The sequence below is a fragment of the Salvelinus namaycush genome, chromosome 7, assembly GCF_016432855.1.
Source record: "Salvelinus namaycush isolate Seneca chromosome 7, SaNama_1.0, whole genome shotgun sequence".
NCBI classification, from domain to species: domain Eukaryota; kingdom Metazoa; phylum Chordata; class Actinopteri; order Salmoniformes; family Salmonidae; genus Salvelinus; species Salvelinus namaycush.
Genome location: NC_052313.1, coordinates 6,848,141 through 6,918,968, shown reverse-complemented (window position 1 = coordinate 6,918,968; position 70,828 = coordinate 6,848,141). Strand labels below are relative to the sequence as shown.

General features: G+C 46.2%; 3 protein-coding genes and 2 non-coding genes across 5 annotated transcripts in view; 2 read left to right on the top strand and 3 right to left on the bottom strand.

The window, feature by feature from the left end:
* The window catches only part of LOC120050437 (pleckstrin homology-like domain family B member 2), a 57,170-nt gene extending 52,540 nt beyond the window's left edge, over positions 1–4,630 (top strand). The window contains exons 13-18 of the mRNA XM_038997027.1: positions 463–589; positions 918–1,008; positions 1,122–1,265; positions 1,402–1,621; positions 1,718–1,803; positions 3,084–4,630. Of these exons, the coding sequence (XP_038852955.1) occupies positions 463–589; positions 918–1,008; positions 1,122–1,265; positions 1,402–1,621; positions 1,718–1,803; positions 3,084–3,224 (809 nt within the window). The 3' untranslated portion in view covers positions 3,225–4,630. The remainder of the gene's footprint in view (positions 1–462; positions 590–917; positions 1,009–1,121; positions 1,266–1,401; positions 1,622–1,717; positions 1,804–3,083) is intronic.
* Positions 4,631–16,943: 12,313 nt separating this feature from the next.
* On the bottom strand, positions 16,944–24,311 carry LOC120050921 (T-complex protein 1 subunit epsilon-like). Its single transcript, XM_038997452.1, has 11 exons — positions 24,075–24,311; positions 23,373–23,433; positions 23,033–23,197; positions 21,320–21,518; positions 20,897–21,089; positions 20,024–20,173; positions 19,716–19,835; positions 19,422–19,607; positions 19,070–19,207; positions 17,714–17,894; positions 16,944–17,356 (listed from the first exon to the last, which is right to left on the bottom strand). Exons 1-11 carry the CDS (start codon positions 24,177–24,179, stop codon positions 17,229–17,231), a joined length of 1,626 nt encoding a protein of 541 aa, XP_038853380.1. The 5' UTR covers positions 24,180–24,311; the 3' UTR covers positions 16,944–17,228.
* Positions 20,500–20,633, bottom strand: LOC120051579. The gene has a single exon (XR_005477291.1). It is a non-coding gene; the product is annotated as a small nucleolar RNA SNORA49 (small nucleolar RNA).
* LOC120051580 lies at positions 21,619–21,752 on the bottom strand. Its single transcript, XR_005477292.1, has one exon. It is a non-coding gene; the product is annotated as a small nucleolar RNA SNORA49 (small nucleolar RNA).
* A 1,247-nt stretch (positions 24,312–25,558) lies between the features above and the next one.
* Positions 25,559–51,331, top strand: LOC120050923 (methionine synthase reductase-like). Its single transcript, XM_038997453.1, has 14 exons — positions 25,559–25,564; positions 25,803–25,904; positions 26,025–26,142; positions 26,513–27,032; positions 27,107–27,220; positions 27,329–27,482; positions 27,638–27,726; positions 28,335–28,515; positions 31,076–31,118; positions 32,069–32,249; positions 33,428–33,546; positions 46,543–46,635; positions 50,696–50,887; positions 51,013–51,331. The coding sequence occupies exons 4-14, from the start codon at positions 26,580–26,582 to the stop codon at positions 51,155–51,157; spliced, it is 1,764 nt and encodes a 587-aa protein (XP_038853381.1). The 5' UTR covers positions 25,559–25,564; positions 25,803–25,904; positions 26,025–26,142; positions 26,513–26,579; the 3' UTR covers positions 51,158–51,331.
* Positions 51,332–70,828: the final 19,497 nt, after the last annotated feature.

The following is a 70,828-nucleotide window of genomic DNA, read 5'->3' as shown; positions in this document are numbered from 1 at the left end:
GTGACAGTCAGGGTGGAGGTCCACTAGTGTATTATTCCTGTCATAGTGACAGTCAGGGTGGAGGTCCACTGGTGTGTGGTCTATGATTTGCTCCGGTTGGACTTGTTCACCTGCTGTGTTTTGTGGCCCATGAAGTTGTGGCTTTATTTTTTTGGACAATATATGTCTGGATTTTGTTATGAGGAACTTTCGGTTGTGGTTATTTATTTTTACCGGTTTAACTGTGGCTGGTCTGTGTGATCAGAGGGAGGGGCAGCGGTCTGTAGCGTCCAGTCAGACTGTGGCCCCTGAGACGGGGAGCGGTCATGGAGAACAGCGCTCAGCGCGTGGAGGGTCAAACACAGGTAACGGATTATTACACATCAATTAACATAGGTAATAAACACTGTACCTGTGGAGCTCTCTCTCATTCCCTCTTTCTCTCACTATACTGTCCGTGCTTTCTGACCCTGGGTGGTCCAGGTCAGGTCACCCGGTCCAACATGTACCTGGACAGTGACAACGGCCAGGCCTACGACACCATGAGCATGGACAGCTTGGACTCCATGGACACCAGCGTCTCTGTCTGCTCACCTGACAATGTCTCCTGGTAGGGGGGGGGGGGGGGGGGGGTGTGTGTGTGTGTGTGTGTGTGTGTGTGTGTGTGTGTGTGTGTGTGTGTGTGTGTGTGTGTGTGACAGAGAGGGAGGATACATAAAGATTTGTTATTGAAAGTGTCCATCTTCACCATTAGGCCAGTGACACCATCTCAGTTCAACCCATGTTAAATTCAGGCTGTAACACAACAACATGTGGGAAAAGTCAGGGGTGTGAATACTTTCTGAAGGCTCTGTATGTCTTTGTGTGTGTTCCATGGGAAGAACAAGTCTTGTGCTGCATCGTTCCCAGACGGTAGAATGTGTTTGTGTGTGTTGCAGTGCCAGCACGTCTAATGTGACCAGACTGGAGGAGATGGAGCATCTACTGAGACAGGCCCAGGAAGAGAAGAACCGCCTCATAGAACACAAGGTAACACACACACACACACACACACACACACACACACACACACACACACACACACAGACACACACACAGACAGAACTCCGAGATGTGTTAAGTGTGTGTTGTGTCTGGAGCAGGAGCAAGAGATGGAGTCGCGCAAACAGGCTCTGGAGGAGGAGAGGAGGAGGGTGCATCTGGAGAAACGACTGCAGGAGGAGACCAACAGACGACAGAAACTCATTGATAGGGAGGTGAAACTACGGGAGAAACAGAGAGCACAGGTAAGAGAGAGAGACGGAAAAAGAGAGAGAGAGCGAGCGAAAGAAAATGATATTCAAAGGTCAAGAGAAAACAGTAGCTCTCCAGGATTATAGGGTTGGTGAACATTTGGGTAACCTTTAACCCCTGTCCCATCAGTCCCGTCCTCTGACGCGCTACCTGCCGGTGCGTAAGGATGATTTTGACCTGAGGGCCCATATAGAGTCAGCGGGCCACAGCGCTGACACGTGTTTCCACCTGTCCCTCACGGAGAAGATTTGTCGAGGATTCCTGGTCAAGATGGGGAGAAAGATCAAGACCTGGAAGAAACGCTGGTTCGTCTTCGACCGCGACCGGCGAACACTCTCCTACTTCTCAGGTAAACACTGGATGGTGACCGTGGAGTGTCAATAACGCACACTTTTCTGATGTGTGTGTTAACAACAACTCTGTGTGTGTTTTGTATGTGCTGCAGACAAGCACGAGGCCAAGCTGAAAGGTGTCATCTATTTTCAAGCCATAGAAGAAGTTTACTACGACCACTTAAAGAAGGCACACAAGGTACATGTTGCTCTGATAGTGAGTCTATTTATTCTGATCTAGGTCGGCCTTTTCAAAATGGTTCAACTTTATCTCTCACCTTACTCTTCCCCTCCTTCCGTGCCCCTCTCTCCCCCCTCCAGAGTCCTAACCCCTGCCCCTCTCTCTCCAGAGTCCTAACCCCTGCCTCTCTCTCTCTCCAGAGTCCTAACCCGTGCCCCTCTCTCTCCAGAGTCCTAACCCCTGCCCCTCTCTCTCCAGAGTCCTAACCCCTGCCCCTCTCTCTCTCCAGAGTCCTAACCCGTGCCCCTCTCTCTCTCCAGAGTCCTAACCCGTGCCCCTCTCTCTCTCCAGAGTCCTAACCCGTGCCCCTCTCTCTCTCCAGAGTCCTAACCCGTGCCCCTCTCTCTCTCCAGAGTCCTAACCCGTGCCCCTCTCTCTCTCCAGAGTCCTAACCCGTGCCCCTCTCTCTCTCCAGAGTCCTAACCCGTGCCCCTCTCTCTCTCCAGAGTCCTAACCCGTGCCCCTCTCTCTCTCCAGAGTCCTAACCCGTGCCCCTCTCTCTCTCCAGAGTCCTAACCCGTGCCCCTCTCTCTCTCCAGAGTCCTAACTCGTGCCCCTCTCTCTCTCCAGAGTCCTAACTCGTGCCCCTCTCTCTCTCCAGAGTCCTAACCCCTGCCGCTCTCTCTTCAGAGTCCTAACCCCTGCCGCTCTCTCTCCAGAGTCCTAACCCGTGCCCCTCTCTCTCTCCAGAGTCCTAACCCCTGCCCCTCTCTCTCCAGAGTCCTAACCCCTGCCCCTCTCTCTCCAGAGTCCTAACCCCTGCCCCTCTCTCTCCAGAGTCCTAACCCCTGCCCCTCTCTCTCCAGAGTCCTAACCCCTGCCCCTCTCTCTCCAGAGTCCTAACCCCTGCCCCTCTCTCTCTCCAGAGTCCTAACCCCTGCCCCTCTCTCTCTCCAGAGTCCTAACCCGTGCCCCTCTCTCTCTCCAGAGTCCTAACCCGTGCCCCTCTCTCTCTCCAGAGTCCTAACCCGTGCCCCTCTCTCTCTCCAGAGGCCTAACCCGTGCCCCTCTCTCTCTCCAGAGGCCTAACCCGTGCCCCTCTCTCTCTCCAGAGGCCTAACCCGTGCCCCTCTCTCTCTCCAGAGTCCTAACCCGTGCCCCTCTCTCTCTCCAGAGTCCTAACCCGTGCCCCTCTCTCTCTCCAGAGTCCTAACCCGTGCCCCTCTCTCTCTCCAGAGGCCTAACCCGTGCCCCTCTCTCTCTCCAGAGTCCTAACCCCTGCCCCTCTCTCTCTCCAGAGTCCTAACCCATGTCTGACGTTCAGTGTGAAGACTCATGACAGGATCTACTACTTGCTGGCCCCCTCTCCTGAGGCCATGAGGATCTGGATAGACGTTATCGTCACCGGGGCCGAGGGATACACTCAGTTCATGGTGTAGAAGGTGTGATGTGGCCAGGGTGGAGGGATACACTCAGTTCATGGTGTAGAAGGTGTGATGTGTTCAGGGTGGAGGGATACACTCAGTTCATGGTGTAGAAGGTGTGATGTGGCCAGGGTGGAGGGATACACTCAGTTCATGGTGTAGAAGGTGTGATGTGTTCAGGGTGGAGGGATACACTCAGTTCATGGTGTAGAAGGTGTGATGTGGCCAGGGTGGAGGGATACACTCAGTTCATGGTGTAGAAGGTGTGATGCAGCCAGGGTGGAGGGACACACTCAGTTAATGGTGTAGAAGGTGTGATGTGGCCAGGGTAGAGGGACACATCCAGTTGACGCTGTAAAGAGTGGTGCTTCGGCCAGAGTGGAAGGATACGACCAGCGTGCGGTTCTGGGGCCAGGACTAGATCCTCTCTTTTGGCCAGTGTATTTATGCTTCATTATGTTGAAAAAGTGATTGGTCGTTGATTAACTAGCAATGTACATAGCAACCACAGTAGGTTGGTGACATATTATGAGCCGTCCTCACCTCAGCAGTCTTCACTGATAGCAACATGATGTGCTGTAGTAAACAAGCAAAACAGAACAGTCATTAAACTTCCTGGTTGTATAGGGATCAAGTTACTGATATTTACTCAGCCCTTGTGTCCTCCAGTGTAGCCAGAGGTCAAATCATCTCTGCATGGAGTGTCTGGGGTCCGGCTAGCCAGGGGTTGATGCGGTATTGGGCATTAATGTGCTTCTTAACCATAAAAAAAAAACTTGAAAACATTTGAATGATATCATTGGCTGATTTTATCATGTAGTTTTATTATATTGTATTTATGCTATTGATTATCAATCCATGTGTCTTTATTTTTGCATACAGAAAAATTAAGCAAGAACATATTGTGCCTTGAAAAGTGTTTGGTCATTTTTCTTAAAAAGAGAATTATCATACGGTATTGATTTGTTGAACGCAAAGATTCTGGTTTTCACAGAGGAGCCATGTGCTCGGAACCAGCAGTATTAAATGAGAACCACTAGAGGGTGATCGTGTCCTGGATTCAGACTGATTTCTGGTCCTCTCTCAGGTGTAAAGGCACATTGTGTTCACACTCGATTACTGTGGGAATTCGAGACCTTCAACCTAAAGCGGTCTGAGAGAACATCAGATAAATGACACCTGCTATGACATCATCTTTGGCACTGTTTGCTGTTCAGTTGGCATTAGCAAGTTTTTGATGATTTTGTTTTTTCATGTCAGTAACACATGTTAAATTATCATGCAATGGCTCACAATTCTTACTGTATATAAAGAAGGGACTGTGCCACATGGAATCTCTGCAGAAATGATGTAGTCCATTTCAGAATGAGGGGTGCTGTAACTCTGCTAGTGTTTGTTCTATCTGTCTGGGGCATGGGCTCAGGGAGAGTGTGTGTGTGGGGGGGGGGGGGGGGGTCAGAGAGAATCAGTGGTGGAAATAGTATTGAATTTTCATACTTGAGTAAAAGTAAAGATACCTTAATAGACAATGACTCAAGTAAAAGTGAAAGTCACCCAGTAAAATACTAGAGTAAAAGTATTTGGTTTTAAATAAATACTCAGACATAATTTACAAACTAAGCATGTGTATTTAGTGAGTCTGCCAGATCAGAGGCAGTAGGGATGACCAGGGATGTTCTCTTGATAAGTGCATGAATTTGACTATTTTCCTGTCCTGTTAAGCATTCAAATGTAACGAGCTCTTTTGGGTTTCAGGGAGTAAAATGTAGGGAGTAAAAAGTACATTATTGTTTTTAGGAATGTAGTAAAGTAAAAGTTGTCAAAAATATAAATAGTAAAATAAAGTACAGATACCCTAAAAAACTAACGTAAAAATACTTTAAAGTACTTCTTAAGTACTTTACACCCCTGGAGAGAATGACATCACTCAACGGGGTCAAACACAGTCTACTAGCCTTGCTGCTGAACCTGACATCTGGGATGAGCTGAGAGACGTGGTGGAACAGAGAGGCCAGACAGAGACAGCGAGGGGGAGAATGCAGGTAATTGGCATGTTCTAAATGTGGAAGTTGATTTGTAGGTCATTATAAGGTCAGTATACTTAAGCAATAAAGCAGGAGGAGGTGTGGTATATGGCCAATATGCCACGGCTAAGGGCTGTTTTTAAGCACGACGCAACGCGGAGTGCCTGGATACAGCCCTTAGCCATGGTATATTGGCCATATACCACAAACCCCCAAGGTATCGTATTGCTATCATAAACTGGTTACGTAATTAGTAAATGCCATACCCGTGGTATACGGTCTGATATACCATGGCTGTCAGCCAATCAGCATTTATGGCTTAAACACCCAGTTTAGAATGAAAAATAAGCACAAGGAGCTTAATTGTCAGCCATGGGGGCCAGAGTGACAGCAACCTGAGTTTTACCAAGACTGAACTGCTGCTCCAGAAGAACAAGGTAGAGGAGCTGGAGAGATAGAGTTTAAGTTTATCAGTTTAAATTATACATCTGTTTGAGTAATGTTTGATATGGTTTAACGTTGTTCAGTACTAACGTTTAACTAATATTTTCTTTCATGTTATATCCAATGTAACCTAAAAATATCTACAGCACTGAGCAAATTTGAACAACATGTGCACGTGTGGCTACATGCAGCTGTCACTTTGATCTCAAAACATGCGTCATGTACTCACGACCGCTGTAGCCTAAAAGTACATTTAGAAATCTATGTTATTCAATTATTCAATTATTGCACCAACACTGCTCGCGAGCGTCTGCGTTGCCAAGGGCTAAATAGAACTCCTTCCTATTTGTGACGCAGATCGCGCTGTAAGTCCTGCCTCTCCCATCTCCTCATTGGTTTATAGAAGCAGGTACCCATGTGCCATCTCATTGGTTATACCCACGTGGGTGATTGAAAGACGAACTGTGTAGCCGGTTGGTGTAGTAATACTATGAAAGTTTAGATGCCAATCACCATATACAGTGGGCTCCAAAATTACTGGCACCCCTGACTGGCAATGCACAAATAATACTTAAAAAAATAGGAACAATATAATTATAGAGAAACTCAAAATACCAATATGTGAGAAATACTGTACTTTATTAATGTTTCAATGGAACCAACCAAAATCATACAATTATTTAATACAAAATATATTTCACAAAATCAAGGTTTCATAATTATTGGCACTCCTCATTTAGTACTTAGTGCCACCACCTCTGGCAGGGATAACAGCATGGTATTTTTCTGTAATGTTTGACAAGGTTAAGGAACACATTTGGAGGGATTTTGGACCATTCCTCTATGCAGATCCTTTCAATATCCTTCACATTCTTGGGTTTGCGCTTATCAACTGCTCTCTTCCACTCAGCCCACAGGTTTTCGATTGGATTGAGGACCGGCGACTGAGATGGCCATGGCAGAACATTGATTTTGTTGTCACAGAACCATTTCTGTGTGGATCTTGAGGTCTGTTTTGAGTCATTGTCTTGTTGGAAAGTCCACATACGGCCAAGTCCCAGCCTTCTGGCAGAGGCAACCAGATTGTCAGCCAAAATTGCCTGATACTTGGTGGAATTCATTATGCCATCAATCTTAACCAGTGCCTCTGGAATTAAAACAGCCCCAAAACATCACTGACCCACCACCATATTTCACCGTGGGTATGAGGTGCCTCTCCTTGTATACATCTCTGTTTCACCGTGGGTATGAGGTGCCTTTCCTTGTATGCATCTCTGTTTCACCGTGGGTATGAGGTGCCTCTCCTTGTATGCATCTCTGTTTCACCGTGGGTATGAGGTGCCTTTCCTTGTATGCATCTCTGTTTCACCGTGGGTATGAGGTGCCTCTCCTTGTATGCATCTCTGTTTCACCGTGGGTATGAGGTGCCTCTCCTTGTATACATCTCTGTTTCACCGTGGGTATGAGGTGCCTTTCCTTGTATGCATCTCTGTTTCACCGTGGGTATGAGGTGCCTCTCCTTGTATACATCTCTGTTTCACCGTGGGTATGAGGTGCCTCTCCTTGTATGCATCTCTGTTTTACCGTGGGTATGAGGTGCCTTTCCTTGTATGCATCTCTGTTTCACCGTGGGTATGAGGTGCCTCTCCTTGTATACATCTCTGTTTCACCGTGGGTATGAGGTGCCTCTCCTTGTATGCATCTCTGTTTCACCGTGGGTATGAGGTGCCTCTCCTTGTATGCATCTCTGTTTCACCGTGGGTATGAGGTGCCTTTCCTTGTATGCATCTCTGTTTCACCGTGGGTATGAGGTGCCTTTCCTTGTATGCATCTCTGTTTCACCGTGGGTATGAGGTGCCTCTCCTTGTATGCATCTCTGTTTCACCGTGGGTATGAGGTGCCTTTCCTTGTATGCATCTCTGTTTCACCGTGGGTATGAGGTGCCTCTCCTTGTATGCATCTCTGTTTCACCGTGGGTATGAGGTGCCTCTCCTTGTATGCATCTCTGTTTCACCGTGGGTATGAGGTGCCTCTCCTTGTATGCATCTCTGTTTCACCGTGGGTATGAGGTGCCTCTCCTTGTATGCATCTCTGTTTCACCGTGGGTATGAGGTGCCTCTCCTTGTATACATCTCTGTTTCACCGTGGGTATGAGGTGCCTCTCCTTGTATACATCTCTGTTTCACCGTGGGTATGAGGTGCCTCTCCTTGTATGCATCTCTGTTTCACCGTGGGTATGAGGTGCCTCTCCTTGTATACATCTCTGTTTCACCGTGGGTATGAGGTGCCTCTCCTTGTATGCATCTCTGTTTCACCGTGGGTATGAGGTGCCTCTCCTTGTATACATCTCTGTTTCACCGTGGGTATGAGGTGCCTCTCCTTGTATGCATCTCTGTTTCACCGTGGGTATGAGGTGCCTCTCCTTGTATGCATCTCTATTTCACCGTGGGTATGAGGTGCCTCTCCTTGTATACATCTCTGTTTCACCGTGGGTATGAGGTGCCTCTCCTTGTATGCATCTCTGTTTAGACGCCAAACATGCCGATGCTGTATCTGACCAAAACGTTCAATTTTGATCTCATCTGACCAGAGCACCTTCTTCCAATCATAATTTAAATTACTTTTGGCAAACTCCAAGCGCTTGCGTCTGTGTCTTGGGGTCATTAAGGGCTTTCTTCTGGCAACCCTTCCAAAGAGCCTGTGGTTGTGCAGGTGGCGTCTGATGGTGCTTTTTTAAACCTGGTGACCCCAAGACGCCACCAAGGCCTGCAATTCTTTCACAGTGATTCTTGGGAATTTTGTTGCTTCTCTCACAATCCTCCTCCCTATCCTGGGGGGCAAAATGCATTTGCGTCCTCTACCCGTGAGGATTTCAAATATTCCATATCTTTTTAATTTTTTAAATAATTGCCCTGACAGTGCTCAGTCATATATTCAATCGTTTGTGGATCTTCTTGTAGCATTACCAGATTTATGAAGGTCTACGACCATCTGTCTCTTTTGAACTGCCAGTTCTTTTCTTTTCTTCATGGTGTTGGATGACAAAGGGATATTGCATGTGTGTTACCTCATTTTATACCCTAGTGAAAAAGGAAGTGATGTAATGGCTCAATATAGTTCCTTAACACTTAGATAAACTTAAATAAGTGGAGTATAATTCCTGGTTTAATTTTGGTAGATGTTATTTACAATAATATTTAAGGGTGCCATTAATTGTGAAACCTTGATTTGGAGGACATTGATTTTTAATTAAATCAATAAATGATTTTGGTGGGTTCCATTGATACATTAATAAAGTAAAGTATTTTTCACATGTTGGTATTTTGAGTTCATCTCTATAATTATATTGTTTATATTTTTTTAAGTATTGTAATGACCTGACTAGATCATAAAAGAACGACTGTCCAGACAGAGGATTGAGTTTACGAATGGACGGTTTATTAAACCAACTTTACACAGGCTACTGTTTGGCCGTAGCCCACGCCAAATAAATGAAAGATAACCCACAAGCCAATCGTGACCTTCTCTTGTGAAGCCCAGACGTAAGAGAGAGAACAAAGGCAAAACCTGGTCTTAACTTCCAATGCTCCATCCCCCTGCCCAACCCCCCTCCACGCCACTCCGCCAACCGCCAGGATGCCCGGCATCAGAACATTCCAGGCATTCCCGTGATTGGCAGATAGCAGGTTGACTGACATGTCGGACCCCGCGAACACAACCACCTACTAGCCTAACACATAACACACAGCTGTCTGTGCGGGTCGCTACACAGCCCCCCCACCACAAAGTCCCTCGTCCCCGAGGGAACAAACAAAGTCTCTGAAGCGACCCGGAGGTCTCCTTTGCCTGCGTGGCCGTGATGGTCGCAGAGTGCCCCTCTGGGAACCAGGGGATGAAGGCAGGGATATGGGGGACAAGGAAGCGAGAACGGGTAATACAGTCCGTGGCTCTGGGGAACCACGCGGTGACACAGGGGGGGAGACAGGGGGAGTGGGCTGTCTGGAGCCTTGTCTGCGACACCTGGGGGTGGGTGCCTGGAGAATGGCATTGCCAGAGAGGGGAATTGTGGGGGTTCCTGGGGTTTGGGGAGAAGAGGCCCCTCTGTATGGGGCTAACCTGTCCCGGTGCAGTGCCACCTTTCTCCCCCTGGGAGGAAGCTGCACCCGGTAAACAACCTCCCCTACCCTCTCCAGGACACTGCAGGGTCCCACCCAGTGACTGTCCAACTTGGGGCATCTGCCTTTTTTCCTTAGCGGGCTGTAGACCCAGACCAGCTCCCCAGCCACAAAGTGCCTTCCCCGGGTGTGCACGTCATAGTTCCTCTTCTGCCTCACACCTGCATTCACCAGCTGCTCTCTGGCGAAGGTGTGGGCTGTCTCCAGGCGGTCCTGGAGTCTCCGGGCATACTCCGGCCCCGGGGGAACATGAGGGCTATCCAGGGGCCGACCAAACGCCATCTCCGCAGGGGTGCGGATCTCTCTCCCCAGCATGAGGAGGGCAGGCGTGCAGGAGGTGGAGTCTTGGACAGCGGAGCGGCATGCCATGAGGACCATAGGCAGGTGCTTGTCCCAGTCACGCTGGTGTTTGGAAGAGACGATGGCCAGCTGCTGTCCAAGCGTTTTATTGAAGCGCTCTACAAGGCCATCACTTTGAGGATGGAGAGGAGTAGTGCGGGTCTTGTGCATACCCAGCCTCTCACACATGGTGGCGAACACACGGGACTCAAAGTTTCTGCCCTGGTCGCTGTGGATGGACTCTGCAGCTCCAAACCTGCTGAACATCCCCGCTGTCAGGGCGTCGACGATGGTCTCTGCCTCCTGGTCAGGCAAAGCATAGGCCTCGGGCCATTTTGTGAAATAGTCCATGGCCGTGAGCACCCAGCGGTTTCCACTGTCTGTGGTGGGGAACGGCCCAACTACATCCACTCCCACCCTCTCCATGGGAGCCCCCACTGGGAACTGTTGGAGCTGAGCATGAGAGCGGCCTGGGGGGCCCTTTCTCGCTGTGCAGTTGTCACAGCGGCGACAAAAGTCCTCCACATCCCTCTTGTGCTGCCCCCAGTAGAAGCCCTGACGGAGACGGCGCAGTGTTTTTGTGACCCCAAAGTGTCCAGTCCCCACCCCGCCATGAGTACTCTGGAGCACAGCCTCCCGCAATGCTTTTGGGACCACCACCTGCCACCTCTCCTCTCCCGTAGCTGACTCCTTCCATGCCCGCTGTAGCACGCCATCAGCCAGCCGCAGTCTCTCAAACTTTGACCACAACCCTTTGGTCGCGAGTGAGAGCGCTATCACCTCTTCCCATGGTGGCCTCACCTGCGCCTCTACCCACTGTAGCACTGGCTGTAGGTCTGTGTCCCGTCCCTGCTGCTGCCGCCATTCAGCCACGTCGACAGTCTGCAGCTCACAGCAGACAGGCCCGCTCGCCCGACACACTGTGGCACAGACCCCCTCTGCACACAGCTCTCTCTCCCGTCCCTCTCTCCGCTCACAGTGGCGGCAGCCGTCTGCAGTACAGGGCCGACGGGACATGGCGTCGGCGTTGGAGTGGCGTGCCCCTGCCCTGTGCACCACTGTGAAGTCATACGGCTGAAGCTCCTCCAACCAGCGTGCCACCTGCCCCTCTGGCTCTCTGAAAGACATGAGCCACTGGAGAGCAGAGTGGTCAGTCCTTACAGTAAAGGGCAGACCACCCAGGTAGTACTTGAAGTGTTTGACGGAAGCCACAACAGCCAAGAGCTCCCGCCGGGTGACACAGTAGCGGCGCTCATGTTTGTCAAATGTTTTGCTGAAGTACGCCACCACTCTCTCCCCCGCTGGCCCCACCTGGGCCAGCACCCCACCCATGCCCACATTGCTCGCGTCTGTGTCCAGGATAAAGGGCAAGGTGAGGTCAGGGGGGGCGAGCACGGGGGCCTCGATCAGTGCACGTTTGAGGGTGTTGAACGCCTCCTCACACTCCACTGTCCAAGTGAAAGCTTTGTCCTTCGGCAGCAGGCGGTTCAGTGGAGCAGCAACGCTTGAGAAGCCCCGTACAAACCTCCTGTAGTACGAGGCCAGGCCCAGGAAGCTCTTCAGCTGACGCTGGTCGGTGGGGGTGGGCCAGTCTCTGACAGCCCCTACCTTGTCCTCCATGGTGCTGATCCCCTCCTTCCCCACTCGGTGGCCCAAGAAGGACACCTCTCTCCTCATGAAGTGGCACTTCTCGGGGTGGAGCTTCAGACCTGCGGCAGCCACCCTCTCCAGCACACGCCGTAGCGCCCCCAGGGCTGACTGGAAGGAGCTGCCATGGGCCAGGATGTCATCGAGGTATACCAGACACTGCTGTCTGGGGATGCCATCCAGCACCCTGTCCATCAAACGCTCAAAAGTAGCTGGAGCGTTGCACAGGCCAAAGCACAGGACCTTGAACTGCCAGTGTCCTCTGTTAGTGGAGAATGCAGTTTTGGCTCTGGCCTCTGGGGAGAGGGGCACCTGCCAGTAGCCACTGCGGAGGTCTAGTGAGGAGAACCAGGAGGACCCCCTAACCAGGTCCAGCGACTCATCGATACGTGGTATGGGGTATGAGTCCTTCCTGGTTACCTCATTCAGCCGCCTGTAGTCCGCACAGAACCTCAGCTTGCCCCCCTTCTTCGGAACCATGACGACTGGCGCCGCCCAGGGGCTGTCTGAGGGCTCAATGAAGTCTGCCCGCTGCATCTCCAACACAGCCTTGTCTGCCGCCTCCTGGCGTGCCAGCGGGATACGGCGGGGACGCATCTTGATGGGTCGAGCATCACCTGTGTCGATCTCATGCTGCACCAGATGAGTCTGACCCACCTCTTCCTCACTCAGCGCAAAGCTGTCTCTGAATTCAAACAGCAACTGCCACAACCGTTCCTGCTGCTCGGGGTCAAGACCAACACAGTTCCTCCCCCATATCTCCCTCACTGCAGACAGTGTCCTCTCCTCTCCCATCTGGGGTAGCTGGGCTGGGGGGGCGCGGCCTGGGCTCACAGAGGGCTGTGTCATGGAGGTAGCTGGGGGAATGTAACACACCGCAGTAGGTGACAGGGGGGCTGGGGAAAAGTCACACACAGCTGTGGGGGAGGGGGGGCAGCCATGAGTCTCTGCTGCTTTAACTGTTGGAGTAAAGGGTTTGTTGGGTTGAGTGAATGTGACATTAGGGGGGGCCATGGTGACTTCCGGCCCTCCCTGGAAGCTCAGTGTGCCCCTATTTAGGTCTAACTGGCAGCCTGTGCTCCTAAGAAAGTCCAACCCCAGGATACAAGGGTCCTGCACAGCCGCCACCCACACAGGATGACGCACAGTCCTGCCCCCTACTGTCAGAGTCATTATTCCCTTCCCTTTCATGGGTGCCAGCTCACCTGTGACTGTGCGGAGCTGCACAGTTGTAGGCTCACACTGAGTCCAACCTGGCACAATATCTGGCCTCACCAGGGTTACTGTGGACCCAGTGTCCACCAGGGCGGAGCAGGGCACACCCTCCACAGTGACAGGGACATGACAAAAGTCCCCAACACAGGTCCGGCCCACCACAACAACAGGCTCCATTCGCTTGCTCTCGTCTGCTTCTGGGGGAAGTGGAGCCTTGCGTCCCCGTCTGTGCCGGTGGGCTCCTCCTGAAGATGATGGTGGTTGGGATAGAAAGCCAGGGGTCCGCACTACCCGGTCTATGCGGACCCCGAGCCGTTTCCCTGAGCTCTGGGGGACATGGGGCAATTTCGGCGCAGATGGCCTGGCTGGCCACAACCCCAGCAGACCCTGGGACCAGGGTGTGTGTTTTGTGCCGCCTGTAGCGACACAGCACGAATGAGTTCTGTCATTTCAGCCACCCATGCAGGCTTTTCCGGCTCCGGGCTGCTCTGCCCCCCAGCTCGCACAGAGGGTGTGTCTCCCTGCACCCCCACCAAAGCCCCAGCTGAAGTCCCAGCCCACACCAGCTCCCTCTCCAAAGCCATCTCCAAGGCTATCTGCAATGACTCAGGATGAGCCAGCTGGGTCTGTATGCGCAGCTCCGTAGGAGAGAGCGCCTGTATGAACTGGTCCCGTGCTAGCTCGCTCTGCACGGAGGGGGGCATGTGAGCATATGCCCGCCGAGAGAGGCTCTCAATGTCATTAGCTAACACCCGTAGAGGCTCTCCAGGCTGCCTGCGTCTATTACTCAGTTCGGAGCGCAGTAGCCCGGGCTGTACACACTGTCCATAGCGCCTCCTCAGTGCTCCCACTAAAGCGCCATAATCATGTCTGTCCTCGGGGCTAATCAATATCAAACAGGCCAGAGCTTCATCCGTGAGGCATAAAGCCAACTGCAGTGCCCTTTCTTCATCCGACCACCCCCTAAAATGAGCTAACAGTTCAAACTGAGCATGAAAAGCTTCCCAATCCGCCTTACCGGAATACTTCGGGGTCTTAACAGATACGGACGCAGCCGGGAACTGGGCGCCGCCATGTTTGTTTACATCCTGAGCCCCAGATTCCTCGTCCCGCCGCGTCGACGTCACCACTTCGGCCCGCCCACCAGAATCCGCGCGAAACACAGTCGACGAGGCGCTCATGCCCGCTTCAGCCGCCATCACTCTAGCGTCCTCCCTCAAGCGGCCTCTGCGCTCCGACGCCCTGGCGATCTCCTCAGCCAGAACCTCCGACGTCCATTCACACGTATCTCCTTGGCCATAATCGTCCCCTACCTCCACCTTCACTTTCGGATTCCCTCGAAGCATTTTCAACCCCCGTTCTCACCTACGGTAGCTAGCCACAGAAGTCAGCTAGCTAGCTGGCAAACTTTTATCAACGTTTTTACTTCTGACACCAATGTAATGACCTGACTAGATCATAAAAGAACGACTGTCCAGACAGAGGATTGAGTTTACGAATGGACGGTTTATTAAACCAACTTTACACAGGCTACTGTTTGGCCGTAGCCCACGCCAAATAAATGAAAGATAACCCACAAGCCAATCGTGACCTTCTCTTGTGAAGCCCAGACGTAAGAGAGAGAACAAAGGCAAAACCTGGTCTTAACTTCCAATGCTCCATCCCCCTGCCCAACCCCCCTCCACGCCACTCCGCCAACCGCCAGGATGCCCGGCATCAGAACATTCCAGGCATTCCCGTGATTGGCAGATAGCAGGTTGACTGACATGTCGGACCCCGCGAACACAACCACCTACTAGCCTAACACATAACACACAGCTGTCTGTGCGGGTCGCTACAGTATTGTTTGTGCATTGCCAGTCAGGGGTGCCAGTAATTTTGGAGCCCACTGTAAACTTCAAAGATGAAAAAGCCTGGAAGGAGGAGAGATGACTAGAAACGATTCGGTTGACCGTTTTATGTGTGGGTTAATTGTCGGAGTAGAGGACCTTGTGCATTTCAGGTAAAATAACAACTCAATGTTTATATCCCAGGACAAATTAGCTAGCAACAGCAAGCTAGCTAAATAGGACAAATTAGCCAGCAAGTGCAAGCTAACTAGCTAAATTGCCATACATGTTTAATGCTTTTCGACCTGTTCCCAAATTAATGTAATTGATTCAGAGTTTGTTTTGATATTTTAACCTGTGTGTAGGGGGACAAAACAAATTATGAACGACGGCGCACGCGCGCAGCCGGTTTGGGTTCCGTGGAAACAGCGCCGCTCAAAGTGAATGGCACAGGTCCATATATGGCAATGGCTATTTGCATAAAGGGCTACTGCAGCTCTGATTGGTTATGGCACGAACTGAGTCGTGCCTGTGAATACGATAGTCCTACTCCAATGCGCTCTACCTACAAGAACACATCTTGCAGTTAGTTTTGCATACTAAAACAAACTTTGCATAGTTTTGTTTCGGGATATTACATTGAAAGTGTCTAATATTGCGTTGATTCGATCACAATTCCCACAGTAAAGCGAAACCTCGATAGGGTTAACTATAAGGGAAAACTGTAGAAAGTTAAGTAAAGTTCAATCTTGTGCTTCTCTGCTTGGGCTCATATTTCTTCTGGGCAGCTGTCCAAGTGAAGCACATGCAAAGTTTAGAGGGAGCATTAGTTATGTCAGCCCTGGAAGCTAGAGTGACAGCCAGTGAGAGTGAAAACACAGGTATTAGAACATATCTTAAAGAAGAGCAGGATAACTCAATTCAAGTTTGCTATTTCATATGTTTAAAACCACAGGCTTAGAGTCCAGACTGAATTCCAGTCACAGGAGGTTGGTGGAACCTTATTTGGGGAGGACAGGCTCATGGTAATGGCTGGAGTGGAATCAGCGGAATGGGATCACATACAAACATATAGTTTCCAGGTGTTTGATGCCATTCCATTCGCTCCGTATGAGCCGTCCTCCCCTCAGCAGCCTCCATTGCTGAGGGGAGGGGGAGCTAGCTAGCTGAAGAGAATGCAGGCAAGATGCAGACAACCTTTCCCCATGTTAATTCATCCATATTTAGTAAATGTCCAGTGTTTCCAGATTTATATGAAATATGACCTATAATTAATTACGAGTTTAGTAGTTTTCCTTCCAAAAAGTGGTAATTCACTTTGTGTTGGAATGGTGTGGGCATATACCGTTCATAAAAAATATTAATGAGATTATACCACTGATTTGCTGCAGGAGGGACTGGTGCACTTCACAAAATAGATGGCATTATGAGGTAGGAAAATGTGAATATATTGAAGCAACATCTCAAGACATCAGTCAGGAAGTTAAAGCTTGGTCGCAAATGGGTCATGACCCCATGCATACTGCCAAAGTTGTGGCAAAATGGCTTAAGGACAACAAAGTCAAGGTATTGGAGTGGCCATCACAAAGCCCTGACCTCAATCCCAAAGAAAATGTGTGGGCAGAACTGAAAAAGCATGTACGAGCAAGGAGGGCCTACAAACCTGACTCAGTTACACCAGCTCTGTCAGGAGGAATGGGCCAAAATTCAACCTATTGTGGAAGGCTACCCAAAACATTTGACCCAAGTTAAACAATTTAAAGGCAATACTAATTGAGTGTATGTAAACTTCTGACCCACTGGGAATGTGATGAAATAAATCCTTCTCTACTATTATTCTGACATTTCATTCTTAAAATAAAGTGGTGATCCTAACTGACTGAAGACTGGGAATTTTTACTAGGATTAAATGTCAGGAATTGTGAAACATTGTTTAAAAGTATTTGGCGACAGTGTATGTAAACTTCCGTCTTCAACTGTATATATTTTTTTACCTACAAGAGTGTACTAAACAGTATCAATTAGTATTGTATCATCAAGGGGGGAAATTCACAAGAAAGAGAAATTGCACAGACCAACATTTTATTGATGACTTCAGCATTACAAGAGCTGGTGTGTGTGGGGGGTTCAGTATCAAATGATAAATAACAGTACGCAGGGTTGGACAGTGCTCGACAAGTGCCTAAAGGCTTCTCTAGATCCCAGGAACATTCTAGAACTCTGCATTTGAGTTCTAGAACATTCTATAAACACAGCCATTATAGAATGCCTCAGTTCCAGAACATTCTAAATTAGAAGAACACAGTTCTAGAAGACCAGGCCGAGCATGGGCTCAGTGGGAGGTCCCTAGTCTTCTGACTCTCCAGGGCTTCTGATGTCATCTATCTTCAGGATCATTTTGACTACCTGTGTGGCCAGAGAGATCTGCTGCTTCTTCCCATGAAGAGTCTCAATAACATGCTGCTGCTTCATGTCTGGGGGAGAGAAGAGGGTCAACATCAATTACACATTTTTTTAGGAAAAGATCTAATGCTTTATATCAAGGGTGTCAAACTCATTCCATGGAGGGCCTAGTGTCTGCTGGTTTTTCCCTGTCAATTGAAGACAACCAGGTGAGGAGAGTTCCTTACTCATAAGTAACCTTAATTCATCAAAGTACAAGGGCTAAGCGACAACCCACAGACACTTGGCCCTCTGTGGAATGAGTTTGACACGTGCTTTATATTAAGTGTTAGGTAACATTGTAAATATACCAATCTTTTGTATATCCAATTAACTTTTATGAATCTGTTTATTTTATAACATTTTCCACATTGTGAGTCTGTCCTTACCGTTGGTGTTGAGGTGGAGACAGTCGATGCCCAGGGCTGGGTTGGACTCTGTGACCTGCCTGGCACGGACCTCAGTCATGGTCTGGATGGAGTTGAGCCCGCTGTTCTCTGCCAGGGCCATGGGGATCACCTCCAGGGCATCAGCAAATGCACGCATGGCATACTGCTCCAGAGATGGGCACTGCAGAAAGAGTAGAGGGAGAGATGAGCACATGGCTTTGTTTCAGATAACTCACCATCATTATCAACATCAGGCTATTACTGTTATTGAGTCAAACTCCAATACAAGGTTTTACAGTGCCTTCAGAAAGTATTCATACCTTTTGAATAAAAAAAAAAAGTTACAGCTTGGATTTAAAATGGATTAAATGTAGATGTGTCACTGGCCTAGACCCAAAACTCCATAATGTCAAAATGGAATTATATTTTTCTAAATTTGTACAAATGAAATAGAAATGACAAGCTGAAATGTATTGAGTCAATAGGTAGTCAACCCCTTTGTTCTGACAAGCCTAAATAAGTTCAGGAGTAAAAATGTGTTCAAGTCACATAAGTGTGCAATAATAGTGTTTAACATAATTTGAATGACTCTCACCCCCGTACCCCACACACACAATTTTCTGTAAGGTCCCTCAGCGGAGCAGTGAATTTCAAACACATTCAACCACAAAGACCAGGCATTTTCCAATGCCTTGCAAAGGGTACATATTGGTAGATGGGTAAACATAAAAAAATATATAGAATAACCCATTGAGCATGGTGAAGTAACACCATCCGAAGTTTATCAATACACTTTGCCCCAAACATACGACACATCACCGAGTACCACTCTCCATATTGTCAAGCATAGTGGTGGCTGCGTCACGTTATGGGTATGCTTATAATCATTAAGGACTGAGGAGTTTCAGGATTTAAAAAAATGTACTACTAAGAGTTACAGTTTTTGTTTGAAAATCTATGGGAAGACCTGAAAATGGCTGTCTAGCCATGATCAATAACATCTTCACAGAGCTTGAATATATATTTTTTTAAATGGGCAAATGTTGCACAATCCAAGTGTGCAAATCTCTTTTAGAGACTTACCCAGAAAGAGTCACAGCTGTAATCGCTGCCAAAGGTGATTCTAACATGTATTGACTCAGCGGTTTGAATACTTATCTAATCAAGATTTTTTATATATAAAATGTTCCAATGGTGTAGATCACTGACAATTTTTTAAATTATTATAATTAAACCCATTTTAGTCCCACTTTAACAACAACACGTGGAAAAAGTTTAGGGCTGTGAATACTTTCTAAAAAGGTACTGTAGATGTTTGACCTGATACGGTGTGTTAGTGGTGTATGTACATTGTACCTTGTCAGCGGCCTGGTTGACGGCGAGGGCACAGGCAATCTCAGAGGCTCCGCCCCCGTACACTATGCGGTTGTCCCTGACCAGGTTACGGATGACACACAGCGCGTCATGCAGCGCGCGTTTAGCCTCCTCAATGATCTGACAGGGAAAAATAATAATAATAAATTAAATGTGACAGTTAGTGCTGGGCTGCAATTAAAGCATGCACACCGACAGCCCTCCAGGACCAGAATTGTCCACCCGAAAGAGATACCAATGATTGGGAATCTCTGAACTGTCTACATAAACCGAGTATCAGTCCCCTTAGCATCGTCTCCAACAGTCAACATTAGCAGACTAGCAGTCCACCCACCATCTTGTTTCCTCCGCGGATGAAAATGGTGACTGCCCTGGAGTTCTTGCACTCCTCGATGACCAGCATGCGGTCCTTGGTGGTGCCGAAGCAGATCTCCTTGACTACGCCGGCTGAACCCAGCTTCTCAGCAGTCAGCTCAGAGAACCGTGGCACGATGCGGCCTCCTGTCGCTATGGCAATCAGCTGAGGGAGGGTGAAACAGAGGTTAGCAACACATGAATACACGGGGGAAAATAAACTAACATTTCCAGCTGAATGGCACGATGTCTGTATGCAGTGTGTGTGTCTCACCTCAATCTCAGGTCCTCCGACCCAGCGGATGGCGGGCAGCTCATTCTGCAGCAGCAGGTGGTTGGCCTCGTCATCGAAGCCCCACTGGCAGATGGCCAGGTTAGCGCCAGTATCCTTGATCTGAGAAAAGTTACAATATGACATATTTCATCACATATTCAGTCAACTCTATCTTTAGTTTAGATCATATTTAATTAAATGAGATTCAAGGAGATGAGGGTCCTTCATATACACATCTTCTAGTTATGCTGACTGAATGACAGGAATGTACACAGCAGCTGTAAGTTGTAAAAGGTTGTGTGACTCACCTGTTTGATCATCTCCAGGAACTTGTCCTTCTCATACTTCTGCAGGGCCTTGTATTCCTCCACACAGGTCACATCCAGCTTGTGCTTGGTCTTGGGCTTAGGGGGCTCAAACGGGCAGGTCAGGATGGCCATCTTTGTGTCTTTTAGGAGCTGAGGGGAAAAGGATTAAAGGAGATTGTTGTAGAAGATAACTGGATGATTTACCTTGCTAAATATTGCTTAAAAAGGGAGTGTTTTAGACTTGGATGGGCTAAAAGAATACATTGGAGCGGCAGGTAACCTAGTGGTTAGAGTGTTGGACCAGTAACTGGAAGGTTGCAAGATCGAATACCAGAGCTGACAAGTTAAAAATCGGTTGTTCTCCCCCTGAACAAGGCACTTAATACACTGTTCCTAGGCCGTCATTGAAAATAAGAATTTGTTCTTACTTGACCTGCCTAGTTAAATAAAGGTAAAATAAAATTAAATCTACAGAAATTGTCAGCTCTCTCACAAGCCCCATGTAAGATGAAGGTCCTAGATGAGAGGTGAGAGAGCCATGGTGCTGTATCCCCTGTCAATGTCAGACCACTCCACTGGGGACAGAGTGACTGGTGTAAGGGAGGGGAAGAGGAGCAACATGCACTGCATCCTAGTTTACATCTGAGGTGACAGCTTAGGCGTGCTACACTGTATGGCCGAGGCACCGCTGCCGTCTGTGTGTGGCTGTGTACCTTGGGCATCTGAGGTGACAGCTTACTCGTGCTACACTGTATGGCCGAGGCACCGCTGCCGTCTGTGTGTGGCTGTGTACCTTGGGCATCTGAGGTGACAGCTTACTCGTGCTACACTGTATGGCCGAGGCACCGCTGCCGTCTGTGTGTGGCTGTGTACCTTGGGCATCTGAGGGTGGCTGAACTCCTTGTCTATGATGACTCCCTTGATGAGCTGGGTGTCCTCCAGCTTGCCTCCCACCTTCCCCTCCATCTTGATCAGCTCAAAGTCCACGTCCTTACGGTTCATGTCCGCCACGGTCAGGACGGCGTTCACTGCGATCTCCGCCATCTGTCTGTGGCAGCGGTTGATCCTGAAAGAAGGAAGATGGGGGGGAGAAATGTGTATGAGACCTAATGAAACCAACGGCCAGGTTCATAAATAATACATGTATGCCATCACATCGGGGCCAAATCAATTTGTGCAAGGAGCGCAAAACTCTACACCATGTTGCCATGCCAATAGCTAGCTGGACTATAACTGACATTTCTGAAAGTTGTCATGAAAACCACAAAAAAAGCACCAACTTCCAGTAAAACTCACACTTTGGAACCTAGCGTGGTCATGGCGGTCTGGATGAGTGGCTCTGTGTTGCTGGGGTCGTAAGGATAAGTCTCGCTGATCTTGTCCAGCTGCGCGATGGCGATCTTGGCGGCCTGGTCGTAACCGTCAGAGATACGGATGGGGTGGATGCCCCTGTCCAGCAGCTGTTCTGCCTCCTCCAGGAGAGCACCAGCCAGCACTGGAGAGGAGTTAGTTTGGATGAGTGTACCAATATGATTCTGCATTGATTAACTTCTTATCATAGAAAGAATTGCAGGTAATGTGCATGGCTTTCAGAAATTGTCAGCTCTCTCACAAGCCCCATGTAAGATGAAGGTCCTAGATGAGAGTTGAGAGAGCCGTGGTGCTGTATCCCCTGTCAATGTCAGACCACTCCACTGGGGACAGAGTGACTGGTGTAAGGGAGGGGAAGAGGAGCATTCTGCAATATTAATCCAATGTCTGGAATGGCACAAAAAAAGGAAGCAGGAGTAGTTTACCATCCAATGTTTAATTTTTTTTTTTTTTTTAACTAGGCAAGCCAGTTAACTTCTCTAGGGTAGGGGGCAGCATTCGGAATTTTGGATGAAAAGCATGCCCAAATTAAACTGCCTGCTTCTCGGGCCCAGAAGATATGATATGCATATAACTGGTAGATTTGGATAGAAAACACTCTAAAGTTTCCAAAACTGTTAAAATAGTGTCTGTGAGTATAACAGAACTGATTTGGCAGGTGAAAACCTGAGAAAAATCAATCCAGGAAGTAGTTTTTTTTGTTGGTTTTGTAGTTTTCTATTCAATGCCATTACAGTATCCATTGACTTAGGACTCAAATTGCAGTTTCTATGCCTTCCACTAGATGTCAACAGTCTTTAGAAATTGTTTCAGGCTTGTATTCTGAAAAATGAGGAAGTAAGAGCAGTCTGAATGAGTGGACCCTAAAGTGTCACAGAGCTTTTTCATGCGCGAGACCGAGAGAGTGCCTTTCTTGTTTACCTTTTAAATTGCCGACGTTATTGTCCGGTTGAAATATTATCGATTATTTAGGCTAAAAACAACCTGAAGATTGAATATAAAGATTGTTTGACATGTTTCTATGAACTTTACGGATACAATTTGAATTTTTTTGTCTGCCTGTTTTGACTGCGGTGAGCCTGTGGATTACTGAAGAAAATGCACAAACAAAACTGAGGTTTTTGGATATAAAGAGACTATCGAACAAAAGGAACATTTATTGAGTAAATGAATGTCTGCTGAGTGCAACCATATAAAGATCATCAAAGGGATTCATTTTATCTCTATTTCTGACTTGTGTAACTGTTCTACTTGGCTGGTTACTGTTTGTAATGATTTGTCTAGTGGGCTATGTTCTCAAATAATCGTAAGGTATGCTTTCGCCGTAAAGCATTTTTAAAATCTGACAACGTGGTTGGATTCACAAGAAGTTAATCTTTAAACCTATGTAAAATATGTTTTGTTTTCTCAATTTTTATAATGAGTATTTCTGTATTTGAATTTGGCGCCCAGCAGTTTCACTGGCTGTTGAAGAGGTGGAACGCTAAGGTCTCACATACCCAAGAGAGGTTAAGATCAAATTCTTATTTACAATGACAGCCTACTAACAGGATAGAGATGCAAGAGACCCCAATTGTTTAATTAATAAGCTAATGAGTCAAAGATCAATCAGGGAGACTCATATATAGGGGAGCGTACCAACGACTCCGGTGGTCCCGTCTCCGATCTCGTCGTCCTGAGACTTGGAGAGCTCCACCATGAGCTTGGCGATCTGGTGGTCCACATCCATCATGCTGAGGATGGTGGCTCCGTCGTTGGTGACAGTCACCTCCCCATCCCTGTCAACCATCATCTTGTCCAGGCCTAATGAAAGAGGAAAAGTGAAGGGGGGATTAAATGTACTTCAAGAAGAATGTGTAGCCTTAGGTAGCTGTTACTGTGTTAAGTAACCAGAGGGGTAGAGCACACAAAAATACTAGCAGTGGCTTTATCATAGCGCTGTGAATGACTAAGCTTCATTGTGGCTGTTTGGGCTTACCGTTTGGTCCTAGTGACGTCCTCAGCGTCGAGGCAACCGCCTTTGCTGCCATGATGTGAGACTGCAAAACACAAAAGCAAACCTGGTGAATTTCTTCACTGTGGCTGAGGGAGGGATGCTGCGGGAATGATCAACTAGGTAGATGGCTATCTCCGTGAAAATGAATATTTACGGACGTTGGTCAAACTCTCAGTCATGGTCAAGAAGCAACTGACAAACCTTGTCATCTAGATTAGACCACTAATGTTGGCTAAGCTACTTAGCTAGCGAACTAGTTAACGTTAGCTGCATGACAGCATACGCACGTTCAATAAAACCAAACTATGAATTGCACTTTATTTATTATTCATCATAACTAAGTGAGAAAACACATAACGTATGATGACATTAGCTAGTTAAATGATTCCATTGTTTATTTGACAACCAGCCGCGACTCACTGGCATCTTCAGAAAATAAGCACATGGGCAGACATAGCATGCCGTAGCTAATCCGCTAACTAGCCAACTTGTACAACATAAATTAAATATACAATTTGATTGGCTCAGAATGTTAGCTATAAGTCCATAATAACTAACTTACTTGCTAGCTAACTAAACAAGTGGGTCTGAAGTTGCAAGTGTTCTGCAAATGTGCCTTGGTAAGATGCTGAAACAGGAATGAAGTGCCATGCTAGCTAACGGGACCTGCTAAATCCATTGTACCTTCAGTGCATCAAGGCCCGATAACCGAGTCTTCTTATCCTGATCTTTGATGATGATGAACGGCCGTCCATACTCATCGAACGCGAGCTGCCCCATAGCGGACATTTTGCCTGAAAGACGGCGACACTTCAGAAGTGTCCACGGCTGAAATTCAGACTATTATCGGTGGAAAAGTGGAGTGTTGCTGGGCACTTGGTCGCACGGGTCTGCCGGCGACTTCTGGAAGGATCTCAGGGCGGGGAGGGCGAGACAAAGTGGGGAGGGGGAAGTTGATAAATCATCGAATGATTCGATATTTTTTTACTATATTGTGAACATAGATTTCAGTTGCCTTTTATACAATTAACGGTTTGTGAGAGATGTTGTGCATAAAATGTTTTAATTTACTTTATTTTCCAAATCCCTCCTATTATCCCGTTGACAAATGAGTTCTTCCAGTCTCGCGATTCTATCACTGTTATCTCGCGGTGTAGTCGAGACGTCTTTGGTGTGATGAAAATGTTGTATCAAAGAGTTTAAAACTCCGTAACTGTATTCGTTTGATAATGTTTTGGGGTGAATACGTATATTTGAGCAAACTATCAGACAGCTCATTTTGCAGTGTTACTGGTATTGTTAGGCTGCTCTTTCCCAGGCTTGAGTAAATCGTCCAGAAAAGTGAATTCAATATTTGGCTTGTGAGCTAGTTAGTGCAATTTCTTTGGTCTGGCAGTTCCACCAAATAAACGATATCGGACTCCACCACTGAGTTTAGTAGCTGGTCAGTGTCCAGAGCTGGAAGACTGGCACTCAGGATATTAACAGCTACCTGCCTGTTGGATGATAAGCGAATCTCATGGAGTTTCAGAGAGCTGTTCTCCAAAAGCATCCTCATATCAGAGAAAAGCAGTTGGTGATATGTTACCCGTTAGATAAATAAATGGACACAAATCCACGTGCATTAGGACAGCCTGTTCCTTCCTGGTGTATGTCGTGCGTCACAAGTGACGTAACTTCTGGGTAGGATTTGTACAGTGCTGAACGTGTTCAAAGGTTTATTATACAATGTTACGAAAGGAATTCCACTGGGATCTGCTACTAGCTCTTCAACTTTCCGATTGTGCAGGTAAAATGCATGAAATGTACTCAGTCGATGATCTAGTCTGAATTCAGTTTTACTTGGCTCTGTTTTTAATCTGTTGTCGAGGTGAAATGGAAGGATCGGTGTCAGTATGGATGATGGTTCTCAGTTTCTGCACAATGTTTTGTTGATGACAAGAGGAACAATGTTGCCACAACAATTTATAGATTTGCTTGCAATAACGTAAAGTGTCACTGACTACTGTTGTTTCCACTTGTCCAGCAGAATGCCTTGTGAGTTAAAGCCTCGGTTCCTGGTTCTGTACGGGTCTCAGAAAGGCCAGGCCCAGTCCATAGCCGAGGGGATAGCTGACGAGGCCGAGGAGAGGGGACTGTTCGCTGATATCTGCTGCTTGAGTGAAGGAGACAAGGTGAAGTTATCAATCACAAAATAGTGTCAACCTGCCCTCCATGGTGGTATGCATTCCAATGTGGGCACGACACCTACAATGGGAAACATCGCCAACAATCAATCTGCTAAGGAAACATAACTAGGCCTATGTATGAGTGTATTTGTGGTAGATGTTGTTACTGGCCTCTTCTATTCTCATATGTATACTGATCCTGAGAAGGAGAGTTCTCCTGTGGTGTTCGTTGTGTCTACCACAGGGGACGGGGACCCACCAGACACGGCCCAGAAGTTTGTCAAGAGAATCAAGAAAAAGACCCTGCCCAGCGACCTCTATGCACACCTCTGCTATGCTTTTTTAGGTAAAGAAGAATTGTGTGTCTCAGACGAAATGCCTAGTGCTGAGATAAGTTGTCACTATGGCTTTAAAATAAGATTTATTGTGTTGATGGTCAATATCTTGTTTTTTTTCTCTGCTCCAGCTCTGGGTGATACAAACTATGCAGATTTCTGCAACTGCGGGAAGACTATTGACAGCCGTCTCCTGGATCTTGGTGCTAAACATTTCTATGCAACAGGACATGCAGACGACGGTGTAGGGTAAGGCCCAAGGTTTTTGAATTGGGAAAATAATAAATATTATTACATGATGTATGAGAAACACTTTAAATCTTGCCACTCACCATAGAAGCTTTAAAGTAGGGGTACAATGTCTTCATGAATCGGTAGAAATAAAAGTGGCATCAATAGAGACACAATTGTAATGTACTTTCCCCACTTACCTCCTGTCACCTCGTTTGTGTTGTGTGGCACATTATCTTTCTGTTCCATCACACTGCTTATCTCTGAGTCTGAATAGTCTTTGCTTTCTGTCCAGGCTTCAGTTGGTAGTGGCCTTTTAGGGGCTGTCTCATGTTAATAGTTTAGCTCTTAATCCAAACCGTCTGTGTGTGTTTGTGTGTGTGTCCAGGCTTGAGTTGGTGTTGGACCCCTGGCTTGAAGGACTGTGGGAGGCGATCAGAGGAGCGTTATCCAAGATGGCCGCCCCTCAGCCTGAGAGAGATGGCCATGTTAGGGACCAGAGAGTATCGTGGAACGAAACACCTGAATCGTCAGCAACAGACATCAAACTCCACCTCCTGAGTCTCAACGAATCAGAATCCCAGAGCACCAAATCCCTCAAAACAGCAGCGATTGCTAAGACTGATTCTTTGTCTGTTTCAGCATCAGAGACTGGAAGCTCAGTTACTGATCTCATACCGGTGTCAGTGACCGACAACACTGGGACTGCTCTTAAACTTGATAGTGTTGTCTCTGAATGCAAGTCAGTGTTGACGACACAGAGTGGACAGTCTGGGGCTCCCCCTGCTGCTGTAGAGGCCTCTCTGACACGCTCCTTGCCCCCGCTGTCTGAGTTGGCCCTCAACGTTCCAGCTCTGCCTCCACCCTACCTGGATGTCACGCTTCAGGAAGCCACCATAGAAGAAGAGGTGGGTTGTCTCTCAACTCATATATTTGTTTGAATTCTAACATCACTAGCCCCTCATATCCTGTCCCTTCCCAGACCAATGCTCCGGTAAGTAAGGAGACTCTTCACGAGGTTCCCATCTCCAGGGCAGTCCAGCTGACCAGAGACGACTCAGTTAAAACAGCCCTACTGATCGAGATGGACATCTCAGTGAGTGGCCGTCCCACTCTTACAACATGGTTTTTCATACAGAGACCAATAGATGGAAATGGTGGTTAAAGTAGTTTCTTTACTCCATCCTCTCCTTTGTGTACCCAGTCCCACCCTATGGCCTACCAGCCTGGGGACTCGCTTGATGTGCTCTGCCCTAACAGAGCCTCCGAGGTGGGGGAGCTGCTCCATAGACTGGGCCTAGAGGATCAGAAGAGCAACCGCCTCCAGCTCTCACTGCGAAAAGAAACCAAGAAGAAAAGTATGCCGTTTTCTCAGCAGCAGTGTTTTTTTTAATAGTCTCTATATACTATATAGGTCTAGTGATGACATTAAACACATTTATTAGAACTCTATGTAACTACACACAGTATATGTAATCGATGTAAAATGTGACCCAGTGTTGTTTCCCTCCAGCTGCTCAGATCCCCTCCTACATCCCAGAGAACAGCACTCTGCACTACCTGCTCACCTGGTGTCTGGAGCTCAGGACTGTCCCTAAGAAGGTCCCTTCTCCTTTCACTTCCTATACCTGAACAACCCAGTCCAGAACCAGAACCTGCCTGTAAAAGTTTACTGCACTGCAGTAAGATAGACACTCTAGGTCCTTCTGAGCGTGTGTGGCAGACAGCTAAGGTTGCAGTGTTGGCAGGTACAGTATGGTGCATGAATGTTGCCTGGGTGCCAAGTCTGTCTCTGCCTCAGCCAACTTGCCATTGTCTTGTTTGTCAAGGCGTCAATGTAACATTGTTGAGCTCAGAAAAAGTCCCAGCAGTCCAGAAGGAACTACAAATATGAAGAAAAAAATTAAGTTACATTTTAAAAAAATTATTTAACTAGGCAAGTCAGTTAAGAACAAATTCTTATTTGCAATGACGGCCTACCCCGGCCCAAAACCAGACGACGCTGGACAAATTGTGCGCTGCCCTATGGGACTCCCAATCACGGCCGGTTGTGATACAGCCTGGATTCGAACCAGGGTGTCTGTAGTGATGCCTCTAGCACTGAGACGCAGTGCCTTTGACCGCTGCGCCCCTCGGCAGCCCAAACTATACTATCTGGAATAATAGGTTTTGTGCTATGTGGTGTGTAATGCTACTTAGTATTTTCTCAGGCGTTCCTCCGTTCCCTGGTGGAGTGTACAGGAGACAGTGGTGAGAAGAGGAGACTACAGGAGCTGTGCAGTAAACAGGGATCAGCCGACTACAACCTCTATGTCAGAGATCCCAACCTCGGCCTATTGGACCTGCTCACGGCTTTCCCCGCCTGCCAGCCCCCTCTCAGCCTCCTCATAGGTCAGAGCACACTCCCTCTCCTGTCAGTCATAATGTCTGAGCTAATCAGAGGGCATTGTTTAGCTTTTACACGTTACAAAACATGTCTCTAGTTTCTAATGGTCACAATACAGTGAGCGTATCTAAGTGATGTACTGGTATTCCTCATCTAACCAGCAGAGGGCAGTATAGCCTCAGTGAATACAGGTTCAATATCATTTTACATAGTGTTTTCCCCGACTTACTTATTTTTTCCCCCTTTTTTTTTGACCCAACTTGGATTTTTACAAACATTTTACTGAATCCTAAATTACCAAACCCATGTTCCTGCATGGCTTCAATCAAGTCTTGATCTAGGACCGCAAAAAGGAAATTGTTAAATTGCAAATTTTTCGACCCATCAGTGGTTCCATCCTGTCTCACCATTTGTTCACCCCTGACACAGAGAACTATTGGCTGCAGACAGTTAGGCGTTATAGTCTCTCATGGCATAATGCCTAGACTTGCGCTGAGGATGACTTATGTAGATTTGTTTGAAGCCAGTTGGAAAGGGCATTTTTCACATCAATACATATTGTACATAAAAGTAATCTAAAACTCATAACAAATACTTAGACTAGAACTGTGTTATGTGTCCCATTTGCGCTTGTAAGTTGTAATGTCCTCTTACAAAGAGGCTGTGTCACGACTTAATATTCAGTGTTGTGACACAGCCCTTTTGATAACATATAAGCTAAAGACTTATCTCCCTCACTAACTTTAAGCATCAGATGTCAGAGCAGCTTACCGATCATTGCACCTGTACATAGCCCATCTGTAAATAGCCCACCCAACTACCTCATCCCCATATTGTTATTTATTTTTGCTCTTTTGCACCCCAGTAGCTCTATTTGCACATCATCATCTGCACATCTATCACTCCAGTGTTAATGCTAAATTGTAATTATTTTCGCCACTATGGCTTATTTATTGCCTTCCCTCCCTAATCTTACAACATTTGTACACACTGTATATAGACTTTTTCTATTGTGTTATTGACTACGTTTGTTTATTCCATGTGTAACTGTTGTTTTTGTCGCACTGCTTTGCTTTATCTTGGCCAGGTCGCAGTTGTAAATGAGAACTTGTTCTCAACTGGCCTACCTGGGAAAATAAAAAACAGCAACACCTTTTCAGTACTAGACCCGACGATGAAGAAATGTGGCCATATGTAATTGGGGACATAAGTACCCAGGTGAAGAATGTGCTGGTGGAAGCGTTATGGGTCCACTAGCTGTTGCTGAGGTCCTGTCATTGACTATCCTACTATATTTAACAGGGGCATAGCTACAGAGCTGTGGAGGGCAGGGCAGGCCACAGGTTAACGATCGCTACTGCTCTGACTGTGTCTGTGTTAAAACACATGTACTGGCCTCGCGGTGCCCCATTAGGTTTGACTGAGTGAGTTTAAGGTGGAGTAACGCTTTGTGCTTAATTATTATCTTTACTGTGGCATTGACTCTCCCAGCTACAGATGCTGTGGTATATAAAGGTTGGGTAAAGAGGTGATTTGTAATTGTAATCCACTTTGGGGTTATTATTTTTCATCTTTGTGTAATGGACAGAAATGAGATGTCACTCATAGCGTGAAATATCTCCAACACTACTATTAAACATTAAGGGAATATCTTGTGATATGCATCAGATTCCTGCTTCCAGTGATGTCAAGTGATTGCTGCCCCCCCCCCCCCCAGTTGTGTGGTCGTTGTCTGTGATAGAACGTTTACTGTCAGAACTCAGAGGCCTGGCCGGCCTGTAGACCATCAGGGAGGGAATGAGATGGTTAATGGCCATGTTAAACCTGTAGATGACAATGGCAGGGGGAGATGGAATTACAGCAGTGCCTGGTGGTGCTGCTGGGTACACCATGTGTCAGTGATCCATCCTGACCTGTTTACTGTAGAAGAGCTGAGTTAGTCCAGATGTTCTGGTTCTCTTTCCTCTCTAGCTGTATTGGTTACCTTTAGGGTTGAAGTGAATAATGGGTATTTTATCACATAAAAACTGAGATTGTAGTAGATCTTCTTCACCCGCCCTAACCATTACATTTGACATATTTAGTAGACTCTTATCCAGAGCGACTTACTTTTTCATACTGGTCTCCATGGGGGGGGGTGTAACCACAACCCTGGTATTTCAAGCACCGTGCTCTACCAACTGAGCCACACCGTACACAACTACTATAACTCTTCCTGTACCATATTCCTCAGAGGTCTCATTCCCAGACTCCAAATTACCCCAAAAGAGGGCACCTTCAAAGCTGACATTGAAATATTGTGGACATGAACTATCTTCATCCTACATGCACCACATCTACACTCTGGGGATATGAAAATGACATGATTTTATGAATACAGAAGTATGCCCTAAAATAAATGTGTGTGTGTGTAACAAGGAAATAGGACCTGGAGGTTGGGAAGTAGGGCGCCCCCTCAGCTCCTTTACGCCATTGTCAGTGATCTACATAGAAAGGTGATACGATGGATGGATGCCTTCTTACGGTAATATCCTCTCACCTGTTACATTTTCCTTTTTATTTCAGAACATTTGCCCAAACTGCAACCAAGACCGTACTCCGCGGCAAGGTAAGATGTTGTACTAGGGCGGCAGGTAGACTAGTGGTTAGAACGTTGGGCTAGTAAGTGAAAGGTTGCTGGTTACACTACCCGAGCCTGCTAGTTGAAAAATCTGTCAATGTGCCCTTGAGCAAGGCACTTAACCCTAATTTGTACTGGAACAAGATTATGGTATACAGTCACTTATTTATCCTCTACGTACTGGAACAAGAGTAGGCTATGGTATACAGTGGTGGGAAAAGTACCCAGCTGTCATACTTGAGTAAAAGTAAAGATACCTTAATAGAAAATGACTCAAGTAAAATTCTACTTGAGTAAAAGTGTAAAAGTATTTGGTCTAAAATATAGTTAAGTATCAAAAGTAAATGTCATTGCTAAAATATACTTAAGTATTAAAAGTATAAATAATTTCAAATTCCTTATTTTAAGTAAACCAGATGGCACCATTTTCAGATCAGAGGCAGTAGGGTTGACCAGGGATGTTCTCTGTTTGGTGAGTCCTCCAGATCAGAGGCAGTAGGGATGACCAGGGATGTTCTCTGTTTGGTGAGTCCTCCAGATCAGAGGCAGTAGGGATGACCAGGGATGTTTGGTTGATAAGTGTGTCAATTGGACTATTTTCCTGTCCCGCTAAGCATTCAAAATGTAACTAGTACTGTTGGGTGTCAAGGAAAATGTATGGAGTAAAAAGTACAATATTTTCTCAAGGAATGTAGTAAAGTAAAAGTAGTCAAATATATAAATGGTAAAGTACAGATACACAAAAACAACTTAAGCGGTTCTTAAAAGTATTTTTACTTAAGTACTTTACATCACTGATGGTATACAGTCACTTATTTACCCTCTACGTACTGGAACAAGATAGTACCTTCATATATTTTCTCCACTATTTCTCCTAATCTGTTCCTCTATCACTTCCCCTGTCACTTCTTCTTCTCTCTCTCTCTCCCCCTCTCCAGCTCCAGTTTAAGACATCCAGGTCGGCTGCACTTTGTTTTCAACGTCATAGAGTTCCCAGCATGCACTGGGAGACCCGTGGGGAGGCGTGGCCTGTGTACTGGTTGGCTTTCTGACCTAGTTGATCCCATCCTGGTGCACCCTGGGAAGGCTCAGTCCTCCAGCACCCCAGCCCTCCCTAAGGTGAGTAGAGGAGTCACCTGTGTCTATGCGTGTGTGTGTGTGTGTATACAAACTTAACATGTGTTGGTCCCATGTTTCAAGAACCAAAATAAATGTTATTTCTCTCATTTTGTGCACCAATTAGTTTACATCCCTATTAGTGAGTATTTCTCCTTTGACAAGATAATGCATCCACCTGACAGGTGTGGCATATCAAGAAGCTGATTAAACAGCATGATTATTACACAGGTGCTGGGGACATTAAAAGGCCCCTCTAAAATGTGCATTTTTGTCACACAACACAATGCCACAAGTGTCTCAAGTTTTGAAGGAGTGTGCAATTGGCATGCTGACTGCAGGAATGTCCACCAGAGCTGTTGCCAGATAATTTAATGTTAATTTCTCTACCATAAACTGCCTCCAACATCGTTTTAGAGAATTTGGCAGTACGTCCAACCAGCCTCACAACCGCAGACTATGTGTAACCATGCCAGCCCAGGACCTCCACATCTGGCTTCTTCACCTGAGGGATCGTCTGAGACCAGACAGCTGATGAAACTGTGGGTCTGCACAACCGAAAGATTTCTGCACAAATTGTCAGAAACCGTCTCAGGGAAGCTCATCTGCATGCTCGTCGTCCTCACAAGGGTCTGGACCTGACTGCAGTTCATCGTCGTAATCGACTTCAGCGGGAAAATGCTCACCTTCAATACCACTGCTCTTTATGGATGAATTCCGGTTTCAACTTTACCGGGCAGATGGCAGACAGCATGTATGGCGTTGTGTGGGCGAGCGGTTTGCTGATGTCAGTGTTGTGAACCGAGTACCACATGGTGGTGGTGGGGTTATGGTATGGGCAGGCATAAGCTATTGACAACGAACACAATTTAATTTTATCGATGGTAATTTGAATGCACAGAGGTACCGTGATGAGATCCTGAGGCCCATTGTCGTGCCATTAATTCACCGCCATCACCTCATGTTTCAGCATGATAATGCTTGGCCCCATGTCGTAAGGATCCTGGAAGCTGAAAATGTCCCAGTTCTTCCATGGCCTGCATACTCACCAGACATTTCACCCCATGAATTTATTTCAATTGACTGATTTCCATATGAACTGTAGCTCAGTAAAATCTTTGCAATTATACGAGTGTATAGGTGTGACACACCCATAAACACTTTTTAACCTTTGACCTCAGGTCCATGTGTGTGTGCGTCAGAACTTCTCCTTCCGCCTGCCCTCTGACCTCTCCAAACCCTTCATCATGATTGGACCAGGCACCGGGGTTGCGCCCTTCATTGGATTCCTTCAACAAAGGTACAGACCACAAATATTGAGGATTCATACTAAGCAGACTACTGTTGTGTTTTAAGTGATGCTTGGTGGTTCAATATTCCCAGTTAAGAAGTTTTAGGTTGTAGTTATTATAGGAATTATGACGCGTTGACTATTTCCCTCTATACCATTTTGTATTTCATACATTTGAAGTCGGGAATTTTACATACACTCAGGTTGGAGTCATTCAAACTAGTTTTTCAAGCACTCCACACATTTCTTGTTAACAAACTATAGTTTTGGCAAGTCGGTTAGGACATCTACTTTGTGCGTGACACAAGTAATTTTTCCAACAATTGTTTACAGACAGATTATTTCACTTATAATCGACTGTATCTCAATTCCAGTGGGTCAGAAGTTTACATACACTAAGTTGACTGTGCCTTTAAACAGCTTGGAACATTCCAGAAAATGTCATGGCTTTAGAAGCTTCTGATAGGCTAATTGACATCATTTGAGTCAATTGGAGGTGTACCTGTGGATGTATTTCAAGGCCTACCTTCAAACTCAGTCCCTCTTTGCTTGACATCATGGGAAAATCAAAAGAAATCAGCCAAGACCTCAGGAAAAAAAATGTAGTCCTCCACGAGTCTGGTTCATCCTTGGGAGAAATGTCCTCTGGTCTGATGAAACAAAATAGAACTGTTTGGCCATAATGACCATCGTTATGTTTGGAGGAAAACGGGGGAGGCTTGCAAGCCGAAGAACACCATCCCAACCGTGAAGCACGGGGGTGGCAGCATCATGTTGTTGGGGTGCTTTACTGCAGGAGGGACTGGTGCACTTCACAAAATAGATGGCATCATGAAGATGGAAAATAATTTGGATATATTGAAGCAACATCTCAAGACATCAGTCAGGAAGTTAAATCTTGGTCGCAAATGGGTCTTCCAAATGGACAATGACCCCAAGCATACTTCCAAAGTTGTGGCAAAATGGCTTAAGGACAACAAAGTCAAGGTATTGGAGTGGCCATCACAAAGCCCTGACCTCATTCCTATAGAAACTTGTGGGCAGATCTGAAAAAGCGTGTGCGAGCAAGGAGACCTACAAACCTGACTCAGTTACACCTGCGCTGTCAGGAGAAATGGGCCAAAATTCACCCAACTTATTGTGGGAAGCTTGTGGAAGGCTACTTGAAACGTTTGACCCAAGTTAAACAATTTAAAGGCAATGCTACCAAATACTAATTGAGTGTATGTAAACTTCTGACCCACTGGGAATGTGATGAAAGAATTAAAAGCTGAAATAAATCATTGTCTCTACTATTATTCTGACATTTCACATTCTTAAAATTAAGTGGTGATCCTAACTGACCTAAGACAGGGAATTTTTACTAGGATTACATGTCAGGAATTGTGAAAAACTGAGTTTAAATGTATTTGGCTAAGGTGTATGTAAACTTCCGACTTCAACTGTATACCTTTGACTACTGGATGTTCTTATAGGCACTTTAGTATTGCCAGCCTAATCTCGGGAGTTGATAGGCTTTAAGTCATAAACAGCGCTGTGCCTAAAGCATTGCTAAGAGCTTCTCGCAAACGCCATAAAGTGCTGTTTGAATGAATGCTTACAGGCCTGCTGCTGCCTACCACTGCTCAGTCAGACTGCTCTATCAAATATCAAATCATAGACTTAATTATAATAAACACACAGAAATGCCAGCCTTTGGTAATTTAATATGGTCAAATCCGGAAACTATAATTTCGAAAACAAAACATTTATTCTTTCAGTGAAATACGGAACCATTCTGTATTTTGTCGAACAGGTGGCAACCCTAAGTCTAAATATTGCTGTAACATTGCACAACCTTCAATGTTATGTCATAATTATGTCAAATTCTGGCAAATTAATTACGGTCTTTGTTAGGAAGAAACACAGTTCGCAACGAGCCAGGCAGCCCACACTGCTGCATATACCCTGACTCTGCTTGCAGTGAACGCAAGAGATGTGACACAATTTCCCTAGTTAATGTTGCCTGCTAACATGCATTTATTTTAACAAAATATGCAGGTTTAAAAAATATATACTTCTGCGTATTGATTTTAAGACAAGTGTTGATGTTTATGGTTAGGTACATTTGTGCAATGAATGTGCTTTTTTTTGCCAATGCGCTTTTGTTAAATCATCAGCCGTTTGGCGAAGTTGAAGTAGGCTGTGATTCGATGATATATTAACAGGCACCACATTGATTATATGCAACGCAGGACAAGCTAGTTAACCTAGTAATATCATCAACCATGTGTCGTTAACTAGTGATTATGTGAGGATTGATTGTTTTTTATAAGAAAGGTTTAATGCTAGCTAGTAACTTACCTTGGCTCCTTGCAGCCACAAGGTCCTTTTGACGCTGTAACAGGTGTTCAGCCTGTCTCGCAGTCTCCTCGTGGATTGCAATATAATCGGCCATAATCAGCGTCCAAAAAGGCCTATTACAGATTCTTCTGAAAACTTGAAATCGGCCATGCCGATTAATCGGTCGACCTCTAGTGGTAATGTGACAAACAGAGCTGTGATCACGTCTGGGATTAACACTAGTTCTTCAGTGAAACTACGTGTAAGAGGAACTTCTCTCTAAACGCCAATCGAAGGTCCATTGTGTGTTCTACCTCTAATGGTTAAAGGTGTAATCTGCAGTTACTACATCCATGTTTTTGCATATAAATTGATGATATGTACCCATTTCATTCCTAAATTGTTTTAAGTTTTATAAATGGCTTAGTTCAACTGTCGTACCCCATCAGAACCCAAAATATAAGCTTGGTTTACTCCAATGTTTGTAAACGATGGAAATATAAACAAATACTTAATAGCCTCATCACACGGTTAAAACTATAATGTTGATGTCGTGGATGGTCAGTCCTTGCATCCATAGCTCTGTCTATGAGTTTGAGAGTGGTTACCTTTCTCTAGCCCCATCCCTCAGCTTTTTACAGAAACTATTTATTGTTTCAACTGCTGATTGCCCCTTTTTAATGTTAGTATTTGAAGAGAGTAAACTGATCCTAGATCTGAGCCTAAGGGCATCTTCCCACCTGAGGTAATAAGTCAAGCGATTCCAGAGATGTTGGCTGGCTGTCTGGTGTTTATGACTTAGGGAAGACGGAGATGTATTGATTTGAATGTGAAGAGGTCTGTAGACCGTCTGTGTCAATGTAAATCATAGCTGGTCATTACTGGGAGGTGCGCCGCTGCTCAGACACGGTCACACCACCCGCCAACTATGAGTGTGCGTGGTTGATGAATGGCTCACGTTGCTAGTTCAGCTACACCGACCTGTCAGTGTCGCCATGGTGCGTGTTCTCCCCTGCGCAGTCTGACATCACTACACAGTTGTGCCCTCCTTTTCAGGGCATTAGTTGACTTAGTTTTCAAGCTTTTACATTTTCTTGTTACATAACCTCTTATGGCTGAGATCGGCTAAGATCCCGTTAACGGGATCGATTTGACAACAGCCAGTGAAAGTGCAGGGCGCCAAATTCAAACAACAGAAATCTCATAATTAAAATTCCTCAAACATACAAGTATTTCACACCATTTTAAAGATACACTTATTGTTAATCCCACCACAGTGTCCTATTTCAAAAAATGCTTTACGACGAAAGCACACCAAACGATTATGTTAGGTCAGTACCTAGTCACAGAAGAACACAGACATTTTTCCAGCCAAAGAGAGGAGTCACAAAAAGCAGAAATAGAGAAAATTAATCACTAACCTTTGATCTTCATCAGATGACACTCATAGGACTTCATGTTACACAATACATGTATGTTTTGTTCGATAAAGTGCATATTTATATAAAAAAAATCAGAGTTTACATTGGCGCGTTATGTTCAGTAATGTTTTGCTTCCAAAACATCCGGTGATTTTGCAGAGAGCCACATCAATTTACAGAAATAGTCATCATAAACTTCAATATAAGATACAAGTGTTATGCACAGAATTAGAGATATACTCGTCCTTAATGCAACCGCTGTGTCAGATTTCAAAAAAGCTTTACGGAAAAAGCACACCATGCAATAATCTGAGTACAGCGCTCAGACAACAAAACCATGTTGGAGTCAACAGAAGTCAGAAATAGCTTCATAAATATTCACTTACCTTTGATGATCTTCATCAGAATGCACTCTCAGGAATCCCAGTTCCACAATAAATGTTTGATTTGTTCGATAAAGTACATAATTTATGTCCAAATACCTCCTTTTTGTTCACTCGTTTAGCCCAGTAATTCAAAGTCCAAAAGTTCCGTTACAGTCCGTAGAAACATGTCAAACGATGTATAGAATCAATCTTTAGGATGTTTTTATCATAAATCTTCAATAATGTTCCAACCGGAGAATTCCTTTTTTTCTCAGGTTTTTGCCTGCCATATGAGTTCTGTTATACTCACAGACATCATTCAAACAGTTTTAGAAACTTCAGAGTGTTTTCTATCCAAATATACTAATAATATGCATATCTTAGCTTCTGGGACTGAGTAGCAGGCAGTTTACTCTGGGCACCTTATTCATCCAAGCTACTCAACTCTACTTCTTGGCACAACTCAAGCTTTAGCCTAGAACCAAAATAAACTAGTGGTGGTTCTCTAGTGTATTCTCTTTTAGTTGAGTAAGTGCAGTCAGGGTTGCCAGTTCTTGTATGGAATCACATGTATCCATCACAATTTATTTGAGGTGTACTCTTACATGTGAAAAGTTAATCAGATTAGCGATGACATATCTGTCAAGTTCCTTTCAAACCTGATTTGATATAACTGGGACATTCCACTTTATAGCGTTCAGAAATGTTTTCATGTCTACAATAACAGCAATCAGTAACATGTATTTATATAGCAGCCTTCAGTAAGCCCTGGTGATTGGCTGTAGAAATGCAGCTTCTCGTTTTCTAAGTGCTTTTCAACATAAACAGTCATTTTCTCTGCATAAAGCTTTTTGCCGTAGGAAGAAGTTGGGTGAAACGATCTTTTAGTGTACCCTTGTCTCTCGCTCTCGGTCTCTCTGTCAGATTGTAAAACCTGTCACGAGGAAAGCTTTGTACAGTACCTGATTTAAGATTCCAAACAAGGCATCTACCCCTGATGTCGTGCTTTGATAAGAGATAACAACGTCCAATTTGACAACAGGAAGCTGTATCACCAACAGCCATTTTGAAAGCAGGTCGCCAACAAAGCCTGAATGGCCTCCTTTTTAGCAACAAAGCAGCATGGGGACATTTAACTTCTTCTCCCTCTCCCCTCACGCTTTCCTCCGTCGCTCCTCCTCCCCTCACGCTTTCCTCCGTTGCTCCTCCTCCCCTCACGCTTTCCTCCGTCGCTCCTCCTCCCCTCACGCTTTCCTCCGTCGCTCCCTCTCCCCTCACGCTTTCCTCCGTTGCTCCTCCTCCCCTCACGCTTTCCTCCGTCGCTCCCTCTCCCCTCACGCTTTCCTCCGTTGCTCCTCCTCCCCTCACGCTTTCCTCCGTCGCTCCTCCTCCCCTCACGCTTTCCTCCGTTGCTCCCTCTCCCCTCACGCTTTCCTCCGTTGCTCCCTCTCCCCTCACGCTTTCCTCCGTTGCTCCTCCTCCCCTCACGCTTTCCTCCGTTGCTCCTCCTCCCCTCACGCTTTCCTCCGTCGCTCCTCCTCCCCTCACGCTTTCCTCCGTCGCTCCCTCTCCCCTCACGCTTTCCTCCGTTGCTCCTCCTCCCCTCACGCTTTCCTCCGTCGCTCCTCCTCCCCTCACGCTTTCCTCCGTTGCTCCCTCTCCCCTCACGCTTTCCTCCGTTGCTCCCTCTCCCCTCACGCTTTCCTCCGTTGCTCCCTCTCCCCTCACGCTTTCCTCCGTTGCTCCTCCTCCCCTCACGCTTTCCTCCGTCGCTCCTCCTCCCCTCGCGCTTTCCTCCGTCGCTCCTCCTCCCCTCGCGCTTTCCTCCGTCGCTCCTCCTCCCCTCGCGCTTTCCTCCGTCGCTCCTCCTCCCCTCGCGCTTTCCTCCGTCGCTCCTCCTCCCCTCGCGCTTTCCTCCGTCGCTCCTCCTCCCCTCGCGCTTTCCTCCGTCGCTCCTCCTCCCCTCGCGCTTTCCTCCGTCGCTCCTCCTCCCCTCGCGCTTTCCTCCGTCGCTCCTCCTCCCCTCGCGCTTTCCTCCGTCGCTCCTCCTCCCCTCGCGCTTTCCTCCGTCGCTCCTCCTCCCCTCGCGCTTTCCTCCGTCGCTCCTCCTCCCTCGGCTCCTCCTCCCCTCGCGCTTTCCTCCGTCGCTCCTCCTCCCCTCGCGCTTTCCTCCGTCGCTCCTCCTCCCCTCGCGCTTTCCTCCGTCGCTCCTCCTCCCCTCGCGCTTTCCTCCGTCGCTCCTCCTCCCCTCGCGCTTTCCTCCGTCGCTCCTCCTCCCCTCGCGCTTTCCTCCGTCGCTCCTCCTCCCCTCGCGCTTTCCTCCGTCGCTCCTCCTCCCCTCGCGCTTTCCTCCGTCGCTCCTCCTCCCCTCGCGCTTTCCTCCGTCGCTCCTCCTCCCCTCGCGCTTTCCTCCGTCGCTCCTCCTCCCCTCGCGCTTTCCTCCGTCGCTCCTCCTCCCCTCGCGCTTTCCTCCGTCGCTCCTCCTCCCCTCGCGCTTTCCTCCGTCGCTCCTCCTCCCCTCGCGCTTTCCTCCGTCGCTCCTCCTCCCCTCGCGCTTTCCTCCGTCGCTCCTCCTCCCCTCGCGCTTTCCTCCGTCGCTCCTCCTCCCCTCGCGCTTTCCTCCGTCGCTCCTCCTCCCCTCGCGCTTTCCTCCGTCGCTCCTCCTCCCCTCGCGCTTTCCTCCGTCGCTCCCCTCCCCTCGCGCTTTCCTCCGTCGCTCCCCCTCCCCTCGCGCTTTCCTCCGTCGCTCCCCCTCCCCTCGCGCTTTCCTCCGTCGCTCCCCCTCCCCTCGCGCTTTCCTCCGTCGCTCCCCCTCCCCTCGCGCTTTCCTCCGTCGCTCCCCCTCCCCTCGCGCTTTCCTCCGTCGCTCCCCCTCCCCTCGCGCTTTCCTCCGTCGCTCCCCCTCCCCTCGCGCTTTCCTCCGTCGCTCCCCCTCCCCTCGCGCTTTCCTCCGTCGCGCCCCCTCCCCTCGCGCTTTCCTCCGTCGCTCCCCCTCCCCTCGCGCTTTCCTCCGTCGCTCCCCCTCCCCTCGCGCTTTCCTCCGTCGCTCCCCCTCCCCTCGCGCTTTCCTCCGTCGCTCCCCTCCCCTCGCGCTTTCCTCCGTCGCTCCCCCTCCCCTCGCGCTTTCCTCCGTCGCTCCCCCTCCCCTCGCGCTTTCCTCCGTCGCTCCCCCTCCCCTCGCGCTTTCCTCCGTCGCTCCCCCTCCCCTCGCGCTTTCCTCCGTCGCTCCCCCTCCCCTCGCGCTTTCCTCCGTCGCTCCCCCTCCCCTCGCGCTTTCCTCCGTCGCTCCCCCTCCCCTCGCGCTTTCCTCCGTCGCTCCCCCTCCCCTCGCGCTTTCCTCCGTCGCTCCCCCTCCCCTCGCGCTTTCCTCCGTCGCTCCCCCTCCCCTCGCGCTTTCCTCCGTCGCTCCCCCTCCCCTCGCGCTTTCCTCCGTCGCTCCCCCTCCCCTCACGCTTTCCTCCGTCGCTCCTCCTCCCCTCACGCTTTCCTCCGTCGCTCCTCCTCCCCTCACGCTTTCCTCCGTCGCTCCTCCTCCCCTCACGCTTTCCTCCGTCGCTCCTCCTCCCCTCACGCTTTCCTCCGTCGCTCCTCCTCCCCTCACGCTTTCCTCCGTCGCTCCTCCTCCCCTCACGCTTTCCTCCGTCGCTCCTCCTCCCCTCACGCTTTCCTCCGTCGCTCCTCCTCCCCTCACGCTTTCCTCCGTCGCTCCTCCTCCCCTCACGCTTTCCTCCGTCGCTCCTCCTCCCCTCACGCTTTCCTCCGTCGCTCCTCCTCCCCTCACGCTTTCCTCCGTCGCTCCTCCTCCCCTCACGCTTTCCTCCGTCGCTCCTCCTCCCCTCACGCTTTCCTCCGTCGCTCCTCCTCCCCTCACGCTTTCCTCCGTCGCTCCTCCTCCCCTCACGCTTTCCTCCGTCGCTCCTCCTCCCCTCACGCTTTCCTCCGTCGCTCCTCCCCCCCTTACCCTTCTGGCATCCTGTCTTCCTTTGTCAATCGATGGATGTTTTGAAAATGACTTTGTTCCACTTTGTAACTGCAGAAGAGAGGGAGCGAGGGAGCTATGGAGAGAGGGAACAAAGGAGAGAGGGAATGAGAGGGAGCGGTTGAAATATCATAACTCGGTGGGATCTGGCGACCTCTGGAGTAATTAATTGAGGTTGTTCACTGGATGAAGGGTAGTTGTATTTGGTTATTGTAAAACGACTCTCTGTAGTTTCTCCACATTCAGCTGAATGCATTCAAAATCGGGCATGCTAATGTCATTGTAATTCGGCATCCAGGTACAGTGATCATAGCTCAGTGGCACTTCCTGGAATCATCACATACAGGCACATATTATCACAGTCCCCTAAAACTCTCATAACACCGCTCACACAGAGCATCAAAACCCATTCAGCATGAACAATGTCAGAGGAAATAAAATAATTGCTGCGTTTACCAAGACCTTATTCCTGCTGAATCACAGTTTCTTCTGCTCCTTGTTCATCAGAGAAGCATTGAGAAGCAACCGCCTCCTTTGGACCCAGAATGGATTGTCAGGTTCTGATGCTGTGGCACTGTTTCCCTCAGGTCCTGTCGTCTGGGCAGAGATATGATTTGTATTCAGAGGGATGGTAGTGTGGTCTGGGCAGAGATATGATTTGTATTCAGAGGGATGGTAGTGTGGTCTGGACAGAGATATGATTTGTATTCAGAGGGATGGTAGTGTGGTCTGGGCAGAGATATGATTTGTATTCAGAGGGATGGTAGTGTGGTCTGGGCAGAGATATGATTTGTATTCAGAGGGATGGTAGTGTGGTCTGGGCAGAGATATGGTTTGTATTCAGAGGGATGGTAGTGTGGTCTGGGCAGAGATATGATTTGTATTCAGAGGGATGGTAGTGTGGTCTGGGCAGAGATATGATTTGTATTCAGAGGGGTGGTAGTGTGGTCTGGGGAGAGATATGGTTTGTATTCAGAGGGATGGTAGTGTGGTCTGGGCAGGGATATGATTTGTATTCAGAGGGATGGTAGTGTGGTCTGGGCAGAGATATGATTTGTATTCAGAGGGATGGACCGTGTGGTCTGGGCAGAGATATGGTTTGTATTCAGAGGGATGGTAGTGTGGTCTGGACAGAGATATGATTTGTATTCAGAGGGATGGTAGTGTGGTCTGGGCAGAGATATGATTTGTATTCAGAGGGATGGTAGTGTGGTCTGGGCAGAGATATGATTTGTATTCAGAGGGATGGTAGTGTGGTCTGGGCAGAGATATGGTTTGTATTCAGAGGGATGGTAGTGTGGTCTGGGCAGAGATATGATTTGTATTCAGAGGGATGGTAGTGTGGTCTGGGCAGAGATATGGTTTGTATTCAGAGGGATGGTAGTGTGGTCTGGACAGAGATATGATTTGTATTCAGAGGGATGGTAGTGTGGTCTGGGCAGAGATATGATTTGTATTCAGAGGGATGGTAGTGTGGTCTGGGCAGAGATATGATTTGTATTCAGAGGGATGGTAGTGTGGTCTGGGCAGAGATATGGTTTGTATTCAGAGGGATGGTAGTGTGGTCTGGGCAGAGATATGATTTGTATTCAGAGGGATGGTAGTGTGGTCTGGGCAGAGATATGGTTTGTATTCAGAGGGATGGTAGTGTGGTCTGGGCAGAGATATGATTTGTATTCAGAGGGATGGTAGTGTGGTCTGGGCAGAGATATGGTTTGTATTCAGAGGGATGGTAGTGTGGTCTGGGCAGAGATATGATTTGTATTCAGAGGGATGGTAGTGTGGTCTGGGCAGAGATATGGTTTGTATTCAGAGGGATGGTAGTGTGGTCTGGACAGAGATATGATTTGTATTCAGAGGGATGGTAGTGTGGTCTGGGCAGAGATATGATTTGTATTCAGAGGGATGGACCGTGTGGTCTGGGCAGAGATATGATTTGTATTCAGAGGGGTGGTAGTGTGGTCTGGGCAGAGATATGATTTGTATTCAGAGGGGTGGTAGTGTGGTCTGGGGAGAGATATGATTTGTATTCAGAGGGATGGTAGTGTGGTCTGTGTGGCGCAGTAGAAATAGAAGCTATTGATATTGATCCTTGTGGGTTGGGGAGGGTTGAGGAGGGGAGGGTTGGGTTGGGGAAAGAGGAGCCCAGTTTTTTTCATCAGAAAATGTAAATGGTGGATGATGTCACTTGTTTGGTCTGCTCTCTGCTTACCTAATGTATTCATCAATGAGACTGGGATGTTCAAGGTATTCATCAATGAGACTGGAATGTTCAAGGTATTCATCAATGAGACTGGAATGTTCAAGGTATTCATCAATGAGACTGGAATGTGCAGGGTATTCATCAATGAGACTGGAATGTGCAGGGTATTCATCAATGAGACTGGAATGTGCAGGGTATTCATCAATGAGACTGGAATGTGCAGGGTATTCAGAAACCTTATCCAGTCAAGGTTCTCCACATCTCTACCCCCCCCCCCCCCCCCCCCCCCCCCCCCGTTGATCAAGACTCCGGAGTCAGAATGCTATAACATAGGAAAGGCCTACATCATCCTCTGGTCTTGTTTACAGCTGTGTAGATGGTGGCGACGGGGCTGTAGATGGTGGCGACGTAGCTGACGGGGCTGTAGATGGCGGCGGTTGGGGTCTAGATGACGGCGGCGGTGGGGGTGTAGATGGCGGGGCTGTAGATGGCGGCGGGGCTGTAGATGGCGGCGGGGCTATAGATGGCGGCGGCGTAGCTAGTGGGGATGTCGATGGCGTGGCTCTAGATGCCGGCGGCGTAGATGGCGGGGGTGTAGATGGGGAGTGTGTAGGTGGCGGGGGTGTAGATGGCGAGGTGTGTAGATGGCGGGGGTGTAGATGGCAGCGCACTGGCTCATCGTTTTGTGTCTTTGTGCCACCTCTGTGCAAAGGATTCTGGGAGCCCTGACAGACTCGTTGGCCACAGGAGGAATCACTTTTATAAGTGGCGCTGACGTGCGGACGCACGCTCGCTCGCACACGGCGATGAGCTTAAGTCCTTGTTTTAATTGTAGTCTACGGTGTAGTGTGATCCATCTCTTTAGTAGCATGTTAACTTCCTGTCCCCTCTGTACTGCATCATTCCCATCATAATTGTGGCTCTGTACTGTATAGATGTTGTAGGGAGATACAGCAGTGTCACTGCTCCCTTTTAATGTCTGTTGTGACAAGGACTCTGTCCATTGTTCTGTGTTTTTATTGATTGGGCTTTGAGGTCTCCTCCAGTGTGTGTGTGTGTGTGTGTGTGTGTGTGTATATATATATATATATATATATATACACTGCTCAAAAAAATAAAGGGAACACTTAAACAACACAATGTAACTCCAAGTCAATCACACTTCTGTGAAATCAAACTGTCCACTTAGGAAGCAACACTGATTGACAATAAATTCCACATGCTGTTGTGCAAATGGAATAGACAAAAGGTGGAAATTATAGGCAATTAGCAAGACACCCCCAAAAAAGGAGTGATTCTGCAGGTGGTGACCACAGACCACTTCTCAGTTCCTATGCTTCCTGGCTGATGTTTTGGTCACTTTTGAATGCTGGCGGTGCTCTCACTCTAGTGGTAGCATGAGACGGAGTCTACAACCCACACAAGTGGCTCAGGTAGTGCAGTTCATCCAGGATGGCACATCAATGCGAGCTGTGGCAAAAAGGTTTGCTGTGTCTGTCAGCGTAGTGTCCAGAGCATGGAGGCGCTACCAGGAGACAGGCCAGTACATCAGGAGACGTGGAGGAGGCCGTAGGAGGGCAACAACCCAGCAGCAGGACCGCTACCTCCGCCTTTGTGCAAGGAGGTGCACTGCCAGAGCCCTGCAAAATGACCTCAAGCAGGCCACAAATGTGCATGTGTCTGCTCAAACGGTCAGAAACAGACTCCATGAGGGTGGTATGAGGGCCCGACGTCCACAGGTGGGGGTTGTGCTTACAGCCCAACACCGTGCAGGACGTTTGGCATTTGCCAGAGAACACCAAGATTGGCAAATTCGCCACTGGCGCCCTGTGCTCTTCACAGATGAAAGCAGGTTCACACTGAGCACATGAGCACATGTGACAGACGTGACAGAGTCTGGAGACGCCGTGGAGAACGTTCTGCTGCCTGCAATATCCTCCAGCATGACCGGTTTGGCGATGGGTCAGTCATGGTGTGGGGTGGCATTTCTTTGTGGGGCCGCACAGCCCTCCATGTGCTCGCCAGAGGTAGCCTGACTGCCAATAGGTACCGAGATGAGATCCTCAGACCCCTTGTGAGACCATATGCTGACACATGCACATTTGTGGCCTGCTGGAGGTCATTTTGCAGGGCTCTAGCAGTGCACCTCCTTGCACAAAGGCGGAGGTAGCGGTCCTGCTGCTGGGTTGTTGCCCTCCTACGGCCTCCTCCACGTCTCCTGATGTACTGGCCTGTCTCCTGGTAGCGCCTCCATGCTCTGGACACTACGCTGACAGACACAGCAAACCTTCTTGCCACAGCTCGCATTGATGTGCCATCCTGGATGAACTGCACTACCTGAGCCACTTGTGTGGGTTGTAGACTCCGTCTCATGCTACCACTAGAGTGAGAGCACCGCCAGCATTCAAAAGTGACCAAAACATCAGCCAGGAAGCATAGGAACTGAGAAGTGGTCTGTGGTCACCACCTGCAGAATCACTCCTTTTTTGGGGGTGTCTTGCTAATTGCCTATAATTTCCACCTTTTGTCTATTCCATTTGCACAACAGCATGTGAAATGTATTGTCAATCAGTGTTGCTTCCTAAGTGGACAGTTTGATTTCACAGAAGTGTGATTGACTTGGAGTTACATTGTGTTGTTTAAGTGTTCCCTTTATTTTTTTGAGCAGTGTATATATATATATTTTTTTTTTTCTTCTTTGTTTTTCTCTTTCAGGGAGAAGGAGAGGGAGGAAAACCCAGAGGCGGAGTTCAGTGAGACCTGGCTGTTCTTCGGTTGTCGCCATAGAGACCGAGACTTCCTTTTTAGGTGAGTGTCATTTTGACCAAAACGTTGGGTCTTTCCAAAATGGCACCCCATTCCCTATGTTGTACCCTACTCGTGACCTGGGCCTGCATAGGGTTTCTGCTCGTAGTCCACTGTATAGGGAGTATGATGCCATTTCCGAAGCACCCATGTATTCCCAAAGTGTAGCACCCAAATGGGTGACCTCTGACTTTTCCTCCAATCAGAGTACAGATCGTCATGTTAACAAACAAACCGCCTGGGCCAGGCTGTTATGTTCTATGACGTCATGGTTTCCTGGAATGTGTCACTTTCCTCCGTGTCCTTGACAGCCGTGGTGTGATCGAGAAGGTGGTGAGATTTGAAGTGGTCCTCGTAGGACCAGACTTTATATGACAGGATGATAGTCTGGCTGCCATACTGTGCTGAGAAACACTGGCACACAGCAATGGGGAGCTTCTAGCTGGGTAAGGGTATATCGTTCGGATGGAGAGTATATTCTACACTATAGTGTTACAAAGCTCACAGACTCATAGATAGAGATATACACTGAGTGTACAAAACATTAAGAACACCTTCCTATTATTGAGTTGCACCTTCCCCTTTTCCCCTCAGAACAGCATCAATTAGTCGGGGCATGGACTCTACCAGGTGTCGAAGGCGGTCCACAGGGATGCTGGCTCATGTTGACTCCAATGCTTCCCACAGTTGTGTCAAGTTGTCTGGATGTTCTTTGGGTGGTGGACCGTTCTTGATACACACGAGAACCTGTTGAGTGTGAAAACAGTGTTGCAGTTCTTGACACAGACCAGTGCACCTGGCACATATTACTCTACCCGGTTCAAAGGCACTTAAACCCTTTGTCTTGCCCATTCACCCTCGGAATGGAGCACACACACACAATCCATGTCTCAAGGCTTAAAAATCCTTCTTTAACTTGTCTCTTCCCCGTCATCTACACTGATTGAAGTGATTTTAACAGGTGACATCAATAAGGGGTCATAGCTTTCACCTGGATTACTTTTTTAAATTGAATTGATTTCACCTTTATTTAACTAGGCAAGTCCGTTAAGAACAAATTCTTATTTACAATGATGGCCTGCCCCGGCCAAAACTGGATGACGCTGGGCGAATTGTGCGCCGCCATATGGGACTCCAAATCACCGGCCGGTTGGAATCGTGGAATCGAACCAGGTTCTGTAGTGACGCCTCTAGCACTGAGATGCAGTGCCTTAAACCGCTGCACCACTCTGTAGCCCAAGTTCACCTGGTCAGTCTGTCATGGAAAGAGCAGGTGTTCTTAATGTTTTGTCCGCTCAGTGTAGATATGCCAAACAGCAATTCCAGTTCAGAAGACTTGAAAACATTTGTATTTCAAATCAAACTTAACTTACTTAAGTGAGAGAATGCAGGACGTCCCAAACTATCTCCTTAAATTACTTTGTGCACTACAAGGCCAGTGCACCAATCAAAACAGTGCATGCTTAGTAGATGAATTTGTCCCGGAAATCATGAAAGAACAGATCATATAAATATCTGCCTGTATTTGTTTATTTCCTTCCATCTCTTTGTTAAATACATCCTCACAGCCAGGTATCCTGGCCTGATGGTTGTTTGTTCACAGTGTAGATCTCTCTATCTGCGGGAATTCAACCTAATCCGACTTTGGCCGGTCAGTGGGGGTCTGAAACGTGAACTAATAGAAAAATAATGCATTCCCTTTGATGCTAAATATATCCTGTGGTCCTAGGATAAACCCTGATATCCTGGGTGTCACATTAACATTGCTACACAATGTTCTCCTAAAAAAGCCCTAATCAACCCCAAAACTTAACATATGTGTTAGAGGGTGACACCAATCTGACCTACAGTCAGATACTCAGACCCTCTAATGTTTGCTCTTTGCACCCGTTTTCTCCCTTACCCTCCTTATAGTTCCCTCCCTTTTTTTCTCTCTCTTATTCCCCTCTTTTCATGGATTGTGATTTCAGTGCAGAGGGAAAGGGGGTTTGCTCAGCTCTTGTTATTAAGGACCAGAGTGGCACCACCAGACCAGGGGTGTTTTCTCTGTCAATACACACCAGGGTTTGACTGAGAGCTGAGGCCAGACAGAAGAGCTCAACTCAGTGGGGTCTGGCTGGACCCCTGGTACCAGGATGTTAACCTTTCAAACAGAAATCAAAGTCTCATTGTATTGGCTGACATTCAACAGAGAAGGGAGGGAAGGACAGAAAAGAGAGAAAGGAGGAGAAATGGGAATTGGCAATATGAAAGTCTCATATCTAGAGAGAATATTTTTTTTTTGTTAGTTAACACCTTTCCCCTAGATGTTTCTGTTAGGTGAAAACTTTCCCCCTGGACGTTTCTGTTAGACGCGACACCTTTCCCCCTGGACGTTTCTGTTAGACACGACACCTTTCCCCCTGGACGTTTCTGTTAGACGCGACACCTTTCCCCCTGGACGTTTCTGTTAGACGCGACACCTTTCCCCCTGGACGTTTCTGTTAGACGCGACACCTTTCCCCCTGGACGTTTCTGTTAGACGCGACACCTTTCCCCCTGGACGTTTCTGTTAGACGCGACACCTTTCCCCCTGGACGTTTCTGTTAGACGCGACACCTTTCCCCCTGGACGTTTCTGTTAGACGCGACACCTTTCCCCCTGGACGTTTCTGTTAGACGCGACACCTTTCCCCCTGGACGTTTCTGTTAGACGCGACACCTTTCCCCCTGGACGTTTCTGTTAGGCGCGACACCTTTCCCCCTGGACGTTTCTGTTAGACGCGACACCTTTCTCCCTGGACGTTTCTGTTAGACGTGACAACTTTCCCCCTGGACGTTTCTGTTAGACGCAACACCTTTCCCCCTGGACGTTTCTGTTAGACGCGACACCTTTCCCCCTGGACGTTTCTGTTAGACGCAACACCTTTCCCCCTGGACGTTTCTGTTAGACGCAACACCTTTCCCCCTGGACGTTTCTGTTAGACGCGACAACTTTCCCCCTGGACGTTTCTGTTAGACGCAACACCTTTCCCCCTGGACGTTTCTGTTAGGCGCGACACCTTTCCCCCTGGACGTTTCTGTTAGACGCGACACCTTTTAAGGGGGTGTGTTATTCATGTTGTTCTTTGATCACCAGGAAGTGAACCCTCATCACTGCTCTTGTTGATTCTGTCTGTGACCTCTTTTCCTCCCCTCTTCCTGTTTTCTCTCTTGTTTTTCTGGTGTCTAACATGCTTGGTAAACTAGGGATTTGTTTTTCGGCTGTCGGAGGTAAAAGAGAATTGTTCGTACTGAGTCATCCAAATGAATAAATGTCATAAGATAAACATGGTGATGTTGTTGCATCAATGTGTGACATTCAACCCAATGAAGGACAAAAAGGGAGAGAGAAATGTACAATAAAAACAATGTCTCCTTCGCCCACCTCCCTTGCAGTATTTACTGCATTTCTTCTCATTCCTGTCATGGCCTTCATATTTTATTAAAACTAGTTTTTAAAAGTCTCCCTGCTACTGCAAAACATTATATGAATAACTTCACCCAAGTTCCCTCTGTTTCCAGACAACATCCCATATGTCTAGTCTCTGGTCTCGGTCTGTCCGCCGGTCCATCCTGTCAACCTTTGGTAAGGTTCTTCACTGGCCCAGAAAACAGTCAACTTTATCGTGCTGTTGCTATATACACAAGGCCCTGTTAAACATTGAGGCGGAATACACAAACAAGCAAGTAATGGACACAGACACACAAACACACAGACAAGGTTGCAGCAAGGCTAGGTGGATTGATTGTAAAAAAAAATATATATATATGGTTATAGGAGGGACTCAACCTTATGAAGTCTATATTTTTCCATTTCTCTTGCGCTGAATAAGGTGCATCGGCTAGCCTGTGTGTTTATGCATAGGCTTCCACACCGCTTGGATGGATATTATTATTTTGGGGGAAATTAAAAACTGTGAGATGGTGAAATATATGTGTAAAATAACTCATTGAAATATGTGTAAAATAACTCATTAAAGCTACAGTGTGTAAAACAACTCATCGTCTCTCGCTCTCTCTCTCTCGCTCTCTCTTTCTCTCAGAGAGGAGCTGCAGGGGTTTGTGGCCAATGGAACCCTCACCCATCTGAAAGTGTCTTTCTCACGGGACACTCAGGAGGGAACAGGAACACAGGCCGAGACGGGACCCAGATACGTCCAACACAACCTGCTCAGCCATGCCAAAGACATCATCAACCTCCTCCTCAAGGAGAATGGATACCTCTATGTCTGCGGGTGAGCTCAGCTTTGATGATGGTGGTGATGTCAGTAGGGAAACAATGGAACAATATGGTTGATAGAGTTCATTATCTTAGTAGATGTGGATCACTGGTTTTACTGACTACCTTTTGCTCCCACAGTGATGCTAAGAACATGTCTAAAGACGTGAACGACACCCTGATAGAGATGGTATCAGCAGAGCTTCAGCTGGATAAACTGGACGCCATGAAAAGACTGGCCGGACTCAGGGAGGAGAAACGCTATCTACAGGACATATGGAGCTGAAAGTATTCACACCCCTTGACTTTTTCTACATTTTGTTGTTACAAGTTGGGATTCAAATGTATGTAATTGTCAGGCCAGCATCCCGGAGTCGCCTCTTCACTTTTGACGTTGAGACTGGTGTTTTGAAGGTACTATTTAATGAAGCTGCCAGTTGAGGACTTGTGAGGCATCTGTTTCTAAAACTAGACACTCTAATGTACTTGTCCTCTTGCTCAGTAGTGCACCGGGGCCTCCCACTCCTCTTTCTATTCTGGTTAGAGCCAGTTTGCGCTGTTCTGTGAAGGAAGTAGTACACAGCGTTGTACGAGATCTTCAGTTTCTTGGCAATTTCTCGCATGGAATAGCCTTAATTTCTCAGAACAAGAATAGATTGATGAGTTTCAGAATAAATGTATTTGTTTCTGGCCAGTTTGAACAATGTTCATTTTGTTAATGACTATTGTAGCTGGAAAAGGCAGATTTGTTATGGAATATCCACATAGGCGTACAGAGGCCAATTATCAGCACTGTATTTCTGATCAATTTGATGTTCTTTTAATGGACAAAAAATGTGCTTTACTTTCAAAAACAAGGACATTTCTAAGTGACCTCCAACTTTTGAACGGTAGTGCATACTGACTCAGGAGTGTGAATTCATTTTCAATAAATTAGCAAACATTTCTAAAAACATGTTTTCACTTTGTCAATATGGGGTATTGTGTGTAGATGGGTGAGAAGAAAAATATAATTAATCCATTTTGAATTAAAGCTAACAACAATGTGGAATAAGTCAAGGGGTGTGAATACTTTCTAAAGGCACTGTATTTTATATCGCAGACAGAAAAGGTCCATGTCATTTTAGTTGGCCATTCATTTCCATTCAGCAACACCTAAACCGACAATATGGATTGGGTTGCGTGCTGTTCGTATTGCCTCACAGGACCTGACCATACACTGACTGCAGAAGATTGATTTTCAAACTTTTAAAGTACTATAGTTGTTTTTATTGTAGTTTTATGCAAGACTAACACGCTGCCTGTTATACTACTCACACACCTCTGTTTGACTCTGGAGTCCTGCAGCGTATTCACACTGGGAGATCAGTACTGTAGCTATCCCTGGAAGACTTCTTGTCGACTTGAGATTATGGAAGAACACCAAGGTACACCAGAGACTATACTTTGTCTGTACAAGCTAAATGAAAGCTAGGTGAATCTCCCTTCAATCATGAGTTAACAAATGTTCCACATTTCACATGCTTGTCTTACTGTACAAAATCCCAAAATACACTCACTCAAAAAGCTTGTATTTGTATTTATTATGGATCACCATTAGCTACTCTTCCTGGGGTCCAGCAACATTAAGGCAGTTCAAATGAAAGACATTACATTTCATAACACTTTTCACAACACATTAAGTGTGTTTCCTCAGGCCACTACTCCACTACAACATATCTACAAAACAAAATCCGTTTGTGTATAGTGTGTATGTTATCATGTGTGTGCACGTGTGTCTGCCTGTGTCTTCACAGTTCCCGCTGTTCCATAAGGTGTACTTTTATAATACATTTAAAAAATCTGATTCTACTGCTTGCATCAGTTACCTGTTCTGGAGTAGAGTTCCATGTAGTCATGGCTCTATGTAGTACTGTGCGCCTCCCATAGTCTGATTTTGACTTGGGGACTGTGAAGAGACCTCTGGTAGCATGTCTTGTGGGGTAAGTCTGGGTGTTAGAGCTGTGTGCTAGTAGTTTAAACAGACACCTCGGTGCATTCAGCATGTCTACTAAATCTTGTAATAAATTATGTGGAAATTGAACAGGTTTAGGTGACTAAACTGCTTGGAGTAACCCTGGATTGTAAATCGGAAAAATTACAATTGGCTCAGAACAGGGCAGCACGGCCTCTAACATTAATATGCATTTAAATCTCTCATGGCTCAAAGTGGAGGAGAGATTGACTTCATCACTACTTGTATTTGGGAGAGGTATAGTATTGATGAATACAAGTATTGATGAAGTCAATCTCTCCTCCGCTCCTCCACTTTGAGCCATGTAAATGCATATTATTAATGTTAGAAGCCTTGCTGCCCTGTTCTGAGCCAATTGTAATTTTCCCAAGGTCCCTCTTTCTGGCACCTGACCACACGACTTAACAGTAGTCGACGTGCAACAAAACTAGGGCCTGCAGAGCAGCACTTTATTATAGACAGACTTCTCCCCATCTTAGCTACTGTTTTATCAACATGTTTTGACCATGACAATTTACAATCCAGGGTTACTCCAAGCAGTTGAGTCACCTAAACCTGCTCAATTTCCACATAATTTATTACAAGATTTAATTGAGGTTTAGGGTTCAGTGAAGAATTTGTACCATATACGATGCTTTTAGTTTTCTTTTTTATATTCAGGATGATCTTATTCCTTGCCACCCATTCTGAAACGAACTGCAGCTCTTTAAGTTTTGCAGTGATTTCACTTGCTGTAGTAGCTGACGTGTTGAGTCATCCACATACATACAGTCGTGGCCAAAAGTTTTGAGAATGACACAAATATTAATTTTCACAAAGTCTGCTGCCTCAGTTTGCATGATGGCAATTTGCATATACTCCAGAATGTTATGAAGAGTGATCATATGAATTGCAATTAATTGCAAAGTCCCTCTTTGCCATGCAAATTAACTGAAGCCCAAAAAAACATTTCCACTGCATTTCAGCCCTGCCACAAAAGGACCAGCTGACATCATGTCAGTGATTCTCTCGTTAACACAGGTGTGAATGTTGACGAGGATAAGGCTGAAGGTCACTCTGTCATGCTGATTGAGTTCGAATAACAGACTGGAAGCTTCAAAAGGAGGGTGGTGCTTGGAATCATTGTTCTTCCTCTGTCAACCATGGTTACCTGCAAGGAGACATGTGCCGTCATCATTGCTTTGCACAAAAAGGGCTTCACAGGCAAGGATATTGCTGCCAGTAAGATTGCACCTAAATCAACCATTTATTCATCTAGAACTTCAAGGAGAGCGGTTCAATTGTTGTGAAGAAGGCTTCAGGGCGCCCAAGAAAGTCCAGCAAGCGCCAGGACCGTCTCCTAAAGTTGATTCAGCTGCGGGATCGGAGCACCACCAGTACAGAGCTTGCTCAGGAATAGCAGTAGGCAGTTGTGAGTGCATCTGCACGCACAGTGAGGCGAAGACTTTTGGAGGATAGCCTGGTGTCAAGAAGGGCAGCAAAGAAGCCACTTCTCTCCAGGAAAAACATCAGGGACAGACTGATATTCTGCAAAAGGTACAGGGATTGGACTGCTGAGGACTGGGGTAAAGTCATTTTCTCTGATGAATCCCCTTTCCGATTGTTTGGGGCATCTGAAAAAAAGCTTGTCCGGAGAAGACAAGGTGAGCGCTACCATCAGTCCTGTGTCATGCCAACAGTAAAGCATCCTGAGACCATTCATGTGTGGGGTTGCATCTCAGCTAAGGGAGGCCTAAGAACACAGCCATGAATAAAGAATGGTACCAACACATCCTTCGAGAGCAACTTCTCCCAACCATCCAGGAACAGTTTGGTGACGAACAATTTCTTTTCCAGCGTGATGGAGCACCTTGCCATAAGGCAAAAGTGATAACTAAGTGGCTCTGGGAACAAAACATCGATATTTTTGGTCCATGGCCAGGAAACTCCCCAGACCTTAATCCCATTGAGAACTTGTGGTCAATCCTCAAGAGGCGGGTGGACAAACAAAAACCCACAAATTCTGACAAACTCCAAGCATTGATTATGCAAGAATGGGCTACCATCAGTCAGGATGTGACCCAGAAGTTAATTGACAGCATGCCAGGGTGGATTGGTCTTGAAAAAGAAGGGTCAACACTGCAAATATTCACTCTTTGCTTCATGTAATTGTCAATAAAAGCCTTTGACGCTTGTAATTATACTTCAGTATTCCACAGAAACATCTGACAAAAATATCTAAAGGCACTGAAGCAGCAAACTTTGTGAAAATTAATATTTGTGTCATTCTCAAAACTTTTGGCCACGACTGTAGACACACTGGCTTTAATCAAATTAGTAAAAATTGAGAAAAGTAAGGGGCCTAGACAGCTGCCCTGGGGAATTCCTGATTCTTCCTGGATTATGTTGGAGAGGCTTCCATTAAAGAACACCCTCTGTGTTCTGTTAGACCGGCAACTCTTTATTCACAATATAGCAGGGGTGTAAAGCCATAACACGTAAATTTTTCCATCAGCAGACATAAATTTCTCTCAGCCAATCATCAGTCATTTGTGTAGGTGCCGTGCTTGTTGAATGTCCTTCCATATAAGCGTGTTGAAAGTCTGTTGTCAATTTGTTTACAGTAAAATAGCATTGTATGTGGTCAAACACAATTTTTTCCAAAAGTTTACTAAGGGTTGTTAACATGCTGATTGGTTGGCTATTTGAGCCAGTAAAGGGGGCTTTACTATTCTTCACTAGCGGAATTACTTTGGTTTCCCTCCATGCCTGAGGGCACACACCTTCTAGTAGGCTTAGATTGAAGATATGGCAAATAGCAGTGGCAATATCGTCTGCTATTATCCTCAGTAATATTCCATCCAAGTTGCCTGCTTGAAAGGTCTGATGTATTTCTGATGCTCACTGTATGATGATAATATTGTATGAAGATCTGGTGGGTGAAACTTATCTTGGCACGGGTACAAGACCAGATGAAACCCATTCAGAGAGAACAATCAAAGATTGATTAGGGATGATTGTGTTTTAATTTAAGAATCATTGAATCGTTCAAGGTGACTTTCCTCACTAGATGAAGCTGTAGTAGGCGGTTAGTTAATTGAAGGATTTCCGCTATGGGCCTCCACCCAAGTTTCAAGTTTTATTCGTTGTATGTATGGGATAAGCATGGTGTACATTGTCCAACGAAATGTTTACTTGCAGGTTCCTTCTCGACAATGCAACAACAATAAGAAATTGTCCACAAAAAAACAAGTATTAATCTTTATTTTAAAATGGTGTCATATTGAGACCGTCTCTTTTTCAAACGAGCTCTGCACAGTACCCGTGCCAATGAAATACTTAAATTACAAAACATGACAATAAAAAAAACTATCTTTACTTGGATCATTCTCCACTGTTTTAAATTCCCCAAAGTGCAGCAGACATTCAACCCTGAGCCTCCCCTGCAACACATTCCATCCTGAGCCTCCCCTGCAACCCATTCCATCCTGAGCCTCCCCTGCAACACATTCAAACCTGAGCCTCCCCTGCAACCCATTCCATCCTGAGCCTCCCCTGCAACACATTCAAACCTGAGCCTCCCCTGCAACACATTCCATCCTGAGCCTCCCCTGCAACACATTCAGACCTGAGCCTCCCCTGCAACACATTCCATCCTGACTTTCTCCTGCAACACATTCAACCCTGAGCATCCCCTACAAAAAACATTCCAGCCCGAGCCTCTCCTGCAACACATTCAAGCCTGAGCCTTCCCTGCAACATATTCCACATATGTAGAGCATAAAAACCCAAAGCAGCTCTCCCTAAGTCAGAAGCCACCCTTGGAACCTCCAGCTCTAACCAATCTTTTGCTCTTGTATTGTGTTCTATTGTTGTAACCTTGACGAGGGTTGTCAGATACATCGGAAGTTTCTACAGGAGTGCTTTGTAAATAAACAAAACGCAATGCTGCTCTCTTCTTACATACAGAGAGGCCCAACCCACCTTTTTGATGCAGTAGACAAGGGTGAGTTTTAAAATGATCACCAGTTAGAATCTAAGGGCAGAGTGGAAAATAGAATCTAGAGGTGTGGAAGCTGTAGCTGATGTCCCTGTAATCTAAAACAGAGATAGAAGTGGCAGAGAACTTCCTGTCTATTATCAAAAAACAGACATGGTCTATTTATGTAAAATAATCACATTTTGATCTTCAAATTCTTTACCAGCTTAGTAACATGCATTTTAAATGCCAATTCATCATCTAGCCAGATACCAAGATATTTATGAGAGGGAACTCGTTCAATTTGTCTTCCGTTCAGGCTAGTAATTTCAAGGTCACTTAAGTCCAAGTTATGGGACCTAGGAAATAGCATGTGTTTTGTTTGCCTTAAGTACTAACTTAAGATCCAAGAGTGTATTCTGTAGTGCTTGGAAATCAGACTGCAAATGTGAAAAGGCTTGATTTACAGATGGTGTAACAGTACAATACTGTGTCATAAAAACTTACTGGCAAGACAAAGTATGTGAACCCTTTGGAATTACATGGATTTGTGCATAAATTGGTCATACAATTTGATCTGATCTTCATCTAGGTCACAAAAATAGACAAACACAGTCTGCTTAAACTAATAACACACAAATGATTCACAGTAAAAATTCACAGTGTAGGGTGGGAAAAGTATGTGAACCCTTGGATTTAATAAGTGGTTGACCCTACTTTGGCAGCAATAACCAAACATTTTCTCTAGTTGCGGATCAGACCTGCACCATGGTCAGGAGGAATTTTGGACCATTCCTTTTTACAAAACTGTTCAGTTCAGCAATAGTCTTTGGATGTCTGGTGTGAACTGCTCTCTTGAGGTCATGCCACAGCATCTCAATCGGGTTGAGGTCAGGACTCTGACTGGGCCACTCCAAAAGGCGTATTTTCTTCTGTTGAAGCCATTCTGTTGTTGATTTACTTCTGTGTTTTGGGTTGTTGTCCTGTTGCATCATTGAACTTCTGTTGAGCTTCAATTGGCGGACAGATAGCCTAACATTCTCCTGCAAAATGTCTTGATAAATTTGGGAATTCATTTTTCTGTCGATGATAGCAAGCTTTCCAGGCCCTGAGGCAGCAAAGCAGCCCGAAACCATGATGCTCCCTCCACCATACTTTACAGTTGGGATGAGGTTTTGATGTTGGTGTGCTGTGCCTTTTTTTCTCCACACATAGTGTTGTGTGTTCCTTCCAAACAACTCAACTGTAGTTTCATCTTTCCACAGAATATATTTCCAGTAGCGCTGTGTAACATCCCCTTGCACTTTTGCAAACTTCAGACGTCCAACAATGTTTTTTTTGGACAGCAGTGGCTTCTTCAGGTGGTGTCCTCCCATGAACACCATTCTTGTTTAGTGTTTTGCGTATCGTAGACCCGTCAACAGAGATGTTAGTATATTCCAGAGATTTCTGTAAGTCTTTAGCTGACACTAGGATTCTTCTTAACCTCATTGACCATTCTGCTCTGTGCTCTTGCAGTCATCTTTGCAGGACGGCCACTCCTAGGGAGAGAATCAACAGTGCTGAACTTTCTCCATTTATAGTCAATTTGTCTTACCGTGGACTGATGAACATCAAGGCTTTTATAGATACTTTTGTAACCATTTCCTGCTTTATGCAAGTCAACAAATCTTAATCTTAGGTCTTCTGAGATCTCTTTTGTTCGAGCCATGGTTCATATCAGGCAATGCTTCTTGTGAATAGCAAACTCAAATTGTGTGAGTGTTTTTTTATAGGGCAGGGCAGCTCTAACCAACATCTCCAGTCTCGTCTCATTGATTGGACTCCAATTAGCTTTTGGAGAAGTCATTCGATTAGGAGTTCACATACTTTTTCCAACCTACACTGTGAATGTTTAAATGATGTATTCAATATAGACAAGAAAAATACAATCATTTGTGTGTTATTAGTCCAAGCAGACTGTGTTTGTCTATTGCTGTGACTTAGATTAAGATCAGATCAAATTTGATGACCAATTTATGCAGAAATCCAGGTAATTCCAAAGGGTTCACTAACTTTTTCTTGACAATGTATGTAAAATGTTTTCACAGTATTTCCAATGTTATTTATATACAGCATAAACAACAGTTGTAGACTAACAGTGAAGTGTTTACTTATTGGCCCTTCCCAACAATGCAGAGAGAAAGAAAATAGAGAAATAATAGAAAAGTAATGACACACATAGAAAATAAATAAATACACAGTGAGTAACGATAACTTGGCTGTGTACACGGAGTACCAGTACTGAGTTGATGTGCAGGGGTACGAGGTAATAACTTGGCTGTGTACACGGAGTACCAGTACTGAGTTGATGTGCAGGGGTACGAGGTAATAACTTGGCTGTGTACACGGAGTACCAGTACTGAGTTGATGTGCAGGGGTACGAGGTAATAACTTGGCTGTGTACACGGGGTACCAGTACTGAGTAGATGTGCAGGGGTACGAGGTAATAACTTGGCTGTGTACACGGAGTACCAGTACTGAGTGGATGTGCAGGGGTATGAGGTAATAACTTGGCTGTGTACACGGAGTACCAGTACTGAGTTGATGTGCAGGGGTACGAGGTAATAACTTGGCTGTGTACACGGAGTACCAGTACTGAGTTGATGTGCAGGGGTGCGAGGTAATAACTTGGCTATAAACACAGGGTACCAGTACTGAGTTGATGTGCAGGGGTACGAGGTAATAACTTGGCTATAAACACGGAGTACCAGTACTGAGTTGATGTGCAGGGGTACGAGGTAATAACTTGGCTATAAACACAGGGTACCAGTACTGAGTGGATGTGCAGGGGTACGAGGTAATAACTTGGCTATAAACACGGGGTACCAGTACTGAGTTGATGTGCAGGGGTACGAGGTAATAACTTGGCTATGTACACGGAGTACCAGTACTGAGTTGATGTGCAGGGGTACGAGGTAATAACTTGGCTATGTACACGGAGTACAAGTACTGAGTTGATGTGCAGGGGTATGAGATAATAACTTGGCTATGTAAACGGAGTACCAGTACTGAGTTGATGTGCAGGGGTACGAGGTAATAACTTTGCAATGTACACGGAGTACCAGTACTGATTTGATGTGCAGGGGTACGAGGTAATTGAGGTAGATACACTACATGGCCAAATGTATGTGGACACGTGGTCATCGAACATCTCATTCCAAAATCATGGGCAATAAATATGGAGTTGGTTCCCCCTTTGCTACTATATCAGCCTCCACTCTTCTGGGAAGGATTTCCACTAGATGTTGGAACATTGCTGAGGGGACTTGCTTCCATTCAGCCACAAAAGCATTAGTGAGGTCGGGCACTGATGTTGGGCGATTAGGCCTGGCTCACAGTCGGCGTTCCAACTCATCCCAAAGCTTTACACTGCAGCCAACGCTTGGCATTACTCATGGTGATCTTAAGCTTGTGTGCGTGTGCTCGGCCATGGAAACCCATTTCTTGAAGCTCCCGACAAACAGTTTGAATATCCACTAATTTGAAGGGGTGTCCACATACTTGTGTATATATAGTGCCTTCAGAAAGTATTCAGACCACTTATTTTTCCACATTTTGTTAAGTTACAGCCTTATTCTAAAATTGATTGAAGTACTTTTTCCCTCATCAATCTACACACAATTTCCCATAATGACAAAGTGAAAACAGGTTTTTTGAAATTTTTGCAAATGTATAAAAAATTAAAAACAGATATTTACATAAGTACCTAATTTACATAAGTATTCAGACCCTTTGCTACGAGACTCGAAATTGAGCTCTGGTGCATCCTGTTTCCATTGACCATCCTTGAGATGTTTCTACAACTTGATTGGAGTCCACCTGTGGTAAATTCAATTGATTGGACATGATTTGGAAAGGCACACACCTGTCTATATAAGGTCCCACAGTTGACAGTGCATGTCAGAGCAAAAACCAAGCCATGAGGTGGAAGGAATTGTCCGCTGAGCTCCGAGACAGGATTGTGTCGAGGCACAGATCTGGGGAAGGATACCAAAACATTTCTGCAGTATTAAAGGTCCCCAAGAACACAGTAGCCTCCATCATTCTTAAATGGAAAAATTTTGGAACCACCAAGACTCTTCCTAGAGCTGTCCGAAAGGCCAAACTGAGCAATCAGTGGAGAAAGCCTTGGTCAGGGAGGTGACCAAGAACCCAATAGTCACTCTGACAGAGCCGCAGAGTTCCTCTGTGGAGATGGGAGAACCTTCCAGAAGGACAACCATCTCTGCAACACTCCAACAATCAGGCCTTTATGGTAGAGTGGCCAGACAGAAGCCACTCCTCAGTAAAAGGCACATGACGGCCCGCTTGGAGTTTGCCAAAAGGCACCTAAAGACTCTCAGACCATGAGACACAAGATTCTCTGGTCTGATGAAACCAAGATTGAACTCTTTGGCCTGAATTCCAAGCGTCACATCTGGAGGAAACCTGGCACCATCCCTACGGAGAAGCACGGTGGTGGCAGCATCATGCTGTGGGGATGTCTTTCAGCGGCTGGGACTGGGAGACTAGTCAGGATCGAGGCAAAGAAGAACGGAGCAAAGTACAGAGAGATCCTTGATGAAAACCTGCTCCAGAGCGCTCAGGACCTCAGACTGGGGCAAAGGTTCACCTTCCAGCAGGACAATGACCCTAAGCACACAGCCAAGACAACACAGGAGTGGTTTCGGGACAAGTCTCTGAATGTCCTTGAGTGGCCCATCCAGAGCCCGGACTTGAACCTGAACAAACATCTCTGGAGAGACCTGAAAATAGCTGTGCAGCAACGTTGCCCATCCAACCTGACAGAGCTTGAAAGGATCTACAGAGAAGAATGGGAGAAACTCCCCAAATACAGGTGTGCCAAGCTTGTAGCTTCCTATCCAAGAAGACTCAAGGCTTTAATCGCTGCCAAATGTGCTTCAACAAGGTACTGAGTAAAGGGTCTGAATACTTATGTAAATGTGATATTTCATTTTTTGTATTTTTTTTTAATACATTTGCTAACATTTTTTTTTTAAACAGTTTTTGCTTTGTCATTAAGGGGTATTGTGCATAGATTGATGAGGACATTTTAGAATAATACTGTAACGTAACAAAATGTGGTCAAGCGGTCTGAAGTTCTTTCTGAATGCACTGTAAAGTGTATTTTTTATTAATTTTTTTCACCTTTATTTAACCAGGTAGGCCAGTTGAGAACAAGTTCTCATTTACAACTGCGACCTGGCTAAAATGAAGCAAAGCAGTGCGACAAAAACAACACAGAGTTACACATGGAATAAACAAACGTACAGTCAATAGCACAATAGAAAAATCTGTATACAGTGTGTGCAAATGAAGTAAGGAGGTAAGGCAATAAATAGGCCATAGTAGCGAAGTAATTACAATTTAGCAATTAACACTGGAGTGATAGATGTGCAGATGATGATGTGCAAGTAAAAATAATGGTGTGCAAAAGAGAGAAAAACAAAAACAAATATGGGGATGAGGTAGGTAGTTGGTTGGATGGGCTATTTACAGATGGGCTGTGTACAGCTGCAGCGATCAGAAGGTGCTCTGACAGCTGACGCTTAAAGTTAGTGAGGGAGATATAAGTCTCCAACTTCAGTGATTTTTGCAATTCGTTTCAGTCATTGGCAGCAGAGAACTGGAAGGAAAGGCGGCCAAAGAAGGTCTTGGCTTGGGGGGTGACCAGTGAAATCGGTTGAAGAGCATGCATTTCATTTTACTAGCGTTTAAGAACAGTTGGAGGCCACGGTAGGAGTGTTGTATGGCATTGAAGCTCGTTTGGAGGTTTGTTAACACAGTGTCCAAAGAAGGGCCAGATGTATACAGAATGGTGTCGTCTGCGTAGAGGTGGGTCAAATAATCACCCGCAGCAAGAGCAACATCATTGATATATACAGAGAAAAGAGTCGGCCCGAGAATTGAACCCTGTGGCACCCCCATAGAGACTGCCAGAGGTCCGGACAACAGGCCCTCCGATTTGACACACTGAACTCTATCTGAGAAGTAGTTAGTGAACCAGGCGAGGTAGTCATTAGAGAAACCAAGGCTGATGAGTCTGCCCATAAGAATACGGTGATTGACAGAGTCGAAAGCCTTGGCCAGGTCAGTGAAGATAGCTGCACAGTACTGTCTTTTATCGATGCCGGTTCTGCTATCGTTTAGGACCTTGAGCGTGGCTGAGTTGCACCCGTGACCAGCTCGGAAACCGGATTGCATAGCGGAGAAGGTACGGTGGGATTCGAAATGTTCGGTGATCTGTTTGTTCACTTGACTTTTGAATACTTTAGAAAGGCAGGGCAGGATGGATATAGGTCTGTAATAGTTTGGGTCTAGAGTGTCTCCCCCTTTGTAGGGGTAAAGTGACTAAGCAACAGGATAGATAATAAACAGTAGCAGCAGCGTATGTGTTGAGTGTGTGTGTGGGCGTCAGTATGCGTGTGTGGGCGTATGTAGTGTGTGTGGACGTATATAGTCTGTGTGTTGGGATGAGTGTGTGTGTGGGCGTCAGTATGCGTGTGTGGGCGTATATAGTGTGTGTGTTGGGATGAGTGTGTGTGTGGGCGTATGTAGTGTGTGTGTTGGGATGAGTGTGTGTGTGGGCGTATGTAGTGTGTGTGTTGGGATGAGTGTGTGTGTGGGCGTATGTAGTGTTTTTTTAGGGATGAGTGAGTGTGTGCCCAGAGTCAGTGCAAAAGAAAGGGTCAATGCAGCTAGGCTCGGTAGCCATTTGATTAGCAATTTATCAGCCTTGTTTAGCAGTCTTATGGCTTGGGGGTAGACGCTGTTCAGGAGGGTCCTGTTGGTTCCAAACTTGGTGCACTGGTACCGCTTGCCGTGCGGGAGCAGAGAGAACACTCAATCAAAAAATTTGACCTATTTATGAAATCAGACCAAGGTGGAGAATTTTGTATGGACTGGACAAATTGGAGGAATTTTGAACACAGTTCAGTTAATATCAGAGCAGATTGGGACATTGTCAGTACGTCTCGGACACTTCCTTCTGCTGACCCACTTTGTCAGAGGAGTATAAAATCAATAGTGGTATTTTGAAACCATTGTCTCTGGGACTTGTAGCCTGGCTGCCCTGGTCTCTTCCTCCTTTAGCCAACTCATTTTGTTGTTGTCATGACAACATATGAGAGATCTATGGGTCATACGGAATGCTACAAGTTATGAGTCACCAACAGTCGATGCTCCTAAGAGGAGGAAGAAGAGGACCATCCTACTCTGTGAATTTCAGAGTAAGTAATGATGTAATGAAACATTAAAGTCGTTTTTAGATAAAACCATACTACATATGGAACCCTGACTTGTTCACTGGACGTGCTACCTTGTCTCGGATCTGTTGTTTTCGACCCTTTCTCTCCCTATGCTTCTCTCTCTCCCTCTCTACCACACCTGCTGTCTCCCCTACTGAATGCTCGGTTATGAAAAGCCAACTGACATTTACTCCTGAGGTGCTGACCTGTTGCACCCTCTACAATCTCTGTGATTATTATTTGACCCTGCTGGTCATCTATGAACGATTGAACATCTTGAATTATGATCTGGCCTTAATGGCCATGTACTCTTATCTCCACCCAGCACAGGCAGAAGAGGACTGGCTGTCCCGCAGAGCCTGGTTCCTCTCTAGGTTTCTTCCAAGGTTTCTGCCTTTTTCTAGTTTGTTTTTGTTTTTTCTAGCCACGGTGCTTCTATATCTGCATTGCTTTCTGTTTCTGTATAAGAACTTTTAAAAAGGGCTTTATAAATAAATGTTTTATTTTATTTTGAAATATATTTACATCACCAAATAACAGATTACAACACACTGTTTTGCAAAGAAGGTCACAGTAGCCTCAACAGCACTCTGTATGGTAGCACCATTGTGTAGCCGGAGGACAGCTAGCTTCCGTCCTCATCTGGGTACATTGAATTCAATACAAAACCTAGGATGCTCATGGTTCTCACCCCCTTCTATAAACTTGCACTGTAATTATGACGACTTCCGGAGGACATCCTCCAACCTACCAGTGCTCTTGTAGTATGAACTGACATGTTATCCATCTAATCTAAGGATCGGAAAATGAATATACTACTGAAAGCATAAGTTACAGCTAGCTAACACTGCAGTGCATAAAATGTGGTGAGTAGTTGACTCAAAGAGAGAGAAAGACAATAGTTGAACAGCTTTGAACAAATACATTTCTACAAAAAAATAATAAGAATCAGCAGAGTGAGAGAGAGGGAGCTAGCTAGCTATATTTAGTATTTTTTTTCTTCTTAGTTTACCTTTCACATAGTTAGCTAATGCAGATAATTTAGCCTACATAAGAAGCTGACTCAAACAGAGAGGAATTATATTTATGTTAGCTAGCTGGCTAAGGCTATACAACACTGCAACTCTTCCAAGTCAAGGTAAGCATTTGGTTTTATTAATTTATTGCCACCGGGGCCCACCGGTGTAACTGCTAAACTGCTTGCTGTACACTGTAGCGTGTGATTGTACACATGGATTGGATTGTGGGTTTACTAACGTGTTCTAGTTTGTTGACTATAACGTTAATATGGTGACAACGATGTAGGCTGTGTAGTGGTTAGCGGTTATGGTACGAGGCTGCTATGAATGTGAACTGTGTGTGCGGGTGATCGGGTGTGTATTCATTCCAACGATTCTGTTGCAAAACATTTTTTAAATGGAAGCAAATGTAATGAAACGGGGAGGGATCTACTTGATTTTGTCCAATAGAAACTCTTATTTTAGTTTTGTTTGGACTAATGATTACACCCCAGATCATCCAGATGCTGGCAAGTGTCCAATGGGTTATTGAATGTGTCACTGTCTGGCACCTTGATTACTCCAATTTGTCTCTCGACCTGTGCACCTAGCTACGTTATAAACTTTAATTTAGCATCCTCATGATCGGTATAGGGCAAATTCGAATATCACGGTACATTGAGCTGCGTGAATGGAATATGAATGACAGTCATCCAATATGCTGTAATAGAATTAAGGCTGTCCTCCATAAAAAAAGATATAAATAAAAAATGTATCTTCCTTCCTAATCTTAAATGGCACCGACCTCCACTGGTCACCAAGGTCATCGTACTGTATAGACATCACTACAGAATGAGGAGAGGTATTTGGTGTTTTCATGCACAAACTTTCATCATTGGAGAAAGGAGTTGTTTTAATCAGAATCAAGCTGGCATCCAGGGTCAGGGAGGAATTACAGGCTGTATTCATCCAGGCTATCTGAGGGTCAGGGAGGAATTACAGGCTGTATTCATCCAGGCTATCTGAGGGTCAGGGAGGAATTACAGGATGTATTAATTCAGGCTATCTGAGGGTCAGGGAGGAATTACAGGCTGTATTCATTCAGGCTTTCTGAGGGTCAGGGAGGAATTACAGGCTGTATTCATTCAGGCTATCTGAGGGTCAGGGAGGAATTACAGGCTGTATTCATTCAGGCTATCTGAGGGTCAGGGAGGAATTACAGGCTGTATTCATTCAGGCTTTCTGAGGGTCAGGGAGGAATTACAGGATATATTTACTAGGCTGTTTTATAGAGATCACAGAATAATCTGGAGGGAGTGGGTTACTGAATGTGATGATTGGTCTTTTCATCGCACACACACACACACACACACACACACACACACACACACACACACACACACACACACACACACACACACACACACACACACACACACACACACACACACACACACACACACACACACACACACACACAAGCTTGATAAATGGCACCAAACTCACTCAGTGTGTAATAAACAAGAGGGGAAAACTTTCATTAAGTTTTACCTTGTCTTTTCCAAAGCAAAACACCCCCTGAATGACAGTGTTGCTGCTGAGTGTTTTTTGGGGGGCAGGCGCATCACCCTTTATTTACCTAGCCTATTAGCATCCTCACGTGAAGACCGAGAGCCCTGCGAATCATCAGTAATGACTGATGAAATTTTAAATGACAGTTTCTTAATATAAAAGGTTCAAGGTTTCTTTTTCCTCGCAGTGAGAGGCGAAGAGGAGGAGAGGTAATCAGAATAAATCAGACGGAGGGAGAGCGAGCCAGCCAAGCGCTAGCGAGGACTGGAGAAGAGTGCTATGATGGATCTGCCTAGTTAAAAATAGTGTAAATGAAGCAGAAAGATGTGTGTGAATGGTAATGACTGTCATTAGGTGGAAGTGGAGAGTGGGGCAACGTGGGGGATGTAGTTGGCTTCTCTAAGGTTTTTCAAGGGGGTACAAGAGGTGTGCATTTGTACAAACTCTAACCCAATACAGTGGGTGCATATGTGGGATATTGATTGCTAGATGGTGTCAATCTCTCCCATTGATTTGGTGATTTAAGCCTGTAGATTTCTCCTGTTGCTCAACTGCCGGCCTTGTATTCCCTTTATCAAACCTCTATCAGGAGAACTTAAGTCTAAATTCTCAGACTGAAGTGGATTGGGGAACGGTTGTCTAATCTGTGCCTGCTGCTCCATCATAATGTTGTCTACTCTGCCTGCTGCTCCATCATAATGTTGTCTACTCTGCCTGCTGCTCCATCATAATGTTGTATACTCTGCCTGCTGCTCCATCATAATGTTGTCTACTCTGTGCCTGCTGCTCCATCATAATGTTGTCTACTCTGCCTGCTGCTCCATCATAATGTTGTCTACTCTGCCTGCTGCTCCATCATAATGTTGTTTACTCTGTGCCTGCTGCTCCATCATAATGGTGTCTACTCTGCCTGCTGCTCCATCATAATGTTGTATACTCTGTGCCTGCTGCTCCATCATAATGGTGTCTACTCTGCCTGCTGCTCCATCATAATGTTGTCTACTCTGCCTGCTGCTCCATCATAATGTTGTCTACTCTGCCTGCTGCTCCATCATAATGTTATCTACTCTGCCTGCTGCTCCATCATAATGTTGTCTACTCTGTGCCTGCTGCTCCATCATAATGTTGTATACTCTGCCTGCTGCTCCATCATAATGTTATCTACTCTGCCTGCTGCTCCATCATAATGTTGTCTACTCTGCCTGCTGCTCCATCATAATGGTGTCTACTCTGCCTGCTGCTCCATCATAATGTTGTCTACTCTGTGCCTGCTGCTCCATCATAATGTTGTCTACTCTGTGCCTGCTGCTCCATCATAATGTTGTCTACTCTGCCTGCTGCTCCATCATAATGTTGTCTACTCTGCCTGCTGCTCCATCATAATGGTGTCTACTCTGTGCCTGCTGCTCCATCATAATGTTGTCTACTCTGTGCCTGCTGCACCATCATAATGTTGTCTACTCTGCCTGCTGCTCCATCATAATGTTGTCTACTCTGCCTGCTGCTCCATCATAATGGTGTCTACTCTGCCTGCTGCTCCATTAAAATGTTGTCTACTCTGCCTGCTGCTCCATCATAATGTTGTCTACTCTGTGCCTGCTGCTCCATCATAATGTTGTCTACTCTGCCTGCTGCTCCATCATAATGTTGTCTACTCTGCCTGCTGCTCCATCATAATGTTGTCTACTCTGCCTGCTGCTCCATCATAATGTTGTCTACTCTGTGCCTGCTGCTCCATCATAATGGTGTCTACTCTGCCTGCTGCTCCATCATAATGTTGTCTACTCTGTGCCTGCTGCTCCATCATAATGGTGTCTACTCTGCCTGCTGCTCCATCATAATGTTGTCTACTCTGTGCCTGCTGCTCCATCATAATGTTGTCTACTCTGCCTGCTGCTCCATCATAATGTTGTATACTCTGTGCCTGCTGCTCCATCATAATGTTGTCTACTCTGCCTGCTACTCCATCATAATGTTGTCTACTCTGCCTGCTGCTCCATCATAATGTTGTCTACTCTGCCTGCTGCTCCATCATAATGTTGTCTACTCTGCCTGCTGCTCCATCATAATGGTGTCTACTCTGCCTGCTGCTCCATCATAATGGTGTCTACTCTGTGCCTGCTGCTCCATCATAATGTTGTCTACTCTGCCTGCTGCTCCATCATAATGGTGTCTACTCTGTGCCTGCTGCTCCATCATAATGTTGTCTACTCTGTGCCTGCTGCTCCATCATAATGTTGTCTACTCTTCCTGCTGCTCCATCATAATGTTGTCTACTCTGTGCCTGCTGCTCCATCATAATGTTGTCTACTCTGCCTGCTGCTCCATCATAATGTTGTCTACTCTGCCTGCTGCTCCAAAATAATGTTGTCTACTCTGTGCCTGTTGCTCCATCATAATGTTGTCTACTCTGCCTGCTGCTCCATCATAATGGTGTCTACTCTGCCCGCTGCTCCATCATAATGTCTACTCTGCCTGCTGCTCCATCATAATGGTGTCTACTCTGCCTGCTGCTCCATCATAATGTTGTCTACTCTGTGCCTGCTGCTCCATCATAATGTTGTCTACTCTGCCTGCTGCTCCATCATAATGTTGTATACTCTGTGCCTGCTGCTCCATCATAATGTTGTCTACTCTGCCTGCTGCTCCATCATAATGTTGTCTACTCTGTGCCTGCTGCTCCATCATAATGTTGTCTACTCTGCCTGCTGCTCCATCATAATGTTGTCTACTCTGTGCCTGCTGCTCCATCATAATGGTGTCTACTCTGCCTGCTGCTCCATCATAATGGTGTCTACTCTGTGCCTGCTGCTCCATCATAATGTTGTCTACTCTGCTTGCTGCTCCATCATAATGTTGTCTACTCTGTGCCTGCTGCTCCATCATAATGGTGTCTACTCTGCCTGCTGCTCCATCATAATGTTGTCTACTCTGCTTGCTGCTCCATCATAATGTTGTCTACTCTGTGCCTGCTGCTCCATCATAATGTTGTCTACTCTGTGCCTGCTGCTCCATCATAATGTTGTCTACTCTGTGCCTGCTGCTCCATCATAATGTTGTCTACTCTGCCTGCTGCTCCATCATAATGTTGTCTACTCTGTGCCTGCTGCTCCATCATAATGGTGTCTACTCTGTGCCTGCTGCTCCATCATAATGTTGTATACTCTGCCTGCTGCTCCATCATAATGTTATCTACTCTGCCTGCTGCTCCATCATAATGTTGTCTACTCTGCTTGCTGCTCCATCATAATGGTGTCTACTCTGCCTGCTGCTCCATCATAATGTTGTCTACTCTGTGCCTGCTGCTCCATCATTTAAAACAAACAGCAACATAGAAACAGCCCTATCCAGCATACCTCTTGAGAGAGCCAATTCTCTCTGATTTTCAACACACACTGATTATCACTTCAGCATCTGCCAAGAAAGACCAGAGGCAACAAAAAAATATCCTTTGTGTTTTTAGGTTTCCTGCTCTGCTCTCTTTTCACTGTGGAAACCTGAAAATTAATGTTTTCTATTCCGGGGCTTCGTGTTTATCGACGGGAGATACCTCTGGTCCACATCTAGCGGAGCGAAACGTTTGCTGTAATTGATGATGAGTTCAGTAACAAGTCCCATCTCCCTACTAAGCTTGTAAAGATTGTTTACATCTGTGACATGATCACACTGTGACAATGCATTAATGCAGTAGGTGACAACCATTGTAATATGATGTAGTTTGGTCTTAAAATATTGCGCCGAGGGAAATACAACTCCTCACAAGGAAGTAGGATTTATCTCTCAGAAACCAAACACTATTTTACTTTGCTCATAACTTGTGTGACATAACAGTGTTATAGGCAGTCATAACACCTGATGTTAGCATTCATCATCTATAGCCCTCAAACTCAACTTTGGACCTGGAAGTCCTGATTTAGACCTGGGACACCAGGGAAGTCAGTTCCACTGCATTGCTTCATTCTTCCTTCTCTAATCAGGGACTGATTTAGACCTGGGACACCAGGGAAGTCAGTTCCACTGCATTGCTTCATTCTTCCTTCTCTAATCAGGGACTGATTTAGACCTGGGACACCAGGGAAGTCAGTTCCACTGCATTGCTTCATTCTTCCTTCTCTAATCAGGGACT

What these genes read in the sequence shown, in the direction of transcription:
- LOC120050921 (XM_038997452.1), bottom strand. Translation starts at nt 24,179, where the DNA reads ATGTCCGCTATGGGGCAGCTCGCGTTCGATGAGTATGGACGGCCGTTC. An exon ending in CGGGACCACCGGAGTCGTTG is followed by an intron (nt 21,519 to 23,032) that starts GTACGCTCCCCT and finishes ACTCCTCTCCAG; the next exon opens with TGCTGGCTGGTGCTCTCCTG. An exon ending in ACCACGCTAGGTTCCAAAGT is followed by an intron (nt 21,090 to 21,319) that starts GTGAGTTTTACT and finishes TCCTTCTTTCAG; the next exon opens with GATCAACCGCTGCCACAGAC.
- LOC120050923 (XM_038997453.1), top strand. Translation starts at nt 26,580, where the DNA reads ATGGCCGCCCCTCAGCCTGAGAGAGATGGCCATGTTAGGGACCAGAGA. An exon ending in AAGCCACCATAGAAGAAGAG is followed by an intron (nt 27,033 to 27,106) that starts GTGGGTTGTCTC and finishes GTCCCTTCCCAG; the next exon opens with ACCAATGCTCCGGTAAGTAA. An exon ending in GACCGAGACTTCCTTTTTAG is followed by an intron (nt 46,636 to 50,695) that starts GTGAGTGTCATT and finishes TCTTTCTCTCAG; the next exon opens with AGAGGAGCTGCAGGGGTTTG.